The 70,927-nt window shown below is 43.7% G+C and overlaps 4 protein-coding genes across 7 annotated transcripts in view; 2 read left to right on the top strand and 2 right to left on the bottom strand.

Moving 5' to 3' along the window:
- The first annotated feature begins 20,575 nt into the window (after nucleotides 1–20,575).
- Nucleotides 20,576–46,755, top strand: lemd1 (LEM domain containing 1). 3 transcript variants are annotated; one of them, XM_076276762.1, is made up of 7 exons: nucleotides 20,576–20,817; nucleotides 21,933–22,038; nucleotides 22,590–22,730; nucleotides 22,839–22,885; nucleotides 23,224–23,283; nucleotides 45,171–45,241; nucleotides 46,345–46,755. In XM_076276762.1, the coding sequence occupies exons 1-7, from the start codon at nucleotides 20,617–20,619 to the stop codon at nucleotides 46,676–46,678; spliced, it is 960 nt and encodes a 319-aa protein (XP_076132877.1). In that variant the 5' UTR covers nucleotides 20,576–20,616; the 3' UTR covers nucleotides 46,679–46,755. The 3 variants fall into 3 exon arrangements, with proteins under 3 accessions (XP_076132877.1, XP_076132876.1, XP_076132878.1); XM_076276761.1 differs by having other exon boundaries at nucleotides 21,930–22,038; XM_076276763.1 differs by lacking the exon at nucleotides 23,224–23,283 and having other exon boundaries at nucleotides 21,930–22,038.
- A 299-nt stretch (nucleotides 46,756–47,054) lies between these two features.
- pm20d1.2 (peptidase M20 domain containing 1, tandem duplicate 2) lies at nucleotides 47,055–55,095 on the top strand. The gene is made up of 13 exons (XM_076277201.1): nucleotides 47,055–47,281; nucleotides 47,554–47,640; nucleotides 47,810–48,045; nucleotides 48,155–48,241; nucleotides 48,793–48,926; nucleotides 50,091–50,210; nucleotides 50,449–50,524; nucleotides 51,273–51,334; nucleotides 52,052–52,130; nucleotides 52,231–52,302; nucleotides 52,532–52,697; nucleotides 52,912–53,011; nucleotides 54,011–55,095. The coding sequence occupies exons 1-13, from the start codon at nucleotides 47,062–47,064 to the stop codon at nucleotides 54,138–54,140; spliced, it is 1,569 nt and encodes a 522-aa protein (XP_076133316.1). The 5' UTR covers nucleotides 47,055–47,061; the 3' UTR covers nucleotides 54,141–55,095.
- Nucleotides 55,096–55,098: 3 nt separating this feature from the next.
- On the bottom strand, nucleotides 55,099–62,857 carry LOC143115235 (acidic mammalian chitinase-like). 2 transcript variants are annotated; one of them, XM_076277203.1, is made up of 12 exons: nucleotides 62,774–62,857; nucleotides 60,823–60,896; nucleotides 60,677–60,703; nucleotides 59,711–59,915; nucleotides 59,456–59,512; nucleotides 58,276–58,441; nucleotides 57,858–57,982; nucleotides 57,602–57,725; nucleotides 57,263–57,445; nucleotides 56,646–56,762; nucleotides 56,404–56,539; nucleotides 55,099–55,921 (listed from the first exon to the last, which is right to left on the bottom strand). In XM_076277203.1, exons 2-12 carry the CDS (start codon nucleotides 60,845–60,847, stop codon nucleotides 55,668–55,670), a joined length of 1,419 nt encoding a protein of 472 aa, XP_076133318.1. In that variant the 5' UTR covers nucleotides 60,848–60,896; nucleotides 62,774–62,857; the 3' UTR covers nucleotides 55,099–55,667. The 2 variants fall into 2 exon arrangements, with proteins under 2 accessions (XP_076133318.1, XP_076133317.1); XM_076277202.1 differs by lacking the exon at nucleotides 62,774–62,857 and having other exon boundaries at nucleotides 60,823–60,914.
- Nucleotides 62,858–70,880: 8,023 nt separating this feature from the next.
- The window catches only part of LOC143114680 (acidic mammalian chitinase-like), a 2,936-nt gene continuing 2,889 nt past the window's right edge, over nucleotides 70,881–70,927 (bottom strand). The window contains exon 7 of the mRNA XM_076276397.1: nucleotides 70,881–70,927. This exon is cut by the window's right edge and continues 120 nt beyond it. Within this exon, the coding sequence (XP_076132512.1) occupies nucleotides 70,896–70,927 (32 nt within the window). The 3' untranslated portion in view covers nucleotides 70,881–70,895.

Below are 70,927 nucleotides of genomic sequence, written 5' to 3'. Positions count from 1 at the left end.
TATAATGTTGTCATCAGTTAACTTCATTCAACTGCGCTTGTGATTGAGTTCAGTTGTGAACGTTGGCAAATTGCAGTAGGGGGGCAGAGAAAGGTGTGGTAGGGGGGCGGAGAAAGGTGTGAGGTGCGGTAGGGGGGCGGAGAAAGGTGTGGTAGGGGGCGGAGAAAGGTGCGGTAGGGGGGCGGAGAAAGGTGTGAGGTGCGGTATGGGGGCGGAGAAAGGTGTGGTAGGGGGGCGGAGAAAGGTGTGGTATGGGGGCGGAGAAAGAAGTGAGGTGTGGTAGGGGGCGGAAAAGGTGCGGTAGGGGGGCGGAGAAAGGTGTGAGGTGCGGTATGGGGGCGGAGAAAGGTGTGGTAGGGGGGGCGGAGAAAGGTGCGGTAGGGGGGCGGAGAAAGGTGTGGTAGGGGGCGGAGAAAGGTGCGGTAGGGGGGCGGTGAAAGGTGCGGTAGGGGGGCGGAGAAAGGTGCGGTAGGGGGGCGTGCGGTAGGGGGGCGGAGAAAGGTGCGGTATGGGGGCGGAGAAAGGTGCGGTAGGGGGGCGGAGAAAGGCGCGGTATGGGGGCGGAGAAAGGCGCGGTATGGGGGCGGAGAAAGGTGCAGTATGGGGGTGGAGCGGATTATTCTATGAACTGCGGGTTTGATAATCACCATGTAAACTGTAGAATCACAGCTTGCGCTTTCTGTGGGCCATGGTGCTGATAATGCGCACACACACACACACATGCACACACACACACACACACACACACACACACACACACACACACACACACCCACACACACACACACCCACACACACACACACACACACACAAACACACACACACACAAACACAAACACCCCCCCCCCACACACAAACACCCCCCCCCACACACACACACACAAACACCCCCCCCCCCCACACACACACACACCCCCCACACACACACACACACACTCACTGAGATGTCGGAGGGCTGCAGCTCTGGAGTGGAACTGTGTAAACACACACACACACACACTTCAGCTCCTTCCCTCCTCCAAGATAGCAGAGCGATTTCTGCCTTTCTTTTTTAGAGCATGGAAGAGAAAAGGTAGAAGAAGGAGAGTAACAGGATTGGTTCCCAGCGGGGAGACGGATTTACTAAATGGGATGTGACAGTGTTTTCAGATTGATGTAGGAGGAATTTAATGCAGAGCCAGCACAAAACTGCACCTGAGCTAGCTGGCCTTGGATAGCAGACAGCTGCACTCATTTGCACAAATAATATCCCGAGATCTATCTCCTATAGCAGACGTCATTATGATATCCCAGATCTATCTCCCATACAGACGTCATTATGATATCCCAGATCTATCTATACCAGATGTCATGATATTCCAGATCTATCTCCTATAGCAGACGTCATTATGATATCCCAGATCTATCTCCCATACAGACGTCATTATGATATCCCAGATCTATCTATACCAGACGTCATGATATTCCAGATCTATCTCCTATAGCAAACATCATTATGATATCCCAGATCTATCTATACCAGACGTCATGATATTCCAGATCTATCTCCTATAGCAGACATCATTATGATATCCCAGATCTATCTATACCAGACGTCATGATGTCCCAGATCTATCTCCTATACCAGACGTCATTATGATATCCCAGATCTATCTCCTATAGCAGACGTCATTATGATATCCCAGATCTATCTCCCATACAGACGTCATTATGATATCCCAGATCTATCTCCTATAGCAGACGTCATTATGATATTCCAGATCTATCTCCTATAGCAGACGTCATTATGATATCCCAGATCTATCTCCCATACAGACGTCATTATGATATCCCAGATCTATCTATACCAGACGTCATGATATTCCAGATCTATCTCCTATAGCAGACATCATTATGATATCCCAGATCTATCTATACCAGACGTCATGATATTCCAGATCTATCTCCTATAGCAGACATCATTATGATATCCCAGATCTATCTATACCAGACGTCATGATATCCCAGATCTATCTCCTATACCAGACGTCATTATGATATCCCAGATCTATCTCCTATAGCAGACGTCATTATGATATCCCAGATCTATCTCCTATAGCAGACATCATTATGATATCCCAGATCTATCTCCCATACAGACGTCATTATGATATCCCAGATCTATCTCCTATAGCAGACGTCATTATGATATTCCAGATCTATCTCCTATAGCAGACATCATTATGATATTCCAGATCTATCTCCTATAGCAGACGTCATTACAAGAGCTTTAATAGTTTAATCACATCAATACAGTGTAAATATTCAGTATTGCACCTCAGACGACTAATTCTGTTGCATTATTTTATAATTATTATTAGATGGTGTTGTGTTGTTTATGTGTTTATGCAGATGGTGTTGTTGTTTATGTGTGTGTTTGTGTAGATGTGTTGTCTTGTGTTTGTGTAGATGGTGTGTTGTTTATGTGTTTGTAGATGGTGTTGTGTTGTTTATGTGTTTGTGTAGATGGTGTGTTGTTTATGTGTTTGTGTTGTTTGTGTAGATGGTGTGTTGTTTATGTGTTTGTGTTGTTTGTGTAGATGGTGTGTTGTTTATGTGTTTGTGTTGTTTGTGTAGATGCTGTGTTGTTTATGTGTTTGTGTTGTTTGTGTAGATGTGTGTTGTTTATGTGTTTGTAGATGGTGCTGTGTTGTTTGTGTGTTTGTGTAGATGGTGTGTTGTTTATGTGTTTGTGTTGTTTGTGTAGATGTGTGTTGTTTATGTGTTTGTAGATGGTGCTGTGTTGTTTGTGTGTTTGTTTGTGTAGATGGTGTGTTGTGTATGTGATTGTGTAGTTGGTGTTGTGTTGGTTATGTGTTTGTTTGTGTTGATGGTGCTGTGTTGTAAAAAGATTCCTGTGTTTATGTAACATGTGTGGGGTGTCTGAAAGATATTGCATTTGACTACAAAATCTCTCATTTGGGCATTTGCTTTGAGTGGTGACAGTTCCAGATGACTTTGCATCTGCTATGTATCCAGACAGACGAGGCTTTTGATGAAACACAAGATACAGTAATTAGACCTCTCCCTCTGTTTTTCAATCATTCCCTCCTTTCTTCAATCCCTCTCTCTCTCTCTCCTTCTGTCATGTAGGGTAGGGATGCATGTCTCTCTCTCTCTCTCTCTCTCTCTCTCTCTCTCTCTCTCTCCTTCTGTCATGCAGGGTAGGGATACATGTCTCTCTCTCTCTCTCTCTCTCTCTCTCTCTCTCTCTCCTTCTGTCATGCAGGGTAGGGATGCATGTCTCTCTCTCTCTCTCTCTCTCTCTCTCTCTCCTTCAGTCATGAGGGTAGGGATGCATGTGTCTCTCTCTCTCTCTCCTTCTGTCATGCAGGGTAGGGATGCATGTCTCTCTCTCTCTCTCTCTCTCTCTCCTTCTGTCATGCAGGGTAGGGATGCATGTCTCTCTCTCTCTCTCTCTCTCTCTCCTTCTGTCATGCAGGGTAGGGATGCATGTCTCTCTCTCTCTCTCTCTCTCTCCTTCTGTCATGCAGGGTAGGGATGCATGTCTCTCTCTCTCTCTCTCTCTCTCCTTCTGTCATGCAGGGTAGGGATGCATGTCTCTCTCTCTCTCTCTCTCTCTCTCTCTCTCTCTCTCCTTCTGTCATGCAGGGTAGGGATGCATGTCTCTCTCTCTCTCTCTCTCTCTCCTTCAGTCATGAGGGTAGGGATGCATGTCTCTCTCTCTCTCTCCTTCTGTCATGCAGGGTAGGGATGCATGTCTCTCTCTCTCTCTCTCTCTCTCTCTCTCCTTCTGTCATGCAGGGTAGGGATGCATGTCTCTCTCTCTCTCTCTCTCTCGCTCTCTCTCTCTCCTTCTGTCATGCAGGGTAGGGATGCATGTCTCTCTCTCTCTCTCTCTCTCCTTCTGTCATGCAGGGTAGGGATGCATGTCCTCTCTCTCTCTCTCTCTCTCTCTCTCTCTCTCTCTCTCTCTCTCTCTCTCTCTCTCCTTCTGTCATGCAGGGTAGGGATGCATGTCTCTCTCTCTCTCTCTCTCTCTCTCTCTCTCTCTCTCCTTCTGTCATGCAGGGTAGGGATGCATGTCTCTCTCTCTCTCTCTCTCTCTCTCTCTCTCTCTCTCTCTCCTTCTGTCATGCAGGGTAGGGATGCATGTCTCTCTCTCTGTTTCCCTCTCTCCCTCTGTTATACAATAGGGAAGGGATGCGTGTCTTGGGGAGACCCAGTGAATAGTAATGAAGTGAACTGGAGTGTCTATTTCATGGGGGGGAGGGGTGTGGGTGGAAGGGGGGGGCTGTGGGTGAGAGAAAGAGAAACAGAGAGGGAGGGAGGGAGAGGAGGGGTGTGGGGGCTTTGAGGGAAATGGTGTTTTCTTTCAGTGGCGCTGAGGCAACTGTGCTCTGTGCTCTGTGCAGGAGACGCTCGATGAGGAGCGCAGGGATGCAGTCCCACCCCTCTCCACATTCCTACTCCCCTTCCCTTCATCCCTCGTACTCGTCCTCTCTTTTTTATCCCACACTCCCTTGCTCGCTCACTTGCTCTCTCTCTCCCCCTCGCTCTCTCTCTCCCTCTCTCACTTGCTCTCTCTCCCTTGCTCTCTCTCTCTCCCCCTCTCTCTCTCTCTCTCTCTCTCCCTCTCTCACTTGCTCTCGCTCTCTCTCCCCCTCGCTCTCTCTCTCTCTCTCTCTCTCCAGTCATGTGGAGAAAGCTGGGCTCAGGCTGCCACACTGGGCTGTTCTCACCTCTTTACCACTTGCCTTCTTTAATCCTTCTCTTGTCCTCTGTATCCCAGTGCTCTCTCTCTCTCTCTCCCTTTCTTCTCTTGTCCTCTGTATCCCAGTGCTCTCTCTCTCTCTCTCCCTTTCTTCTCTTGTCCTCTGTATCCCAGTGCTCTCTCTCTCTCTCTCTCTCCTCCTCTCTGTCCTGCAGGGTTCTGCCGTGTAGCTGGAAGCTAAAGTCTGAAGGAGGGAAAGTGAGTGTACAGACGGAGGACGAGCACCTGCCCCCCTCGTCCAGATCTGCTCCAAGCGCCACTCTCCTCGTCCAGATCTGCCCCCCGCGCCACTCTCCTCGTCCAGATCTGCCCCCCGCGCCACTCTCCTCGTCCCCTCTCTCTCTCTCTCTCTCTCTCTCTCTCTCTCATCTCTCTCTCTCTCTCTCATGGATGGATTGTTAACCAAGACCAAAGAAGCAAAAGAAAACATGATGGACATAAACTCTGAAGATCACAGGATTTTTAAAAAATGATTATTGTTCTTCATCTTCCCTCATTAAGTTGTTTTTTAACTCAAGGAAAAGGGAATAAGGAAAAAAGCAAGCCGTCAGGACCTGCTACTCCACTTCTTGGTTGGCTGAAGGATGAGATATGGTGTAGAGGCAACTCAACTCACTCTAGTCAGCTGCAGTGAAGATGTTTGGATATTTGGGAAGAGTAGAGTGGATGGAGTCAGCTGCAGTCAAGTCAAGAAGATGTTTGGATATTTGGGAAGAGGAGATTGGATGGGGTTGTGGTGGAGCATCACATCTAGAGAGAGAGCAAGAGAGCAAGAGGGGGATTTCACAATAGACCCCCCTCACCCTCACTTCTGTACCCTGCAGCCCCGGCTCTCTGCCAAGCCTCAAGCACAAGGACTCGCATTCAACACCGTAAGGAATCGCATTCAACACCGTAAGAAAGGGGCTTGTGAAACACCGTAAGAAAGGGGCTTGTGAGCTTGGTGAAAGTCAGGGCCTATTATTTTATTATTTTGCTCTTCTTTAGTTCCCTGTCCATTTATCCTCATTTATTTCATTTGACCAGTAGATGCAACAACTTCTTAGCTACTCTTGGGCAAGAAAAAAAAACTACACCACAATTTGAAAATAGACAAGCATACCTCTAATTTGCTCATTCACCTCTCTCTCTTTCTCTTTCTCTCTCTCTCTCGCTCCCTTTCTCACACACACACACTCCCCCTCCCCCTAGCTTGGCTTACTTGTTAAATCGGTCTCTCTTGCTGCCTATTGTCTCACATACAGTATGCCGGCTGGGAAGATGCTGCTGCTGCTCTCTCCGGCTGCGGCGCGACTCCGGCGCGGGTGCGGGCTGAAGACGGCCAGGATGCGGTGAGTGAGAGATTCAGCCTGATACTATATGACATGTGGACGTGGCAGACAAGGCAGCTGTATGGCGCTGAGAAACGGTACTGTGGTGTTAGTGGCGTGATGGCGTGTTCTAGGCTACAATGGGGATCCCCAACACACACACACACGGACTAGCGTAGTGGCGGAATCTGTAGCAGGAGTGGAGGGGTGTGTGTGTGTGTGTGGACAAGAGAGGAATGTGTAGTTTAGTGCACTCTGTCTCTCTGACTGTCCAAGCACTAACAATGTCAGGGTGGCAGGGACAAGTGCTCTGGTCTTTATAGTGACATTTGAATTGACCACATGCATGCACGCCGTTTGTCCTGTCTCCCCCATGTCCAATTAGGATGCTAGGACTGGGAGAGGACTGGAGTATTCTAGAGTGGACTGGAGTAGACTGGAGTATTCTAGAGTGGACTAAGGGGGATTCTAGAGTGGACAAGCTGAGGATGGAAGGATTCAGCCTACCTGGAAAAAAACACAAGTAGTTTGTGTTAAATAAAGGCTCATTGCAGTTTCGATAAGAGTTACACAAAGGAATCTTTGAGCTATCTCCTAACGGTAGGAAGGGGGGTGGGGGGGCACCAAGGCTTTCAGTGCAATGCAGTGAGCGCTCTTGATCACGTGCTAATTATACATCTCTGGGTTTACAATGTTTACACATAATCCTACACAAGTGGACACCTGCTGTTTGATGATGAATATTACTCCCCCCCCCTCTCTACACCTCTCTCTCTCTCCCCCCTGTGCATCTCTCTCTTTCTCTCTCTCTCCCCCCTGTGCATCTCTCTCTTTCTCTCTCTCTCCCCCCTGTGCATCTCTCTCTTTCTCTCTCTCTCCCTCTCTCTCTCTCTACACCTCTCTCTTTCTCTCTCTCTCTCCCCCCCCTCTCTCTCTACACCTCTCTCTCTCCCCCCTGTGCACCTCTCTCTTTCTCTCTCTCTCTCTCTCTCTCTCTCTCTCTACACCTCTCTCTCTCTCTCTCTCTCTACACCTCTCTCTCTCTCTCTCTACACCTCTCTCTTTCTCTCTCTCTCTCTACACCTCCCTCTCTCTCTCTCTTTATATCGGTTCATTGAATAGTATTAATGAGAGTTCATTGAGAGCAGTATGGTCACTGCCTGCATGTGGAAGTGGTTGTATGTGAGTTCATCAGCGTGTTTGCACATTTGTGTGTGTGTGTGTGCGTGTGTGTGTATCACTCATTGTCCCTCAGCTGGTGGCAGGTGAAAACATATTGTGCAGCTATGAGACAGCTGTTCTTTTTCTCTCCTAGCAAGTATGGTAGTTTATTTAGGTTTGTTAAAGAATTAAATCCAGGGTGTTTCTCATCAAATTTTGGAAAGTAGAGATCACGAACTGACTGAAATGAGTTGCACTCGGTCAGAAAGTGTAGCTCTGTCTCGACAAGACTGTTTTTGCACTGCTGGCATAGACGTTCATTACTTGGGAGCCATGTTTTTTTGTGTCTCCCGGTTTCAATGGCTAATCGGTGCTCACTGAGTCTATATTTGGTTAGTGTTTTCCTTAAGTTTGTGTCTTTTATATTTGTAAGGTAGTCTGCTAAGACAAACCCTCTGTCCAATGCCAAGTAGCATTGCATCTTGCTTTGTGTCTTGGCTTTGAATTGCCAATATTGACCATATTTGTCTTTTAAGATAGGAGAAATTTGCTTAATTTCAGTATGTTCAATTTGTATCTGGTCCTGAATACCTACTGTATCAGTGTGTGTTAGAGGAGCAGAATGACTCAAGAGCAGGTTGGGAGAGGAAGTATTTCCTTTGCTCAACTCTTGGTCACGCATGGCTTTATGATGGAATGAGTGTTGGTCACTGAGTTTTAGGTGTTTCCAGAATTTAATTGTTCTTTTCCTAATTTTAATCAACAGTGGATATTGGCCTAATTCAGCTCTGCATGCATTGTTTGTAGTGTGTCGGTGGACTTTAAGAATGTTTTTGCAAAACTCAAGATGCAGAGTCTCAATTGGATGTTTGTCCCATTTATCTAATTCTTGATTTGCAAGTGGACCCCACACCTCACTGCCATAAAGGGCAATTGGCTCTATCACTGATTCAAATATCTTCAGCCAAATTTGGATTGGTATTTCAAAAGCTATTTGTCTTTTTATGGCATGTAGAGCCCTACGTGCTTTGTCTTTTAGGTCATTTACAGCTATGTTGAAGGTGCCTCTGTAATTGATTCTGAGGCCAAGGTAGGTATAGTCAAGGGTATGGTCCTCATTTAAATGTGTGCGAATTTTCCTGGTACCTGGAGCCTTTTTGGAAGATTAATATCTTCGTTTTTTCCATGTTAATGGTTAGTGCCCAAGTCTGGCTAAATGTTTGAAGGAGGTCTAATTGATCCTGGAGTCCTTTGTCTGTTGCTGAGAGAAGGACTAGGTCATCTGCGAAGAGCAGGAATTTGACTTCACAGTCATACAAAATGAGTCCAGGTGTTGGTGACTTTTCCAACATTGTTGCCAGCTCATTGATGTACAGGTTGAAAAGCGTTGGGCTTAGAGGGCAGCCCTGTCTCACTCCACATTCCTGAGAGATATACCTTGTTCTTTTGGACCCTATTTTAATTCCACACTTAGCTCCCGAGTACATTGATTTTATAATTTCGTATGTTGAACCGCCTATGCCACTTTCCAGTAATTTGTTAAATAAACCATAATGCCAAATAGAGTCAAATGCCTTCTTAAAGTCAACAAAACAGGCAAATACTTTGTTTCTATTTTGGGTATGTTTTTCAATTATGGTTTGTAACGTATAGATATGATCAGTCGTGCGGTGATTGGGCAGGAACCCAAATTGGCTACGACTTAACACACTGTGTTTCATCAGGAAGTTCAGAAGGCGTGAGTTAATGATGCTGCAAAACAACTTGCTGAGGTTGCTGTTTACACAAATACCTCTGTAGTTGTTGGGATCGAATTTATCCCCGCTTTTGTAAATAGGTGTGACTAATCCAAGACTCCACATATCAGGGAAGTATCCCACACTAAGAATTATATTGAATAATTTAAGAATGGCAGATTGATATTTTTTGGTCATTGATTTCAGCATTTCATTTAAGATGCCATCAGGGCCGTGTGCTGTCTTTGGCCTTAGTTTATCAATGTGGGTTAAGAGCTCCTGTTCATTGATGTGGAAGTCAAGTGGGTTTTGATACTTCTTGATTGACAGTTCTAATTGTTCTAGTTTTTTAATGATGTTTTCTTGATCTATGTTTTGGTCAGATTCTACTTTTTTAAAGAGTGTCTGGAAGTGGTTGGTCCAAATATTTCCATCTTGTATCACTAATTCCTGGTGATTTGTTTTTTTAAGATGATTCCAATTTTTCCAGAAGGTATTAGTCTTTATTGACTCTTCAATCAGTGTCAGTTGATTGCAGGTATATTGGGCTTTTTTAGCTCTAAGTGTGCGTTTATATTGTCTTAGTGCCTCACAGTATAAAAGTCGAATTGATATATTATTTGGGTCTCTATGTTTCTGGTTAGATAAGTTGCGGAGATCTTTTCTTATTGCTTGACATTCTGCATCAAACCAAGTGTCCTCTTTTTTAAGTCTTGGTTTTGTTCTTGCTCTTTTTAATTTGGCTTTTTCTGCAGTCTTTTCAAATATGCTGTTTATTTCTTCCACGGCCTGATTGATACCCTCCTTATTAGGGGTATAAGGAGTATCTAAGAAGGAGTTTAGGTGAATTTGGATGCTGTGACTGACTGTGGCTTTCTTGAATTCTTCTGAGCTGTTTTCAGTCCATCTGAATGATCTTTTGACTGGAAATAGCTTACTGGGCTGTGGTTTAAGGGTGTTGACATCTGTTGTTTGGCTGTGATCCGAAAGGGGGGTTAGTGGCTTTACAGTGAATGCTCTAATTGACAAGGGGTCTATGTCAGTTATTACATAGTCCACTGTGCTATCTCCAAGGGGTGAGCAGAATCTATGTCTTCCAAAGGTGTCTCCTCTTACCCTACCATTGATGATATAAAGACCAAGACAGCGGCAAAATTGCAAGAGTTCTCTGCCATGTTTGTTTATAATTGGGTCACAGTTATTTCTGTAGGTGTGGACAGAGCTATTTGTTATATTGAGTGAGTTACAAATGTAGTTGTTGCCATCTTCATTGATAAAATCATCTAGGGTGCCTGTGCGTGCATTGAGGTCTCCACAAACAAGAATATTTCCCTGTGTCTGGAAATGGCTGGTTTCTGTCTCTAATGTAGAGAATGTGTCTTCAGTATAATAGGGAGATTCATAAGGGGGGATGTATGTTGCACAGAGAAAAAGGTCTTTTTGTGAGTTTAAAATATCTTTCTTAATTTTTAGCCATACATGGTATTTTCCCATTTTCATTACAGTTATATGTCTATCTAATTTTGATTTATACCAAATAACTAAACCTCCAGAGTTTCTGCCCTGCTCTCTCTCTACACCTCCCTCTCTCTCTCTCTCCCTCTCTCTCTCTCTACACCTCTCTCTCTCTCCGCCCTGTGCACCTTTCTCTTTCTCTCTCTACACCTCTCTCTTTCTCTCTCTCTCTCTCTCTCTCTCTCCCCCCTGTGCACCTCTCTCTCCCTCTCTCTCTCTCTCGTTCACACATGAACATCTGGTATGTGGCACTTACTCAGCTGGGCTCCCGGTGGAGGAAGTTGGGGATTAGTCTAATCTTCATGCCGCCTGTGATTCACTTCTTTTGTTTGGACCAAGTGAAATATTTTTTGCTCTTAGAATTTATGCCCGGACATGCATGAGTGATCTGGCTGAGGGTTAGTACCCCAGTAGGGTTCTGTTGCCCCCAGACAGTCTGAAGCAGGATGGAGGCCTGATGGAGCAGAGGGCTGGCTCTTCTCCTCTGGTGAGCAGACTTATCCTGTCACTCAAAGGCGCTCTGTGTTCCTCACCTGCCCGGGAGCCCTAGGGACCAGGGGGAATTGTGGGTAGGGACCAGGGAGAGCTAGGGAGGAGCTTGGTCCATGGCCAACCTAACACACTCATGTTCTAGACTACTTTACCAAATGCAGGGTAGGACCTTAGTCAGATAAGGCATTTTGTAGCAGGTTCACCATTGGCATGTTATCTCCACTGTGCCGATTGTGCTAATAGTCACACAAAGGATAATGACAAATTGTTTTGATTTTAAAGCCTGTTACGTGGATCTAATAAATCTTGATTACATTTAATTAATGGTACGTCTATTTTTATGTACAAAGGGTTTGGAACTAATAAGAGCTTGTGAAAATATTTCAGTGTTCATTTGATTTTAAGAAGACATGGGAAATTAATAAGCACAGCTACTGAAAATAACGAGCTCTGCTCCTGCACTTGAGCAAACATGCGCTAACAGCACTGAGAATGTCCATCTATCCAGCGCGCCGACTCGGCCACACCATCCATCTCTCTTGTTATTGTCTCAGGACGATAGATCAATATTTTGGTTTCTCAAAACAAAAGCGTCAGTACTGGTAGAGAGCATTGTGATTTATTTTCACACTTTCACACTCGGTTTTGCTATCCCCACACTGATGCGAGCTGATCCAACCATAGATAGACCTAGATTACTACCTCATGTTTTGTCTACATCATTCCTTGTAGTTCTGGTTGATTTTCTATTATTTGCCAAAAGAAAAAGGGAGAGAAATGGATTGCCAAATAGAAAAAAAACATTTTAAAAATGCTTTAAAAAAACAACAACAAACATAATGACTTATCATCCAAATGGATCATATTCGTGGCAACTAATGACTGATCATCCAAATGGATCATATTCGTGGTTGGATGAGCATCCAAATGGATCATATTCGTGGTTAGGGTTAGGGTTAGGGTTGGGGTTAGGGTTAGGGTTAGGGTTGGATGAGCATCCCTCGGGGCTCGGGCAGCCATCTGGAAATCCACTTGTGCAGTTTGAGCATGTTATGGTCATTTTACACCAGGACAATATCAATAGCCATATTCACAGATAGATGTGGACACACACACACACAGCTCATCAGACCAGTGCTCAGAAAGTAAAAAGCACTGACCAATACCTGCAGGGATGTAGAAAGCACTGACCAATACCTGCAGGGATGTAGAAAGCACTGACCAATACCTGCTAGTCCCCGCTTTCACTGTCCTTCTCACTCTCCTCTCTTTCCTCCTCTCCTCTCTAGCTTGTCCTCTCCTCTCCTCTCTAGCTTGTCCTCTCCTCTCCTCTCCAGCCCTGTTACCTTTCAGCTAAATAAATAAATAAATACATTGCAACAACAATGGAGAAGCATATAATTGCTCAATAGAGTTCAACTTGGAGTTAAAGTGCATCCAGCGTCATTCACAGAGTTGTCCACATCTACACATGAACTTGAGCCCTGAGTGAAGTTGTAGAGTAAAGTTCTACTTCATCTCCTATTGGGTTTGATGAGGTAAAGTTCTACTTCATCTCCTATTGTGTTTGATGAGGTAAAGTTCTACTTCATCTCCCTAGTTAGCTATGCTCGTTAGCTATTCTCGTTAGCTATGTTCGTTAGCTATGCTTGTTATGCTCGTTAGCTATGCTCATTGTTACGTCCCTAGCTGTTTGTGTTCCTGCTGTCTCTCTGTATTTTTCAGACACTCCAGCAGGGGGCTTAATTGCTGGACCAGCCTTATAAAAGGGGTTGGTTGACGTCACTCCAGGTGGGCCGGCTCGTTTTTTGGTTCCTCGCAGAACGCCACTGCTGCCACGCCACGCTTTGTTCTCCGCTTTCGCCCACACTACGTCCAGGTCTCCAGTCCCTCTTAGAGTGAGAGTCTGGGAGAGAGGCCTGGAAATTGGGTGGCTTCGTTTTTGGCCTTCTGGTCTTCACTTGCTATTTGTTTAGAACATTGCTTTTTGCATTAATTTATGTCCTAGTTTAATTATAATAAATTATTGATTATTTTCAAATGTATCCACCGTTGTCTGCCGTATTTTGCCCTTGCTTTATTTAGTTTTGTTATAGTTCCCTGACCCCTAGCAGGGGACATAACATCATTATGCTCGTTAGCTATGCTCCTTTTGAATGAAGTGGATCTGTGGGAATTGTGCCAGGCCACAGTGAAGACAGTGAACTAACAAGATCCATTATATTCCAGGTGTATCATCCCTTCAAACCACAGTGAGTGTGATACAGTGTGTGTGTGGCAATCTCAGGCTGGTTGAGAATTGTTTTACAAGTCAAAGTGTAGGCTTTTCACACCTTTAAGAGTTAATGCATCTACAGGGAGGCACAGGGAGTTCTGTCCCAAATGGAACATCTACAGTTCCTTGAGGCAAAGCCCACACAGCTCCCTGAAGTACTTCCCCCTGAGCTGTTAGTACAAAGATTCTGTTAATTACCCAAATCTGCCCTGTTCCCAGGGAACCGGTAACGATCACAGAGGTCATTCTCAAATCTTTTACCTGAAGATCAGAAAGTCAGGAAAAAGCCTGGCAATGAATAGAAACTCATGTTTACATAATCCGTATGCCGTAGCCGTGGCAACCACAAGCCCTTTTCATCAACATCCTACCTTTTGCTTTTGCATAGTTACCAGCGTTTCATCAAAGACTACTCCTTTAATGCTCAACACTACTCCTTTAATGCTCAACACTACTCCTTTAATGCCTGTTGGGACTGAACGGCTTGCAGACGGATCTTTAGAGTGCAGAATCAAATAGAGCTCAGCGGTGGCTTGGTGGGGGGGGGGGGCTATGGTTCTCTTAGGAGTTACTTAAAAAAGAATAATGAGATACAAACGCTTCATCCCTCACAGGCTTGGAAAAGCTGAATAATACTCATTCTTTTGTTTAATTATTCATGTTGATGTGAGTTTTTATCTTTTGCTCTGCCTGCAACTTTGCCCAAATGTTTTTTTTTCTACCTTGTGGCTCCCGCAAAGAAAATGATCTAGTGCAGTAGACAAACGAAAAAGCATTTAGCTCTGTTGGTGTTTTGAGACAAGCCATCAAAATACGCGAGCGAGAAGGCAGTTGAGAGTATTTCTGCTCACTGGTGTTCTATGGCTTTCTATTCCTACGTGATGCTATCCAGACTCTCATGTAGGGTTGAAAGCCATTGGATGCTGTGTGAGACAACTCAACAAGCGCGCGAGAGAACGCAGCCACAAACAGAGAGGATCAAACAGCCAGAATGTATTTAAACATGCGCAGCAGCACCAGCGGGCCGAGCCCAGCTCCGTGGGGTAGCGGCAGTTTGAGGGGGAGTCTTCAAAGGTCTGAGAGATGAAGGCAGCAGTGACAAACTCATACAATTATGCCAGGACATCTGAAGCGGAGACACATGAATGTGGTAAGCTGCTGCATTGTTGTGCAGGGGAGTTTAGCTGAAAAGGGGCCTGCTGGTAGCACACAGAACTCCCACTGTCGCACATGGGGAGGCTCTTCAATGGAGTTCAACTGTGTAGGAGAATCCCTAACAAAACTGACAAATAAATCTAAAATCCTGATTCTTTAAACAAAATGAGGACCCGTGCTGGCTGAGAACTAGGGGCAGCCGTGGCCTACTGGTTGGCGCTTCGGACTTGTAACCGTAGGGTTGCCGGTTCGAACCCCGACCAGTAGGAACGACTGAAGTGCCCTTGAGCTAGGCACCTAACCCCTCACTGCTCCCCGAGCACCGCTGTAGCAGGCAGCTCACTACGCCGGGATTAGTGTGTGTTTCACCTCACTGTGTGCTGAGTGTGTAATTCACGGATTGGGATAAATGCAGACCAAATTTCCCTCACGGGATCAAAAGAGTATATATACTTATTCAGTACTCCTACTTAGCCAACAGGCCAATAGAATGCAAACACCAACACCAGAGATATGGATACATGCTGCCTTCGTCTGATGTATTGTAGGTTGCAGCAGGCAGCATCTTGCTGTAAAAGCTCTTTCCTTGACCCAGGGCACAAAACTAAGTATAAGTATAAGTATATATACTTTTTTGATCCCGTGAGGGAAATTTGGTCTCTGCATTTAACCCAATCGGTGAATTAGTGAAACACAAACAGCACACAGTGAACACAAAGTGAGGTGAAGCACACACTAATCCCGGCGCAGTGAGCTGCCTGCTTCAACGGCGGCGCTCGGGGAGCAGTGAGGGGTTAGATGCCTTGCTCAAGGGCACGTTAATATACTTTTCCTGCATGGTTAATCCTTAAATTTTGCTGTTTGACAGTTACAAAACAACTTTAAATCAAGTCTATTCATGTCTGGGTCGGGCCATATGGCTCAGGGTCCAAATAGATCCATATTTCACTCTTCACACTCAGGCAGAATAACTGTGCCTCTAGGGCTAAACAATGATCAATATGCTAACATTGCTAACATTGCTAACATTTTCTCAGCTGACACAATGCTGAAAAGCCCTGCTTTGCTTTGTGTGATGAGGAGTGTCAAGAGGACTGACAGGCACTTCTTTTATAATGAGCAGAGCTTCACAACAACCTGCCTTGTTTTGAACTGATGTGGCCACAATCAGTCCTTCTCCTGGCAGTCTACCACATGTTCCAGCACAATTTTCTTAAAATAAGACACTGTCGCAAGTAACACAAAATACACATGCACCTGTACACACACACACACACACACACACACAAATAAACAATGTTTGCTTGTCTACATATCTGCCTCTAAAGGTAGAGCCAATTCTTCTCCTCTAGCCAGCTCTTTAGCATGTACCCTGGGTTCCCCCAGCTCAATACTATTCATTATTCCATCAACAAGAACAGAACAGAACAACTTTCTCTTCATATGCAACAAATGTTTGGAATGAACTCCAATACACCTTAAAGTACTACTACCACGTAAGTGTTATGTTGTTTGGAACTGTAGAAGAGGTACAAAAATAGCGTTTTGTAGCGGCGCAATTGAAATGCCCCGCTCACTTCCAGGCTACGAGTTGTGACTGAAAACGGTACAATCGAACTTTCTCAAAACACATCCGAATGACATAATTTTGATGTCAACTCAACGTATGTACCCCCAATCATCCGGAAATCGATCTAAAGTGCATTTTACTCCGGATAATTCCTTTAAATCTAGAATCACTTCCACCTTTCAATACTTTTAAAAACCTTTTATTGTCAACTCTGACTGAACAGTGTAATTGCTTTTAACTATGTGCCCTTTAACCCTTAGAACCCTAAGCTGTTTTTAGGGCATTTTCACTACCTTTATTCATAAGGATTTATTCTGGTCATTGTAAGCGCCACACACACATATTATATATTGTTTTTTTCAGAAGAGTCTAGGCTATCCAGATCTGCCATCATTTCATGTATTAGTACTAGCATTGATTTTATTTTTATTTTTAAAGAATTAAAATATAAAAAGTGTATTATAAAAAATCTTATATTTTGACATGTATCTCACCACAGCAAGCTCATAGCTCTATGTGCATTTCATGTGTGTGTAGGGCTGACTGTCCTGAATTGGGCAATATAATTGCCATGTTGGAGGGATACTCTGGGGCTGAGCAATTTACAGAAATATGTGGTGTGTGATTTAAGGAAATAAATGCCATTTTTTATTTAGTGATGAAAAATGACTTTTCTGCGCTCCATATCTGTGACACGAACTGATCTGACCTGACTTGACCCGAGGTTGCGTGTTAGCCTGCGTGCCTATGTGAATGCACTCATAATGATTCTTAACTTTTTACTGTATTGCCATGAACAAAGTAAAGGCAAAAAAGGTGTTTCTTTGTTAAACAAATTGGGATGCAATGTGAGCCTTGAATTGGACGCCATGCAGGAATTTGCTAGGATCTCAAAACCAGATAATGAACATGCTTTGCCATAGAGAAACACACGATAGCGCTGGATTATGAACATGCTTTGCCACAAAAACAGACAAAAACGTGGGGTAAGTCCAGCTATATGAAGTTATTATTTTGCTGTCACTTCGTCTGTTTTATAACCCAGAAGGATATACTTGGTATCAAATGATAGCTCTGTGTCTCCTCTTTCATTTGACATGTGTGGCATATCTATCCGATCACGGGTCCGCGAGTAATTCAAACGAGAGTAATGGGTGTGCAGCGTTGGTTTGTGTACCTGACGTTATTATTTTGCAGTCACTTCGTCTGTTTTCATAAGCCAGAAGGATCGATATGCATGGTACCAATGGATAGCCCTGTGTCTCCTCTTTTATCTGATATGCTTGCCGTATCTATGCGATCACGGGTTCGCGAGTAATTCAAACGAGAGTAATGGGTGCGCAGGTGAACGCAGAAAAGTATAGACTGTAAATATGATGCAATTTTATCTAATTTTAAGATTTTTTTAAATTTTTTCATACTTTAACGTACAGACAAGTGCGTGGTCTCGTTGGAAAGCCCCACTTCTCCTCTGTCACGCAATAAAGGTTTCATCTCGCTGCGATGAACAGTTGCGGAGCAATGTAACAGAGAAGAGAGGGTGTGTTTTTTGACGCACTTTGCGTCAATCGGGTTCTAAGGGTTAAGTTGTATGTCTGCATTAGCTTAAGTTAAGTGTAATGTCTTGTTTGTGTTCTAGTACATATAGTGTACTCTCCCCTTTAACAGCATGTACCCCAGCTGCCCCAGTTAAACCCACTCTCCCCTTTAACAGCATGTACCCCGTGTTACCCCAGTTAAACCCACTCTCCCCTTTAACAGCATGTACCCTGTGTTACCCCAGTTAAACCCACTCTCCCCTTTAACAGCACCCAGCTGCCCCAGTTAAACCCACTCTCCCCTTTAACAGCATGTACCCCGTGTTATCCCAGTTAAACCCACTCTCCCCTTTAACAGCATGTACCCTGTGTTACCCCAGTTAAACCCACTCTCCCCTTTAACAGCACCCAGCTGCCCCAGTTAAACCCACTCTCCCCTTTAACAGCATGTACCCCGTGTTACCCCAGTTGAACCTTATTTTGAGTTGTCGTTTGAAAAAAAGACGTCCTCACCCAAACGTTTCATTCTATGGAATTAGAATGCAATACTGTGGCAGCGTAATGTCAGCACTGCATATTACTCTGCTGACTGACCAGCGTTTGATGTTCAGCATCTACTGTATCTCTGACTGCAAAAATGAAAAACAGCAGGAGAGCTCAAGTTTCCCCCCTTTTCTGCCTCTCAACGTGGCCAGTTTCTCAGCGAGCGGCATGAGAAGAGCCGGGTGAAGCCGAGCGGGCCAGGAGGAGGATGAAGCGGAGGAGCTGACATCGCGGGCTCACGCACGCCACGGCGTACGCATATTGATGAGTGAACAAGAGCGCAGCGCGCTAATCTGGGCAGCAAGCGAAGCATTTCCAGAATGGTGCTTGGAACCAATCAGAGCCCGTTCACTTGGGAACCAATCAGAGCCCGTTCACTTGGGAACCAATCAGAGCACGTTCACTTGGGAGAAGGCGCTACAAAGGAAAAGCCCCCACGAGCCAGAGCAGAGAGTGTCTGCAGCCAGAGCAGAGCAGAGAGTGTCTTTACAGCCAGCGTGATTGCGCTGCTCCCGGGAACAACAAGGACAACCAGACAGTGCTATGTACGGCACGTTTCTAGTCGGCCAATTCCTTCTGGACTGAAAAACCTTATTACTGCGACTGGATAATCATTGCACCAGAAGTTCAATCAAGGAACAATACTGGTTTATCACAGGCCCATATACATGATGATATACTGTATACTGGTCCTTATATACATGATGATATATGATGATGATGATGATGATATATGACATGAATAATAACTGATGTAGAAACATGGGACTTCAACTAAACATTTCAGACACCATGGAGGTTTAATCCATGTTTTAAAGAGAAAAATAAACAGCAGCCTAAAGGCTGTTTTTAGATAGACAAACTATACAATTTATAAATCTGGACTGAAACCTTGCTGTTTTCATGTCTTTACTGTAAAAGACAGGCCCATCTATGTCTAACTGATATCACAGATCACTGTTATCTGGACTTCAGAGCTACTTATTCTCAAAAACTAACATTCTACCCACATCAGGGCGCAGGGCTAGAAAGTAACTAAGTACAGTTAATTGAGTACTGTACTTAAGTACATTTTCAAGAATCTGCACTTCACACGAGTATCTTTCTGTTTTTTGTGTAGTGGTAATATTGTAGGGATATTTAACTCCACTATTCTAAGAAGGTTCTTTTAACTCCACTATTCTAAGAAGGTTCTTTTAACTCCACTATTCCAAGAAGGTTCCATTATTTGTTACTTTGAAACATAACTTTGAACTCAGTGATCCTTTTCAAAATTGCGATGGGCCATGGGCACACACACACACACACACACACTCTCTGTTCTGTAGTGATGTAATCCAAGTGAAGATTGTGAATCTTAAATACTTTTTGTAAATTAGCAGAACATTAGCATCTGTCCAGGAATATCAATGTTGTTATATTTGGCTTTCACATTATTGAACTTTCTGTGCTGTTTGCTGTGACCTCACTTCTTAAAAGTGCACTCGTCACATTTATTTTGGGATTTTGTCTCTGCAGGATCTTGCAAGGGTTTGTTAAGATTGATTGAGATTTTTTAAAATACAGTAGCCTAGGCCTATATAAATCCCTGCATAAATTCCTACAAATTGTGATCCCACAATGGTCTTACAATTGGGTTCATCATGATGGGCCAAAAGTTATTGTAGTATTTCCCAACATCAGTGCATGTAACACTGCAGTGCTTTTGAGTGTAATTAGTGTCTACACGGACCTGGTTGGGTGTGGCACCTGGTGAATCAGCACGTTACGTGTAGACACTAATTACATTCAAACACACCTGGCTCCACAGGAGCAACTTTCGTGCAGCTAGTCCATCTTATTTTGTGAGTATATGAAATGGGGTCCTAAAACTAACCCTGAAACAGAATAGCCTGAAAATGACGATTAAATCTAGAAAGGTCACGTATAAAATAATAACATGTAACAGTTAGGAAATATTTGCATGTTGTTAAACTAGCTAAGTTTTTTTTAGATAACGTTACCTTGACCCTTATCCAGAGGGAGATGCCAGTAAATAACTTCTCACTTACAAAATGCCTTAAATACAATAATCTCACCTTAAACACGTTTTACAATTTTACAACTTAAAACAGGAATCGTTCGATTATCTGCCCCAAGCCAGCAATCTAGCATTTGCATTATCCAACGTTAACATTAGTTAGTGAAATTGGTTGGTTAGCTTTTGTGTTGGGCACGCAATCAAGTGGAATGTCTGAACATTGTGGAGAGAAAAATACATATTAAAATGAGAGAAAAATACATATTAAAATATAGGTATATCTCGTTTTGCAGTGGTTAGTTTTTTTATATATATATTGTGCAAGGGCAATCTCCCCTGTGCCTTCATAAAACAATCTATACCCAAACACAAACAGCCCTCATGCTGCTACAGCTGTCACGGCAGGCAGCTGCTTACTCCTACACTCGTGGCGGGTGTCAGTAGCAGTAAGTTACCGTGAGTATTTTTAAGTTTTGGGTGTCGGGCTGTGCTATGCCTCGTTGGTAGAGACCAAGTTTGTCTCGTCATGCCGGTGTTTTTGGAGGATCCTTCTCAGTTCTCGAAAGAGAGGCTGAAGTCAGAATTAATTGCGCACAATGTAGCTTTGCCTCCGGGTGAAAGTAAGAAACAGGAGTATTTGGAACTCTACCTGAAAAACGTCGACGCAAAAAACGCTGCAGATTTCTCCAGCGATGAGGAGGAAGACCAGCCTGCCCAGGTTGACGGCGTGAGTTTACGGTCACACGTCAGTCTATGTCTAAATGTCTCTGTATGTAACCGATTAACAATTGGTAAATTGTAATCAGCAAATAACTTGAGCTGACCGTTCGTCTTTACTGCCAAATTATTCTATCTGTCCTGGCAATTACGAGTTTACAAAGGCCCGAACAACATTTCATATCTTTACAAAGCCAGATTTTATTTCCTTGTGCAACTTTAGTCCTTGGCATGGCTCCTCCAATTAACAAGTCATTGTGCATGCGCAAAGTACTACTTTTATCATAAAAATAATGCCCTAACTTATCATAATATGTAAAACAATGTTATTGTTTTCTCCAAAGTGTAATTCCAGTCAAAACCTTTAATATGTCATATAAAAGCACCAGACAGCATGAATGACATTGTATACCCAGCAAAGGGATTTGTAGTTATTTTTTGCCCTGTTAAATCACACGTATTCAGCGTCTCCCCCAGTCTCGGGCTAAGTGTGGCGCTGCAGCTGTTACAGACCAGCAGTGCAACCGATACTCTCGGCCCTTCTGCCAGGTCAGAGCGGCTCGTCTCGTGCAGGCGGCAGGCGCTGCTGAACTGGGCCACTGGATTGGTGCCTCCCAAATGTGGGTCACCCCATAACGTACCGCGAGGTGTCAGATTTAAAGTGTCAGTTATGCATGGCATAGTTACCGTACCTTTTAAACTATGAATTTATTTCTAACAGTTTGCCCCTGTTAAGTAAACCATGGTTGGGGTTTACTTGTTTTAAAGCCATTTTGCTCAATAGCCTTTTCTTGGTGTCTCTCCCTATTCGTTTTGAAATGGTTTCTTCCATGTTTTGTTTCTACTTTGTTCCAACTACAGGTACACAAATGACTAAGTAGTGCTACCACATGGATACTTGGTGTGTGTTTTCTATACGAGCATTAGCTTTATGCAGTTTTGGGTTTGACAAGTGAATCCCCAGTGAAAGCCAGCCACACAGATGTGTTATGAGCTCTCGATGTCCTTGGTGGTTCTTGGCCAACAATCTGAATTGTCAAGACGTTCCTCTCGGGCTCACTGCCCCCGTAAACGGCTGCTTGATTGACTGTGTTCGCTGCCTTTCTCTCGTCCTTCTCTCAGCAGGAGCAGAGGCCAGAGGAGCCAGACATGTGGGACCTGACTGGCCTGCCGGATGAGGACCTCAAAGCACGCCTGCTGCAGCACGGCTTCCAGGCCGGACCCATCACTGGTGAGCAGCCTCAGCCGGCCAGATCAGTGGACCACAGTCTCTCTCTCTCTCTCTCTCTCTTTTCTCCCTTCCTCTCTTTCTCTCTCTCTTGCAGCCAGATCAGTGGACCACAGTGTCTCTCTCTCTCTTGCAGCCAAATCAGTGGACCACAGCCATGCAACAGTGTCTCTCTCTCTCTTGCTTTCACCCTTCCTCTCTTTCTCTCCCTCTCTCTCTAGCTCCCCCCCTCTTTCTTTCCCTCTCCTGCTCTCTCTCTATCTCTCTCTCTATCTTTAATTATGAATATGGCCGTCAACTCATTCCAATGTCACTCAGCAACTGTAGGATGACATCAGAAAAATGTGCAGTGGTCTCTTAATTTTTTCCAGAGCTGTATATATTGTACTGGTATGGATACTATTGAGGTCAAATGAATAATCACATAGATGGCATTTCAAATAAAGAAAGCAAATAGATGAATTGCCATCAGATCAGTAGTATAATCCAACTGCATATTTTGTATGTTTGTTTTTTCCAATTGAGTTGTTAGTTTTGCTGTTTTCTGTTGTCAGCTACGACGCGGTTGGTCTATGAGAAGAAGCTTAGGAGGCTAATGGAGCCAAAGATTCCGCCCCAGCTCAACGGCTCCCCAGACCAAGCCGTATACTCTGACAGTGAGGAAGAGGAGAAGGGAGAGGAGGAGGAATTGCCTGGTATGATGGCACCTTTCTCTTGAGACCCTTTACATTGATTTGGCATTAATCATGTTTTTAATGTGTGATATATATATATATATCTGTATTGCATGCTGATTTGTACAGGCCCAGAGACTGTCGCATGTGTGGAGAAGGACACTGTTGGCAGTAAGGTCAGTGGAAGAGTTGATCTATAACGCATGTCTGCCATCTGTTGGTAGAAGTCTGCCAATAGTTCCAGAAATGTAGAATGACATGATGTTTGGTGGTCTTATATGCTTGGTAGCTCAGTGCTGTTTCTCCTGGTCAAAGATGGTGCTCTAGGAAACTGACATGTCCCTGTACGGCTCAGCATTCAGTGAGCAGAGATTTCTGTGTCGCCCACAGCGCCATCTGGTGGTAGAAGGCAAACACACACACACACACACACACACACGACTGTGCTCCTCTGGAGCCTGGCAGATAATTGTATTGCATCTGTTATGCTGTTGCTATTTCCCACATTGGACAGATGGAGACCCCCAGTGTGGAAGACTGGTACCCTCAGTGTTTTATACCATCCAACAGACGGGTAAATATGTCATTACCAGGGAGCTTTTTTATCACCGTATGTTCAAATGTACGTGTACATGTTCTGTCTCACAAAACACGAGTGGGCCCAACTGGGAAGCGATGTTAAAAACACGAGTGTGCCCAACTGGGAAGAAAACACGAGTGGGCCCAACTGGGAAGAAAACACGAGTGGGCCCAACTGGGAAGCGATGTTAAAAACACGAGTGGGCCCAACTGGGAAGAAAACACGAGTGGGCCCAACTGGGAAGCGATGTTAAAAACACGAGTGGGCCCAACTGGGAAGAAAACACGAGTGTGCCCAACTGGGAAGAAAACACGAGTGGGCCCAACTGGGAAGAAAACACGAGTGGGCCCAACTGGGAAGTGGTGATTTGTTTTGATTGGTGATATTTAAGAAAAAGATTATTTTTCTTGCCAAAAATTCAGGAAATGTACATCAGGGGCCGTATTCACAAAGAATTTTAAGGCTAAAAGTAGCTCCTAAGTGGCGAATTTAGGAGCAACTCCTAAAAATAATGGGCGTGTCACTCCTAACTTTAGGACTCCTAATTTTTTTCACTAAAAGTAATTCACAAAGCATCTTAGACCTAAAAGTAGCACCTAAGTCTGGGACAGCTTAAAAGTAGTCGAGAGGACTCCTAACTCACTAAGACCTATTCACAAACAGCTTTTTGTGGCATTTCACGTTGTGATGTTTTGAAATGCGTCGCCTATTAGGCAACAGGAGCTTCCAATCGCGAGGGAACAATTTTGCATTCATAAAAGGAATGCAATAACGCCACCAACAACAACCTAAACTACTCATTGTTAACATGTAAATTAAATGTAACGTTTCATTGTGAATCAAATTAAAATGGTCTCTTCTTTGCAAACGTAGGCATATGTGACAGATTAATTCAATAATGTTGCAAAAGATACTGCATCAGTCCGTAGGCCTATGTTTCATTAGGCTACTACTGTAGGCTATTTGTTTTGCCTTACTCTTTATTCATTTAGGCTAGGCCTTTTTATTCAGTTATTCATCGTCTTCCGTCCTTCGAGCTACTTGTGTAGCGCACGCATTCTCAGACCTGTCACCTGTCACTCATCATAGTAAGGGAGGTGTTTGGAATCATTAGGCTTGTTCGTCTTGTCTGAGTCTGACTTTCGTCTGGCTTACTACGTAAACGTGATCTTCAGAGGCTAGCCGGGAGGAGCTACAACAGAGGGCAGCTCATCCCGGACAGAAAGGCTACAGTCTGCCTGACGTGACTCGCGGGAGCCATCTATAGCCATATCGCGGAATGTTGTTTGCAATAAACACAGCAGAACTTTCATTCTTACTCATTAAAATGAGCATGATGACTGACGAAATAAATTCTTATGATGTAGTTTAAATAAACCACTGTTGTCATACAGTTAACAGGCCTGCATTGTAGCACATAAATTCAATATCAAGTGTTTTCCCTATATGTGTGTCTATCTATTTAGCCAACAGCAGAAAATAACAGAATATCCAAACGTTTTCAGTAGTCTAGCCTACCATTGTTGCAGAAATCACGTATAAGAAGGTATCCCTTCGATTTCTGTTTATTTTCGCATATTCCAACATAAGGAAGCAGCATGAGCCTCTAGTCATAATCGTCATGAGGACATTCCTCCCAAATGGCCCTATCACGTCTTTGAACTGATGTCATGAGGGCGTGTTTCAGCTCGTGCAGCTCGTGGAAGGCAACTGCAAGATCTGTCTGCAGGCTAAGACTCCCGCGATATTTTAAGGCCATGTGACATGGTCCCTCCCCGGCTGACAGAAGTCAGACAGAATTTCTAACCAGTATGCATTGCGTCCATCCCAGTATGCATTGTGTTCAACCCAGCATGCATCACATCAAGTCAGATCTGCACAGATCTGCCGCAAGTCGAACTCCCCTATTGACCTCTCCAGAATAAGTCCCGCCTCCGTAACTTCCGTATCCATCCAACTTCCGGGCGTGGATTGTCTATGGGGAATAACATGGCGTTTCGAAATATCATACCGGTAAAACATCTGTAGGTAGCGAAGTTGAAAAAGCTGGTGGGCAGATTGGCCTACACACTTCTGCCATATAGTTTCCACTGGATTTTTTGATTGTCGGTGCCGTTTAAGTAGTATACTATAGACTATACTACTCAAACGGCACCGAAAATCAAAAAATCCAGTGGAAACTAGATGGCAGAAGTGTGTAGGCCAATCTGCCCAGCAGCTTTTTCTACTTTGTCACCTACAGAGTTTGACAGGTACGATCTTTCAAAACGCCATGTTATTTCCCATAGACAATCCACGCCCGGAAGTTGGATGGATACGGAAGTTAGGAGGCGGGATATATTCTGGAGAGGTCTATTCCCGCGTTACAATCATCAGCCAATCAAGGTGGTCACTTCAGTCAAGCTCGTGCATGAGTAATGACGTCATCCATAGCAACGAAGACTCACTCTTAGTTTAGGAGTTGTCATTTTTCCTTACTAAGAGTAGGTCTGAAAGGCTTTGTGAATAACTTTTAAGAGAAAACTCCTAGCTAACATCTTTTAGTGCGATTTAGGAGTACTCCTAGTGGTAAGATAAAAGGCTTTGTGAATACGGCCCCAGGGCTCTACAGTGCGCCCATTTCACTCGCACATGTGAGTAAAAATGATGCCGTGCGAGTGCAAAAAAAATATTTAGGCGCACTGGTGCGAATGACTTCTAACCATGTCAATGTTTGTCTATAAAATACACCGCAACATCGAGAAACATTACTGGTGCAAACCATAGAATCACGTCGCGAATGCAGCATAAAAACTACATCTCCCATCAACGTTAGCAGTTTCGCGTTGATTACTCGCTAGTAGTCGCTTCTATCAAATACAAGAGCGCGCAGAAAAAGCGGAAAGTTAGACAAGCCAGCCAAGATGCAAAGATTGAAGAAATTATTTCTTGTATCCACCGAATTCATTGGATATAGGAGGAACAGGATGAGATTCTGAGAATGCAGTGAGAGAAGGAAAGGTAACCTAACATGCCTTTTAGCCCAGTTGATGTATTGGCTGCAATATGCAAAATATAGCTGTAGCGAACCGGCACAAAAGTAGCCTCCCGTAATACTCCCATTTTATTCAAAGGTAGAACGCTACTGACAACTCCAGGCTTCCACGCATGCTTGTTTGTTGCAAAACGAAAGTAGGCCTAACGTTTGCCTACTGCCCCCATCAATGCAGATATTTCAAATAAAAACTAAAAGTATAAAACATATATCCTTGATTAGCCTATGTTGGGTTTTGTGGAAGAGAAAATGGACTGTTTTAGTAGTAGTATTAGGCAGTATGCTGTCAGATAGGTCACCATGGGCATATTTGGATTAGGGTCATTCCGTGTGAAATCACCCAATTTCAGCACAATTTGGCAGGTGACCCTCTCCGAAAAAATCTGAAAAAAATCACAGGTGTTTGTAGACCAAATACATGCATAGATCTAAAATAGTATATCTGTATAACTAATCGTTGCAAAACTACAGCCCTTTGAAACTTCAAGTCATTTTAAGCATTGTGGTGAACAATCCTTTTTGTTCAACTTCCAACCTTATTGGCTCTTTTGGTATTTCACACACATTAGTGAAACTATGTGAATAGAAGTACATTTTCCTGTTGAATTAAAAAATCCAATCGGATCAGACGTATCTTGTGTACTTTCCCCTCTGCAAAGCTCTGAAAATGGCTATAAATTCATAATGTGAAAAGACATCATCATCTTTGAGGGCTTCTCATTCAATAAGTATGTGACACAAATTCATCAGATTTTTTTCCTACTCATGTATGTATTATAAGGTCCTGTCCATGCATTAACTTTGGTTGTTATCATTATCATATTTTCAGAGCATTTCTTTAAAATTGGGCTTGATTTTCAAAAAGCCTGTTTTCATCTTCTCATTTCACCACGTGGACAGTTAACATGATTTTTTTTTATTTTCCCATATATCATTCTGAATGTGAGGATCATCTGCCCAAAATGTGGGCTTGTTGCTGAGTTTCTTCATTGAGATAAGATTTTTTACAAATATTGACTATAAATCCACTGAATTTGTACTTTATCTGCAGTACCACTTTGCACCACACGTGGTGCTCTTTTAATACAATGGAAGTCAATGGAAGAGTAAGAGAGTCACTTGTTTGCTGCACATATCCAATCTAAACACACAGTTTATGGTTCATAGTTAAATTGCTCCAAATAATTATTGCAACATGAACAACATACTACTCATACATACATTTTATTTAGAGAAAATAAACTGATCAAGTAAATTATACACTAAGACTGACTGGTCATCATACATGCAGCAAGAGGATTTAGCATAATTACCATCTTTGTAACGGGTTTTCTACACCAGCTTCAACCTATCAGTGCCTATGTGAGTACTCTAATAATTACTAGCCAGCTGGTTAGGCAAAGTCTATATCCATCGTCATATGCATGGGATGCAGTCCTCTGTGATACACAGACAAAGAGCATTAAGATGGAGATCAGTGCTTTGTCTCCATGTGATCTGGGAGTTGGAAAATGAATGTCATAAAGGAACATATTCAAGAAACAATGGTTTTCTAAAATTCAGTTCATCAAGGTATTTCACTTGATGAAGATGACCATGTGTGTTTCCATCACAAGTATTCATAACAAGGTTTGAGGACTCGTGGATCCAAGAGGCATTCGTAAAAAGATGATAACTCTTTAGTATTGATTTTTCTGCATCTGACAATGCACTGAATTTTAGAAACCCCTTTTTTACTTGAATATGTTCCTTTATTACATTAATTCTCCAACTTCTTTCCTAGATTACATGGAGACAAAGCACTGATCTCCATCTTGATGCTCTTTGTCTGTGTATCACAGAGGACTGCATCCCATGCATATGACGATGGATATAGACTTTGCCTAACCAGCTGGCTAGTAATTATTAAAGTGCTCACATAGGCACTGATAGGTTAAAGCTGGTGTAGAAAACTCATTACAAAGATGGTAATTATGCTAAATCCTCTTGCTGCATGTATGATGACCAGTCAGTCTTATGTGTGTATAATTTACTTGATCAGTTTATTTTCTCTAGATAAGATTTATGTATGAGTAGTATGTTGTTAATGTTGCAATAATTATTTGGAGAAGTTCAGCTATGAACCATAAACTGTGTGTTTAGATTGGATATATGCAGCAAACAAGTGACTCTCTTACGGCTCCCACACACAGCTGCGTTCCGTCAACGCATGCCAGTGGGTGTTCCCGACGGTAGCTATGCAAATGACTTGAAGTAAAACCTTAATGTGATTGGTTGGTGCCGTCCGTAGATTGGCTTGATTGGCCGGTGCCGTCTGTCGGTGCAGCAACAGCTGAACTCCTCAACGCGAGCGGCGGGAGAAACGCGACGCGACGGACCCACAATTCAGTTCGGCAACGGATCACGTGAGCCCATGTAAAGTGAATGGGATGCGTCTCCAGCAACGCGAAGCACGCAGCTGTGTGTGGGAGCCAATACTCTTCCATTGACTTCCATTGTATTAAAAGAGCACCACGTGTGGTGCAAAGTGGTACTGCAGATAAAGTACAAATTCAGTGGATTTATAGACAATATTTGTAAAAAATCTTATCTCAATGAAGAAACTCAGCAACAAGCCCAAATTTTGGGCAGATGATCCTCACATACAGAATGATATATGGTCAAATTAAAAAAAATCCTGTTAACTGTCCACGTGGTGAAATGAGAAGATGAAAACGGGCTTTTTGAAAATCAAGCCCAATTTAATAAAAATGCTCTGACAATATGATAATGTTAACAACCAAAGTTAATGCATGGACAGGACCTTATAATCCATACATGAGTGGGAAAAAAATCTGATGAATTTGTATCACATACTTTTTGAATGAGAAGCCCTCAAAGGTGGTGATGTTTTTTACATTATGAATTTATAGCCATTTTCAGAGCTTTGCAGAGGGGGAATTACACAAGATACACCTGATTTGATTGGATTTTTTAATTCAACAGGAAAATGTACTTCTATTCACATAGTTTCACTAATGTGTGTGAAATACCAAAAGAGCCAATAATGTTGGAAGTTGAACAAAAAGGATTGTTCACCACGATGCTTAAAATGACTTGAAACTTGAAAGGGCTGTAGTTTTGGAACCATTAGTGATACAGATATACTATTTAAGATTTATGCATAGGTTTGGTCTTCAAACACCTGTGATTTTTTTCAGATTTTTTGGGAGAGGGTCACCTGCCAGCCACTGGGTGATTTGACACGGAATGACCCATTAGCTATAGATGGATTCACAAATAAATAAATTAGCCTACATTTGGCAGGATACTTGATAACAGGCTAAATGCAAATATGGCAATGTATTATATTATTTTACATTAACAAAATGTAGGAAAAAAGAACAGACTGAAAATAAAGTAGGCATTGATCTTTAAAATCCTGTTTCCTGTAGCCTAAATGTTGTCAGTCATTCTTAATATTCGCAATTGGTGCACTGGCATGTTTAACTGTTAGCTGCAGTATAACGTTAGATTATGTGTAAGTTAACATGTACAGAACAGACTGTGCGCCCAAATTTTTGTCTGTGCTCCTAAATTTTTTAACTTGGGCGCACAAGTGCTCCTGAAAAAAAATGTTAGTGTAGAGCCCTGGTGTACATGTTCTGTCTCACAAAACACCAGTGTGTCCAACTGGGAAGCGATGTTAAAAACACGAGTGTGCCCAACTGGGAAGAAAACATGAGTGTGCCCAACTGGGAACTGGGAAGGGATGTTAAAAACACGAGTGTGCCCAACTGGGAAGAAAACACGAGTGTGCCCAACTGGGAAGAAAACACGAGTGGGCCCAACTGGGAAGTGGTGATTTGTTTTGATTGGTGATATTTAAGAAAAAGATTATTTTTCTTGCCAAAAATTCAGGAAAAAATGTTGAAGTTTGAATTTGAATAATAAATATTCAAGGAAAGCACTTATTTATAATTAATTATATATATATATTATATATATATATTCATAATTTGTCCCTAATGAATATTCATAATTGGTCCCTAATAAATGTATAATTAATATATAATTTGTCCCTAATGAATATTCATAAGTTGTCCCTAATGAATATGGTGGAAATGCTGGATGGTGTATCTCAGCTCTGAGATGTGCATGGGGGATGGCTGTTGCCCCCTGGGCTGGCTCAGTGCCACCACGTTGGGCTTCAGTCGTTAATATTCCATCCAGCTGGCTCTCTGAACGTGGGGGGTTTAGATAAGCTCTTGCTTACTCAAGCTGGCTCTCTGAACGTTGGGAGTTTAGATAAGCTCTTGCTTACTCAAGCTGGTTCTCTGAACGTGGGGAGTTTAGATAAGCTCTTGCTTACTCAAGCTGGCTCTCTGAATGTTGGGGGCCAATTGCTCTGGCAGTTAGCATGGCGCTAGCTGCGCTGTGATTTAAAACCATACTCTTTAAAACCGAGGTTTTGGAGTTTAACACACAGCTGAGCACTAAGTTGAGCGTGATTGCTGTAACGACTCACAGGATTAGCTGATTCCAAGTTAAACTCGGGTTAAACCAGAACTACTCTGATTTCGAATTTTAACCCAGCAGATGCAGTTTTAACTTAATGGTGGACGCATTTCAGGATCTTACGGGATCTGTTTTTATGATTGTTGCAGCTAAATAAAAGTTTTTTGTGTATAATTACCAGTAGTTTAAAAGAGATCTCGCACACTGTCCATTCCGCATGCAATTTGGGCAGCCGTGGCCCACTGGTTAGCACTCTGGACTTGTAACCGGAGGGTTGCCGGTTCGAGCCCCGACCAGTGGGCCGCGGCTGAAGTGCCCTTGAGCAAGGCACCTAACCCCTCACTGCTCCCCGAGCGCCGCCATTGTAGCAGGCAGCTCACTGCGCCGGGATTAGTGTGTGCTTCACCTCACTGTGTGTACACTGTGTGCTGTTTGTGTTTCACTAATTCACGATTGGGTTAAATGCAGAGACCAAATTTCCCTCACGGGATCAAAAAAGTATATATACTATATATACTAAGGGTGTCACGATTTCGATTTTATTTCGAAATCGATCGAAATTACATCTCAATCTCGAACTTCGAACTTAAAAGTAAAATCGACGATGCAGCCACACGTCCAGCATGTATGCCAAGACGCACAAACACACATGCACGTGCTGAACTGCAGCGTCAACACTCTAATTTTAGGCTGCAGCAAGTTAAAATATAGGCCTACACATCAACCTACCGAAATCAAAGCCCCTATTGCTACTTTGAAATCACCGGTGTGGAAGTATTCGTTCATTCACGTCAATTAAAACTAACTTAGCTTACTCAACTTAGCAAGTGAAAAGATGGTCTAATTACAGTCCAAAGTTACTTTAAGGCTTAAAATGCACATTTATAAGTACATATTCCATGAACACTAACCTTGGGTCTCTTCGGAGTGTGCTGAAACAATCAAATTAACATTCTGTGTTGTTTCATTTTACTATGTTCAAGTCTCTGTTTTAGCCTAAAGTTAGTTCTGTTTACATTACAACCTCGCGGTTGGAACGGCTTCAAAGCGGTTTCAAAATAAAAGCCCCCCCCCTCCCGAAAAGGAAAAGGCCAAAAAGAGTAAATAACATATAAAGAATGCATTAATAGTAATTTATTATTAGTAGTACTATTAATAATAATTTAAATAAGATCGAAAATCGAATCGAATCGTGACTTTAAAATCGAAAATTACATCGAATCGAGGATTTGGAGAATCGTGACACCCCTAATATATACTTATACTTAATTATTCATTAGAACACTATAGAACACAACGTTTCGGTCTCAGACCTTCATAATTACCACCAAAAAACGTTGGAAATGTAAAGTCAATTTCAAAAGTGATAAAACGCAAATATATCGTGAACTAGTCTTGTGGAAATCTGGAATCTGATTCTTCCATCACCTCATCCACTGTGTTAATAAAATTAAATCAGTCAATCAACGAGGAGCAAAAATTATATTGATCGCTGCACTTCACCCCAACTATATAGCTATGGCAAACGAGGAAGAGCAGAGAGACATCTCCATGGCGTTGTACGTTCATGTATGCCTGGGGTGCTTGGAATAGTGGACTGCACCCACATTCCACTCATTTTCCATGGCACCATGCGTATTCCAGCCTTTACGAATCAACGTAAGGCTACATCCCCTGATATTTGGTCTGCCTAAACATAACAAATATACACTAAGGCAAAATGCATTTGTGCGGTGTACATAATTAATGTCACAACTGACTTTAACGCCTGTGAAACACTTTGATGTGTCAAATAGTGGAGCAGACGTTTTGCAATAATATTAGTATGTAATAACATTATTTTTATAATATTACCGTTTCTATTCAGCTTTATTACACGGCTCTTCATAATGCTGCAGAATGCTCCATTAACTTGAATGGGCCTTCCGAACGTTCGGTGGTCTGCTAATTCTCAATAACAGACCGTTGCTAAGTATAACAGACCGCTGTCAAGGAAAATGGGCTTTGTGCTTCTATTTCACGTCTTTCATATCACTACGCAAGAACTGGAACTTCATTCAAAAGTGAAAGCGGACGATTGATCAGCTGTGTTCTAAAGAATGTTTGATTCAAGTTCAGCGTGTGCTGTTGTCGAACTATTTGTTTCTCACCAAAAGCCACGATGAAACGGTAACAAATAGGCTATAGCCTAGGCCAGGGGTATTCAATTAATCTTCAGCGAGGTCCAGTTACGGAAAATTTCCTCAAGCAAAGGTCCGGAGCATCATAATGTTTAGGCTATGTATATGTTTGTATGTATGTATAATATATATACAGGGGCGGAGCCAGAGGGGTGGCTCCGGGTGGCACAGGCCACCCTTGAGATTCGATTGGCCACCCCAGGTGCCACCCCAAATCCTAGTCTACGATTGGCCATTAACATGGTGTAAGGTGGGACCTTTCTTGATGCACTTGCAGCAGTGTGAAGTGTCAGATGTCAGAAATGTAAGTGGCAAACACACTTGCCTTTATTGGCCTGCGGCACAATTGAACTGCGGAACGAAAGGTTTCCCCGATCAGGAAATACTCCTTAATACGCAACTTTGTGTAGGCTTAACAGAGGTAGCCTAAATATCATGCCTATGACGATGACAGCTTTAAAAAAAAAAAAAAACATTTATTTCACTTGTCTCGCTGGATTGAAGGCAGAATGTGGGCTGTTGCGCAAATAGATGAATGAGGGTCGGGAGGTTCCGTTAACAAAAACCTAAAGTTTTGCTAACATTTTCTCCATTATTATCGTAAAATATGTCTCCATGCAGGGCAGGGCTGGTTCTAACCTAGGCTAGCTAGGCTACTATATTTGGGTGGGCTGGTAGACATTTTGGGTGGGCAACATAGCAAAGCTGTCAAATTGGATCAAAACTAACATAAACACAAAACAAACACAAAACAATCAGTACTACCTAGCTTGAGTTGCTGCAGCCAACAGCCAGGGATAGGCAGTATGTCTGATACATGTATGTAAAATACAAAATAGTATGTTGTCATTTTTATTTTATTTAGTTGGAAAAAAATGGCATCATATTTTGTATCAAAATACTTTATAGGTTTGTAGTTTAAAAATAGTGCCAAATTATTTTGGTAAAACCAATAACCTACTTTTGGTGATGTGATTATAAAAGTGCAAAACAATGAATGCAGCACTGGTGCTGACTTGTAATTTGCTTGAGTTGTTGTGATCAGAATATTGAGATTCAGGGAGATAAGTTTCTTGAGAACTTTAGTCATCCAATTCAATCACATGGAAGTCATCCAATTCAAACACATGGAACCGGTTATGTGGTTGCCCTGCAAGAAGTTGCACCATGTGCAACGTGCACAATGTTTGCACACATCCACAATACACTCCTTCATACCAACCTCAAGTTTCTTGAGAACTTTAAAGTTCTCAAAAAACTGATGATTAATCATCTAATCGGAAGACATGGAACCGGTTATGGTTGCCCTGCAACAAGTTACCCCACGTGAAAATTTAACTAATAATTTGCCCAGACTTGTTGTGATCATAATAGTGAGATTTAGGAAGATGAAAATGCTCACATACACAATACACTCCTTCATACCAACCTCAAGTTTCTTGAGAAAATAAACAAATAGACAAAAAAGCAGGTCAAATTATTGTAACAGCTACAAAAATAGATGGCCATAGAGTGGGGGAAATGTCTTGGATGAGTATATTTTGTATATCTTCATTTACAGTAATATAATAAAATTGATTATATTTTAATTTCCCCATGATGGAATTTGTTTTAGAACAGCATAGCCCAGTGACAGACAACTTAGATAATTAACTTTAATATGTTTGTATTAAATTTTATTCAAATACAAAGACATTTTATGTGAGAGTAAGGTATTTGTGTTTTTTTGTCCTTCAATTTATGAGTATGGTGTTTGCATCTGGTTTCCCTAATGTATTTGTGCTAATTTCACATCTTGAGCCTGTTTCTGTTTATCTGGATGTTTTGCCTCATGCCACCCTTGAATCAGTGCCTCACTAGTGCCACCCTTGTTAAAAATGTCTAGAATTGCCACTGTGTATATATAATATTAGGATGGATGGATGGAGCCTAGTTGTAGATAGATAGATAGATAGATACTTTATTGATCCCCAAGGGGAAATTCAAGAAGATTGTAGGCCTAGGCCTAATGTTTAATGTGAAATAAAATAAGTAGCCTAAAAGGCAACATTCGAAATGAGGAGAAATAAGGCAAGATAAGAGTGATTGGGGAGAAAAACTGAGTAGCCTTTCTTGGCCATTTTAAAGATCTTAACGTGAACTTAAAATAAAATTTGAGCTGAGACAAGGCTGGTTCCTTGAACCCATTAATCAGCAAGTTTAATTTAATTTTCTTATTTTTTTTTATGTTGACCCGAAATCCTGGAAACCCAGGAACATCACGTTGTTGGGCAGTGAATGCATGTCGGCTTAACTAGATTGTGGTGGATCAATCATATTGCCTTCTTAAATCGTAAAATATTCTGTGGTCTCAGTTCACTGTTGAATGGGCCTAGCCTACCCTATGCTTGCTCAATATGCTTTGTCTAGTAGAGGTGCTTCAAATTGGCGCTTTTAAAAATCGCCTGTCTCAGAATAGAAGAGGTCCAGGGCAATTCTGCGCAAAACTGTCACATCCATATTTAGCCTAGTTGGCGTTACGGACGTGACAGTTTTGCGTGGTATTGCCCCCGTATCGTTATATAAAGCTCTGTTCTCGCTGTCTAGCTTCCTCCTCTTTGAGCAATCGATGATTTGAAAATAACTTACTTATCGTTAACTTAGATATCCATCTGATTGTTTCTCGTCCCGTCTCCTTTCCTCGCTCGTTTCAGGCTATCAGTCTCTTCCCCATAGTAGGCTACTTTACTCACTGACTCGACTTTATCAGAATTCACAGATTTCACTGGCTGAGTAGCAGCAAGCGAAATGATGGTTCCTGAAGCTCCTGAAGTAAATGCTGCTATCCTAACCAACGAAACATTTAGCGCAGCTTTGAAATCTTAGGCCTACGTGAAAATCTAAATTAGGCTATTATGGTCTGGGTCCGGATAGGATCACGTCACGGTCCGGACTCGGACCGCGGTCCGCCATTTGGTGATCCCTGGCCTAGGCTATGTAGGCTAAAGAGTCACATCGTGGGGACTGGGGAGTTTATTGTTTCGTTTTGGCAAGTAGCCGTGTAATAAGCGGGATAATGTATAGAACGCCGGTCATTATTGGGAAAATAAGTCCCTTCAGGGCGGAACAAGACCCCTCCGCTGCGCGTCGGGGTCCGGTTCGCCCTGTCGGGACTTATTTTCCCAATAATGACCGGCGTTCTATACATTATCCCTTACCTATAAACTGTCAAATGGTTAGCGATAACAACATGCGCATTCGCAATGTAATCTAGTAGCGAGATGGCCCAGCAGTGTGCATGATGCACACATTTTCAACAGCAGCCTACGAACCACACCTCAAAGGGCAAGCAACATTAGTCACCTGTGCAGTCCTCCACAATTTGGCAATCGACTGTGATGAGTCCCGTTTCCCTCAGCCACAAGGCCTTGGAGGACTTTCATACGCTACTTCTGGCCTGATGCTGCTGATCTTTCAGGCAGGCAGTGCATTTCGCCAAGCCATTATTGCTAACCATTTCCGTTGACTGCATACAAGGGAATTTACCTTTTATGTTTCGTATAGTACGATCTACTGTGCTTTCATTTATTTTACTGACAATCTGTTTTTTTGTCGATTTTAGTTAGGCATTTGCCTATTTAAGCAACTCCTATTTTGTAGCCTTTATTGTAGGCTACAATTTAAAAAGTGGCTAAGCTAATGACAGAGCAATTGCCCCGGGGAGTTTAGATAAGCCCTTGTTTACTTTTAGATAAGCCCTTGTTTACTTTCTCAAGCTGGCTCTGTGAACGTGGGGAGTTTAGATAAGCCCTTGTTTACTTTCTCAAGCTGGCTCTCTGAACGTGGGGAGTTTAGATAAGCCCTTGTGAAAGCCCTTGGTTTAGATAAGCCCTTGTTTGCTTTTAGATAAGCCCTTGTCTACTTTCTCAAGCTGTTTCCCCCTTCTGTGGCTTTTAAACAGCTTTCCAACCATACGGCTGTTCAAACCGTTGCTGTAACTTGTGCCTGCTGCAGGTAAAGGGCCAAGACAAACCCACGAAGCCCACTCCAGCTCCCTCTGCGTTCTCCGTGACTGAACTGGTGGAGGAGGGGAGTTGTGTTCCTCTTGAAGAAATCTGGTGGTAGTCTTGGGGGGTATTCCATCAACCTTGCTAATGAAGGCGGCGCTTAACAGAAATAGCCTGGCTTGAACTAGCGTAGACTTTCACTTGGGGCTGAAGCCATTAACTGAAGTTAGCGGCATCTTGGCCTCGTTTATTCTAAGCGAGGTTTAGTTCTGCTTCATCTCTGCTCATGCATGAGGTAGAACAGTAGACCAAAACAGTAGATTGACGAAAAGAGGATATATGTCGTAAAATTAAGACAATACTAGACGATTTCTGTTCGATTTGGCAAGCGCCATCTACAGGATTTTCATCGAAAGTCATCAAATTTAACATCGAGAGAAAAAAAAAAGATAGTTGCCTACAAAAATGGGAGAATAATGAAAGCATAGGCCTACATTTAAAACAACAATGCTAATGGTTTGAAATAAATTGTGAGTTTGATTAGCTTCACTCTATACAGTCATACAGTCTATGCTTGAACAAAACGAGTGAATGAATAAATAGTAGGCCTAAACTAAAAACTTTGGCATATGGACATTCAAAACTATCTATAGCCTACGTTCTTAGATTACTGTAAAATAGTTCACTCCAAATTATTATGTAGGTGTAGGTGGTCATAAAATATATTAGTATCAACATAATAGTATTGTCTCCCATAAGTCCCAAAGTGTTTGAAATATAATTATCTGAAATGCAATATGGCTTTCAATTAGTCATTTATGCCTAGTATTTAATCTGTGTAGCACACCGTTGATTTGACATTCATGAACAATCGTCGACACATGAAGCAGTTTTAATTATTAGCTGCCTATAGGCCTACAGGCTACAGAATTATCCTTTGGCTTGCATCAGATATAATAGCCCACTGGCAAAGCATATTACTGTCAATGAACAGCCTACCAAATGTGCATGACCCTTTATCAACAGTATATGTCTTTCATTAAAGAGTGTAACTAAAAATGTCATTATCAAGGTGATGAGCTATGTAGCCTTAAAGGAGAATTCCGGTGTGATTTTGACCTAAAGTGTTTTGAAACATGATACCGAGTGTGAACGTATGTCTCATAGCCCATCTCGGCTTTAGTTTACTTTAGTAGTTAGTAGTTTACTTACAAGACGATTTATCGATTCCAAAAATAATTCTGTGGAAATGCATGGATTACAGTTTCTTCCAGTAGCAGCAACTGGAATCCATGCATTTCCACTGAATTATTTTTGGAATCTGATCCCTTATCATACCTGTTCATTCTTACTCGTCGCTCGACTTATCGTGACTAAATTCAAGATGGCTGCAAACACTAAACTTCGTGAAGATACTGTCTGTATAAATCGTCTTGTAAGTAAACTACCAGTGCTTTTTCAAAGTTCTCAATGTCTCGTTTTAAATGTCAGGGCCCTCGGAAGTCTACCAATGAAGTGTGGAGATACATTGAGCCTCGTAAATGGTGTAAAACAGTGATTTATTTGCATGCCGATGCCGAGGCACCACCATTGACCGCCTTGTTGGTAGCATCGGCTAACTATCGCCAGATTTCGGAGTGCAGGGGACAAGCCGAGATGGGCTATGAGACATACGTTCACACTCGGTATCATGTTTCAAAACACTTTAGGTCAAAATCACACCGGAATTCTCCTTTAATACTCGTTTGGGAAGCGAAACTGTGAACACGCAAGAATATAACTCCTTTGTTGTGTCGTCTTGCTGCACGTTACGCCACCACAGAACGTAAATGACGCAGAGTAGCAAGATCCCTAGAACCACACGCACGTGAAGTTAAAACATTTTAAGTCGCATAATCTTCATAAATTCTTTGGAGCAAGTGGATGTGTAAATCCATGCTTGGTGACACTGTCGGAAAAACATTTCTAGGCCTACTTCCATTTTTGAAGTTGTAGGCTACAGGTGACGAGAGCACAGGTTGACGGAACCATCTTTTTGGACTCGTTTTCCGACTGATTGTTTTTTTTTTCAACACCGCTTAATTTGGCTTGAAAGTTAACCTGCTACGGAGCAGGTTAGTTCTGTGGCATAAATTCCCATGGTTACCAACCTGGGATTCATGTTAACCTCACTAATGGAACGGAATTCTCACTAAAATTAGCGAGACTTATCGAAATAAGCCAGGTTTGGCCTTTAGCGAGGTTGATGGAATACCCCCTTGGTCTCATAGTGGGTTGTGTGGTGTTGGGTTAAAGTGTGGTAGCACTGTGGTGTTGGGTTGAAGTGTGGTAGCACGCACTCAGGTGTTGGGTTGAAGTGTGGTAGCACTGTGTGGTAGCACTGTGGTGTTTGGTTGAAGTGTGGTAGCACTCAGGTGTTTGGTTGAAGTGTGGAACCACTGTGGTGTTGGGTTGAAGTGTGGTAGCACGCACTCAGGTGTTGGGTTGAAGTGTGGTAGCCCTGTGCTGTTGGGTTGAAGTGTGGTAGCCCTGTGCTGTTGGGTTGAAGTGTGGTAGCACTGTAGTGTTGGGTTGAAGTGTGGTAGCACTCAGGTGTTGGGTTGAAGTGGTAGCACGCACTCGGGTGTTGGGTTGAAGTGTGGTAGCACTCAGGTGTTGGGTTGAAGTGTGGTAGCACTGCAGTGTTGGGTTGAAGTGTGGTAGCACTCAGGTGTTGGGTTGAAGTGTGGTAGCACACACTCAGGTGTTGGGTTGAAGTGTGGTAGCACTGTAGTGTTGGGTTGAAGTTTGGTAGCACTCAGGTGTTGGGTTGATCTGTGGTAGCACTGTGGTGTTGGGTTTAAGTGTGGTAGCATGCACTCAGGTGTTGGGTTGAAGTGTGGTAGCACTGTAGTGTTGGGTTGAAGTGTGGTAGCACTGTAGTGTTGGGTTGAAGTGTGGTAGCACACACTCAGGTGTTGGGTTGAAGTGTGGTAGCACACACTCAGGTGTTGGGTTGAAGTGTGGTAGCACTGTGGTGTTGGGTTGAAGTGTGGTAGCACACACTCAGGTGTTGGGTTGAAGTGTGGTAGCACTGTAGTGTTGGGTTGAAGTGTGGTAGCACTCAGGTGTTGGGTTGAAGTGTGGTAGCACGCACTCAGGTGTTGGGTTGAAGTGTGGTAGCACTGTAGTGTTGGGTTGAAGTTTGGTAGCACTCAGGTGTTGGGTTGATGTGTGGTAGCACTGTGGTGTTGGGTTGATGTGTGGTAGCACTCAGGTGTTTGGTTGAAGTGTGGTAGCACTGTGGTGTTGGGTTGAAGTGTGGTAGCACGCATTCAGGTGTTGGGTTGAAGTGTGGTAGCACACACTCAGGTGTTGGGTTGAAGTGTGGTAGCACTGTGGTGTTGGGTTGAAGTGTGGTAGCACACACTCAGGTGTTGGGTTGAAGTGTGGTAGCACTGTAGAGTTGGGTTGAAGTGTGGTAGCACTCAGGTGTTGGGTTGAAGTGTGGTAGCACTGTAGTGTTGGGTTGAAGTGTGGTAGCACTCAGGTGTTGGGTTGAAGTGTGGTAGCACGCACTCAGGTGTTGGGTTGAAGTGTGGTAGCACTGTGGTGTTTGGTTGAAGTGTGGTAGCACTCAGGTGTTTGGTTGAAGTGTGGTAGCACTGTGGTGTTGGGTTGAAGTGTGGTAGCACGCATTCAGGTGTTGGGTTGAAGTGTGGTAGCACGCACTCAGGTGTTGGGTTGAAGTGTGGTAGCACGCACTCAGGTGTTGGGTTGAAGTGTGGTAGCACTGTGGTGTTGGGTTGAAGTGTGGTAGCACGCACTCAGGTGTTGGGTTGAAGTGTGGTAGCACTGTGGTGTTGGGTTGAAGTGTGGTAGCACTGTAGTGTTGGGTTGAAGTGTGGTAGCACGCACTCAGGTGTTGGGTTGAAGTGTGGTAGCACTGTGGTGTTGGGTTGAAGTGTGGTAGCACGCACTCAGGTGTTGGGTTGAAGTGTGGTAGCACTGTGGTGTTGGGTTGAAGTGTGATAGCACTGTGGTGTTGGGTTGAAGTGTGGTAGCACTCACTCAGGTGTTGGGTTGAAGTGTGGTAGCACGCACTCAGGTGTTGGGTTGAAGTGTGGTAGCACTGTGGTGGGTTGAAGTGTGGTAGCACTGTGGTGTTGGGTTGAAGTGTGGTAGCACTCACTCAGGTGTTGGGTTTGGAGTGTGGTAGCACGCACTCAGGTGTTGGGTTGAGTTTGGGTTTGGAGTGTGGTAGCACGCACTCACGTGTTGGGTTTGGAGTGGTCATTATACCCTTTGCTATTCCCTAGGAAGTGTATTTGGCTCCTGATGCTCTTTATGCCTCAATGCCTCTTTACCTACTGTAGATTGAGAAGAAGCGCTATTTTACCCCAAAGACCCAGCCAGCGTCGGTGCATAATTGGAACGGTGATGAGCCAGCGTCGGTGCATAATTGGAACGGTGATGAGCCAGCGTCGGTGCATAATTGGAACGGTGATTGGAGACCAGAGTCGTGTGGAAGGCGGGTCAGTGTGTTGTGAAATCACGGGCGTCCTGTTGATTGGATTTGTGTGGGCTGGCAGTGACTTTATGGGGTGGGTTTGGTTTGGTTGTGCAACATGTCCTCATGCCTGTACAGGTGCTGGGTAAACATGTCCTCATGCCTGTACAGGTGCTGGGTAAACATGTCTACATGCCTGTACAGGTGCTGGGTAAACATGTCCTCATGCCTGTACAGGTGCTGGGTAAACATGTTCTCATGCCTCCTCTACAGGTGCTGGGTAAACATGTTCTCATGCCTCCTCTACAGGTGCTGGGTAAACATGTTCTCATGCCTCTACAGGTGCTGGGTAAACATGTTCTCATGCCTCCTCTACAGGTGCTGGGTAAACATGTTCTCATGCCTCTACAGGTGCTGGGTAAACATGTTCTCATGCCTCCTCTACAGGTGCTGGGTAAACATGTTCTCATGCCTCTACAGTTGCTGGGTAAACATGTTCTCATGCCTCCTCTACAGGTGCTGGGTAAACATGTTCTCATGCCTCCTCTACAAATGCTCATGTCCTCATGCCTCTACAGGTGCTGGATAAATTCACGATGACGGGCCATTCCCTCCTCTACTCTCCACCCATGTCCGAGTTCCGACATCAGATGACCGTACTTGTTTTGTTCCTAATTGATCCTATTAAATACTCCTGTTTCCTACTGACTTCTCTGTTTTCTGGGATAAGCTATATGTTGGACGAGGGACTCACCTTCTTACGTCCTCGGTGTGGTCGTCTGGGCTTTCTGCAGGTCACCTGATCTTCATCGGAAAATGGAGTTGAAATGGCTTTAGCTCTGGAAAATGGAGTTGAAATGGGTTTAGCTCTTGGAAAGTGGTGGGAAATCAAAGGTGTTGCTACACTCTGTTAGGCACTCAATTTAACACTTGCTGGAGCTTTCCAGAGAGTTGTATGTAAAGTTATTTTTCTTTACTGTGGCATCAATTCTAACTGTGACATCAATTTGGAACTGTGCTGGGTTAAGACATGTTGGGTGATTGGTTAAGACATGTTGGGTGATGGGTTAAGACATGTTGGGGGTTAGAACTGTGCTGGGTAAGACATGTTGGGTGATTTGTTAAGACATGTTGGAACTGCTGGGTTAAGACATGTTGGAACTGTGCTGGGTTAAGACGTGTTGGAACTGTGCTGGGTTAAGACGTGATGGGTGATGGGTTAAGACATGTTGGGGGTTAGAACTGTGCTGGGTAAGACATGTTGGATGATGGGTTAAGACATGTTGGGTGATTTGTTGAGACATGTTGGAACTGTGATGGGTTAAGATGTGTTGGAACTGTGCTGGGTTAAGACGTGTTGGAACTGTGCTGGGTTAAGACGTGATGGGTTAAGACATGTTGGGTGATGGGTTAAGACATGTTGGGTGATGGGTTAAGAGAGAGCTTCCATTCAGTCCTGTTGGAGAGGAAGTTGCTAAACTCCAACTTCAGAACTTCAATCACAGAGAAGCCTTTCAAGCTTGTGTGTGTGCGTGCGCACGTGTATATATGTGTGTGTGCGTGTGTGTATATATGTGTGTGTGCGTACGTGTATATATGTCTGTGTGTGTGTGTGCGTGTATATACCGTAAAACTCCAAATAATAGCCCGGGCTTTTATTTTCCCAAATCGCCAAACTGCACAGGCTAGTATTAGAGACAGGCGTCTATATGAGACAGGCCTTTAATTCCCTTTAGCCTACACAAAACTTTTCCTCTGCAAAGATGGAAAATATTATCGAATTAATTATTTAATCTTATGTCTACCTATATGACTAGGCTATCTGATGACAATTACGGATCATCATTCATTTAGTGCTGAGATTTTGTTCATTGTGAGATACAGTAAGATACAAATAGCGGGGATAGCCAGAACAGATGAAACACGTTTTAATTAAACGTAATCTACAAAGAGATCGTATCACACTGAAAGCTCATATTTTGTCACTAGCAAATAGCCTATATCGGTCCTTTGTCAAATACAGTTGCATCAGGAATTATTTATGCAAAAGTGGAACGTGCTTAATGTTTCATTCTCCCTCCTTTTCGGCAGGAATGAGAGAGCATGAACCATATTGTTTCTCCCGTTTTGTATTTGCCAAATTTGACAACAGTCTACATTCAAATCATAGCCTACTTCCAGGCTCGCAGGAACATATTTTTGACCAGGGGTGCTGAATAACAAAATAATCATGGATGTCCGACGATTTCTCCCCCAGCATATGATTCGAATTTAGACAGCTAAATACGCCATTTCACCGTCGTGTATGAGTAGGTCTAAGAGTGAGAAGTTTTATAATGCCCTGGGCAGCCACATTCCACTGCAACTATGCGCAGTACTTGCCACTCCGACTCATCAGTAAAAACTGTGCGCACACAGCAGTCCCATAGAAGGGCACTTGACTTTACATCATTAACCTATTTCAGTAGGTTATATAGCCAGAGAATGTCCGTAGACGGGCTCTGATATAGCCTAGTCTAAGGTAAATTCCTTTTCTGACTTCTTTCTCTTTATCGCCATGGCATTTAGAATAAAGAATAACGTTCGCGAACCGTTCTGGTTTTGTTGCCAGCATAAAAAAACAAGCTTACCATCGGCCTATCCGCAAATTTTAAACACAAGGGATGAATTGAACGATGACGAAGTCGGACATATAGGCATAGTTCATATTGGAAAAAAAAGTTATACAATTCGGAACTAGCTTTTCCCCACCGCAGACTTTTAATGCCATCTAATCATAACATGCGCAGTCTGCACCATACTTAAGCCCAAATCACACCCAAAATTCGCAACGAGATGAGCAGCAACTTCATGCAACATTCTAAAACCTTGCAACTGTGACCAGACATGTGAATGCTTTGCGACGGCTTGTAACGACGTGCAACATCTAATTCACACTGCTGTAACCTCCTTTCTGTAACAGTTTCGTGTCATTGCGAATCTTTAAACAGACGATCTGACGGGAAGAATATTTAGAAGATTAAATACAACCCGAAACTAAAAAACAGACCAGGCCTCTACTGGAGACCGGCCTTTAACCCAAACCTGTAGCCACGTCAGGCGTTTAAAAGAGACAGGCGTCTCTTAGGGACTCGGCGATTATTTGAAGTTTTACGGTATGTGTGTGTGTGTGTGTGCGTGCGTGTATATATGTGTGCGTGTGCGTGTGTGTGTGTGTGCGCGTGTATATATGTGTGCGTGTATATATATATATATGTGTGTGTATGTGTGTATATATATGTGTGTGTGCGTATATATATATGTGTGCGTGTGTGTGTGTGTGTGTGTGTTCTTTCTTTCTTCATGGATTCCTAAGCCTTAGTATGTATTAGTGGAGTGACCTCGATGGTAATCTGCTGTGTGCTGAAGCTCATATGCTGCTGGGTCATGGGGTAGAATTCCTCAATGGATGAAGCTGGGGGTTAAAAAAACTGAACTGCTGTTGTACAATGATTTTTATTTTTTTAACCGTTTTGTCCAACTCTTAAAATAGTAAGTTTCCCACTGATCACATAAATAGTGAGTTTCCCACTGATCCCATTTTGGCACCTTTTGTGTTCATCCGTACCTCACCTGGGTGCCTGCTGGCTCTGTTCCTCCTGATGGTCTCTGTGAAGCTCACTGGCCAGTTGTTCTGTTTGCTGTGTCCTCTGCAGTGTCAAGTGCCCGTGACTGATGTCCTCATGGAAATCTTCCCAGAGATGGAGAAGACCCCAACTGGCATCTCGTGAGTGAAGCCTGCACACCAAAACATCAGCATCTAATCAGACTGAACACGATGAATAAAACATCAGCATCCATCCACAAATCAGACTGAACACGATGAATCCTAAAACATCATCATCCAATCACAAATCAGACTGAACACGATGAATAAAACATCATCATCCAATCACAAATCAGACTGAACACGATGAATCCTAAAACATCATCATCCAATCACAAATCAGACTGAACACGATGAATAAAACATCAGCATTCAATCACAAATCAGACTGAACACGATGAATCCTAAAACATCATCATCCAATCACAAATCAGACTGAACACGATGAATAAAACATCAGCATTCAATCACAAATCAGACTGAACACGATGAATAAAACATCAGCATTCAATCACAAATCAGACTGAACACGATGAATAAAACATCAGCATTCAATCACAAATCAGACTGAACACGATGAAGTAGCTGTCAGGAAGGAACCCAAAAACGAGTCCAGACAAGATATCTGAAAATGTGTTCACAGAAATCCCCCCCGAGCCTCAATTAGCTTCTTAAATTTGGAGCTAGTTCTAGTTCTCCTTTTAGCATTGCTGGGTCAGCATATTGCCTCTTCCATTTGTTGGTCCTAAATTGTTGCTGAAACAGCTTTTTACCCCACTTGTTTTACACACAACTTAATGCTGCATCTACACTTTCTCTTTCTCTCTCTCTCCCTCTCTCTCTCTCTACCCCCCTCTCTCTCCCTCTCTCTCTACCCCCCTCTCTCTCCCTCTCTCTCTATCCCCCTCTCTTTTCTCTCTCTCTACCCCCCCTCTCTATCCTTCTCTCTCTCTCTACCCCCCTCTTTCTCCACCCCCTCTCTCTCTCACTACCCCCCCTCTCTCTCTCTCTCTCTCTCTATCCCCCTCTCTCTCTATCCCCCCTCTCTCTCTCTCTACCCCCCTCTCTCTCTATCCCCCCCTCTATCCCTCTCTACCCCCTCTCTATCTCTCTATCCCCCCCTCTCTCTCTCTATCCCCCTCTCTCCCTATCCCCTCTCTCTCTACCCCCCCTCTCCCCTCTCTCTCTCTCTCTCTATCCCCCCCCCCCCCCCCCCCCCCCAGAGCGACCCGGCGCAGGCCGATAAAGGGGGCAGCGGGGCGGCCGGTGCAGTTTAAGTACCCCGACACCCCACTGAGCCCCAACTCTGTTGACCAGCGGGAGGTGCAGCGGCGGCAGGTTCCGTTGTGGGTCCAGCTGCTGATCTTCGCGCTGGTGTCGTCACTGCTGTACCTCGCCTACGCGGCCGCGGAGGAGTCGCTGGAGAGCCCGCTGACGCTGCTGCTGGACGGCGTCGCCCAGGCGGCCGCGGCGCTCCAAGAGGAGGTGGCGGCGCCCAGCGTGGACGATGCTCCCGTGATGGCCGATGCTGCGGCGCCCCCACTCTTGGGGGAGTAGAGGGACCTGACCTCTCCACCGCTCCCCGTCTGTTTTATAGTCTGTCGAGTTTTTGTTACTTGTTAATGTTTTTTGATATGTTCAAATTTTATTATTGTTGATGTTGATTATTGTCCTTAATAAAGTATTTGCAAAAAGTATCTGTGTATCCGTTTTTAATGGTTGTGTAATGAATGAGCGCTATGTTGTTATTTGGATGTCGCTTTAGACAAAAGCGTCTGCCAAATCCCGTAATCATAATTATATTATAACCATAAAAAGGCAAGCGACCCTTTTGAACAAGCCATGACGATGACATCCATTCCAACGCGGCAGGTGGCGCCCGTGCATCATGACGCGTCGGCTTATCTGGTAAACAATTCACTGTCATTCAGAATTGAAAAATGACAGGCCAAAGCGTGAGGCTGCGAATTACGAGGCTCTTGAAAGTTGTTTTCTTGAGTTTATTGTTCGTTTTCACAGTCATAATTCTCGTGGCTACGGTGAGGACAATTTCGTTAGATGTGAATACTGGGTTGAAGCTGGCACGGTGGGAGAAAACGGAACATATCTCCCCTAATATAACCAGTGAATACAGGCAGCGGCTCATTTCCAATTTCAAAGGTAGGCTAAGTTTGCTGTGCAAGCGTCTTCCAAAATATGGCCAAAGTGACAACATATTCATTTTGGAGAAAATGTATTGATTGCCAATACTGATCCCCGGAAATGTAAGGCAATCTCGTTATCTTTCAAATCACGTGAAGACCCTGCATTTAACAGCCTTTAGCTCTGTGCTGGTACCACATTGTATTGTATTTGCTGCGACGTAAATTTTACTGGTTCTAATGCATTTGGCAATTATGTGTCTTCCTCCTGTTTCTCATGTGTCACTGTAGAGGCGATTCGGATCCCCACCGTATCATATTCGGAAACTAACCTCAACACCACTGCACTTGAAGAGTTCTATCGGCTGATGAGAAAAGGTGCCTCCTCTAGACTATTCAGAACACCTTGCACACGCTAAAATACTGATCGTGTTACAGAGAGTGTTGCAATGAAGTGATGATCTGGTTACATCTTATCATACGTTGCCGACTTCCTGGACCCTGCGTTTAATTCTTGTGAACACGCTGTGTTTTTCTGCCCCTGTAGCGTTCCCTACATTGTTTTCCTCACATCTGGTTTTGCATGAAGTCGTGGGAGACTACAGCCACCTTTTCTGGGTGCCCGGGACCGACCTCTCTCTGGTGCCGTACATGCTGCTTGCCCACATTGACGTAGTGCCAGCCAATGAGAGCGAGGGCTGGGATGCCCCTCCCTTCTCTGCCAAAGAGATTGATGGGTTCATCTATGGCCGAGGGACCATTGATAATAAGCAATCTGTCATGGTGGGGGAGCCAGAGACATTTGTAGTTTTCTTGTCATTCTGTGTTGATCTGTATGAGCTATTCTTCTGTTCCCAAACTCTGACCTGACCATGTGACTTCTTTCTGGTAGGGGATTCTTGAGGCCCTGGAATTCCTTCTAGCGAGGGGTTATATGCCGCGACGGGGCTTCTACGTTGGCCTCGGACATGATGAAGAGGTGAGGCCATACTGTTGTGACTCCTCAACGGCAAATGATGATACTGTGGAGACTGGAAGCACACCACATACACATATGCTGAAAAACACACACAGGGCTAACTGCACACTTATATACATATGCTGAAAAACACACACAGGGCTAACTGCACACTTATATACATATGCTGAAAAACACACACAGGGCTAACTGCACACTTATATACATATGCTGAAAAACACACACAGGGCTAACTGCACACTTATACACATATGCTGAAAAACACACACAGGGCTAACTGCACACTTATACACATATGCTGAAAAACACACACAGGGCTAACTGCACACTTATATACACTGAAAAACACAGGGCTAACTGCACACTTATATACACTGAAAAACACACACAGGGCTAACTGCACACCACCAATTCTGCACTGCATGACACCCGACTTGACCGACTCCTGTCCGGTCCACGTATAGTGGGAGTACGTTGCTACTATGAAATCCGTCTGGTCTGGCAGGATGTGTAGTTGTAAGGCTGACCGGCTTGCCCTGGCCTTGTCTCAGGTGAGCGGCCTGCAGGGTGCGGTGAACATCGTGAACGCACTGAAGGAGCGCGGCGTCGAGCTGGAGTTCGTGCTGGACGAGGGCCTCGCCGTGCTGGACGGCATCATCAGCGGCCTGCACGGACCTGCCGCCCTGTGCGTACAACAAAGCAGCCGTCTTCCTCACACCATCCTCTTCCTCACACCATCCTCCTCACACCATCATCTTCCTCACACCACCTGTGCTTTCTTCTTCCTCACACCATCCTCCTCCTCACACCATCCTCTTCCTCACACCATCCTCCTCCTCACACCATCCTCCTCACACCATCTGTGCTTTCTTCTTCCTCACACCATCCTCTTCACACCATCCTTCTCCTCACACCACCTGTGCTTTCTTCTTCCTCACACCATCCTCCTCCTCACACCATCTGTGCTTTCTTCTTCCTCACACCATCCTCCTCCTCACACCATCCTCTTCCTCACACCATCCTCCTCACACCATCATCTTCCTCACACCACCTGTGCTTTCTTCTTCCTCACACCATCCTCCTCCTCACACCATCCTCTTCCTCACACCATCCTCCTCACACCATCTGTGCTTTCTTCTTCCTCACACCATCCTCTTCACACCATCCTCCTCCTCACACCACCTGTGCTTTCTTCTTCCTCACACCATCCTCCTCCGCACACCATCTGTGCTTTCTTCTTCCTCACACCATCCTCCTCCTCACACCATCCTCTTCCTCACACCATCCTCCTCACACCATCATCTTCCTCACACCACCTGTGCTTTCTTCTTCCCCACACCATCCTCCTCCTCACACCATCATCCTCCTCACACCATCCTCCTCCTCACACCATCTGTGCTTTCTTCTTATGCACTTGCTAACACACTCATGTGTTGGCCTACATCTTCCCTCGGCTTCTGCTCTCTAACTGCTTATTGGGAAAAGCTTGTCTCTTGTGCTGTTGCTCATGTACACAGAGTTAGTTTATTATGTCTATGTGTTTAAACGTACATGTGCATATGTCTATGTGTTCAAACGTACATGTGCATATGTCTATGTGTTCAAACGTACATGTGCATATGTCTATGTGTTCAAACGTACATGTGCATATGTCTATGTGTTCAAACGTACATGTGCATATGTCTATGTGTTTAAACGTACATATGCATATGTCTGTGTGTTATTATTTCCATGTGTTTAAACGTACACAAGCATATGTCTGTGTGTATATGTGTTTAAACGTACATATGCGTATGTCTGTGTGTACATGTGGGCGTGTGGACCTGTGCTGGACCGTGTGCGTGTGAAGGATTGGGATCAGTGAGAAGGGCCAAGCCACAGTGAAGCTGAGCGTCACCACCACTCCTGGACACTCCTCCATGCCTCCAGCAGAGGGCAGTATTGGCATCCTTGCTGCTGCCGTCAAACGGTAAGAGAGGACTTGAAGAATGTGTGGAAAACTGAGTAAATGTGTCAGACTTTTTTTCATAATTTATAGACCTGCATGTTTTTAGACTTGGAAATTGGGAAGTTAGACAGTTTGATGCCACAGCAGAATCGTAATCATGACTGTAAACTCCAACAACAGACTTTTTGACTTTATAGAGGATTTGAAATGAGGACCAGCTGAACTAAGAGCCATGCTGGTCTATGTGTTCCTGTTGCAGGCTAGAAGATAACCCAATGCCCAGACTCTTTGGCTTAGGTCCTGAACGAGGAACATTTGAGCACCTGGCTCACAGTGTAAAGGCCCCACGGCTTGTCTTCCCCAAATTGCCATATATTTCAATAGGACCAGTTATGCAACTGTTTTATGAGATGAAATAATGGTTTTATACACATTCATACACATTGACCTTTAACTGTTTTATGAGATGAAATAATGGTTTTCTGCACATTCATACACATTGACCTTTAACTGTTTTATGAGATGAAATAATGGTTTTCTACACATTCATACACATTGACCTTTAACTGTTTTATGAGATGAAATAATGGTTTTCTGCACATTCATACACATTGACCTTTAACTGTTTTATGAGATGAAATAATGGTTTTCTACACATTCATACACATTGACCTTTAACTGTTTTATGAGATGAAATAATGGTTTTCTACACATTCATACACATTGACCTTTAACTGTTTTATGAGATGAAATAATGGTTTTCTACACATTCATACACATTGACCTTTAACTGTTTTATGAGATGAAATAATGGTTTTCTACACATTCATACACATTGACCTTTAACTGTTTTATGAGATGAAATAATGGTTTTCTACACATTCATACACATTGACCTTTAACTGTTTTATGAGATGAAATAATGGTTTTCTACACATTCATACACATTGACCTTTAACTGTTTTATGAGAGGAAATAATGGTTTTCTACACATTCATACACATTGACCTTTAACTGTTTTATGAGAGGAAATAATGGTTTTCTGCACATTGACCTTTGCTTTATGTTTCTGTTGCTCCGTAGTTTGGTCTTCCCCTCAGGTTTATCATGTCCAATCTCTGGCTGTTCACACCACTGCTGAGCAGGTAGGAATCGGATCACTACTGTAGAATTCTCATGTATCATCGGATCACTACTGTAGAATTCTCATGTATCAGCGGATCACTACTGTAGAATTCTCATGTATCATCGGATCACTACTGGGATCACTACTGTAGAATTCTCATGTATCATCGGATCACTACTGGGATCACTACTGTAGAATTCTCATGTATCATCGGATCACTACTGTAGAATTCTCATGTATCATCGAATCACTACTGTAGAATTCTCATGTATCTCACTTGTACCTAAGTTGTGCAACCATACACAAAGGGGTTAGTCCCACTACTGCCGGCCCCTACGCATGCAGCCAAACTGATGCCATTAAAGGTCATATGTGCAGAGTAAACAGTGGGACGCAGATGGACCAGAGTGCTGGTCAGAGGGCATGTTCTTACACGTGTACAGAGTTCAAAAACAACTTTCAACACACCGCGCTGTGTAATAATGTGTTAGTGTTGGGTGTGTCCCTTACATGTGTACAGAGTTGTAAAACACCGCGCTGTGTAATAATGTGTTAGTGTTGGGTGTGTCCCTTACATGTGTACAGAGTTGTAAAACACCACGCTGTGTAATAATGTGTTAGTGTTGGCAAATAAGAGGAAAAAGGTTTTGGCACTTCCACATTGGTCAGGATGGTGGACACACAAGAGAGCTCATATTGTTTGAATATTAACGTTGTGTTTTGTCTGAATATACAGAGTAATGGAGAGAAGCCCCGACACAAATGCCTTCGTACGGACAACAACGGCCATCACCATGTTTAATTCTGGTGTGAAGGTGAAACGCACTGTATTGCCATTGTATCGGAGTTTTACACTTTTTTCTAGTCTCTAGAGAACTAGAATGCTGAATCCGTTTGGCCTCCTCTGCTCTGCAGGTCAATGTTCTCCCTTCCTACGCTGAGGCCATCGTCAACTTCCGCATTCACTCGGCGCAGACTTTGAAAGAGGTCAGAGGTCAAGCGTACAAAGGGCTTATCTGTGGACGCGCACTAGAGCACCAAATGTTATGTGCAGCATATAGAAAGTTTGCTTTCAGCAAATGAATGAATGAATAAATGGATAGATGTATGGATGGATGGATGACAGAGTAATAGACAGAAGAGATTGATTTCATGATTTTGATTTGATGAGATTGGTTTTGTTGTCTAGTTAGCTGCACTCTCTCACTTGGTCCAGGTGCTGGACATTATAGAGTCCACGGTGGCGGATGAGCGAGTGAAGATTTCCCTCCTGACCGGGTTCGACCCCCTGCCCATGAGCTCCTACAGTGCCCAGGCGTTTGGGTACCAGATCATCAAGAAGACCGTGCTGGAGCTGTTTCCACAGGTCACCATCGCTCCAGGTGAGCGCCTGTGACCTCTGACCCTGGATAGCAGCGCGCTCGTGTGGAGTGGACTGAGTGTGCGTCCACAAGAGCAGAGGTGTGTTTGAAGTGGCCCCATACTGGGCTATTAACTTCTGAATGGTCCTTATTCTCTCTTTCCCTCCCCCTCTACCTCCCTCTCTCTCTCTCCCCCTCTACCTACCTCTCTCCCCCTCTACCTCTCTACCTGCAGGAATTTGTGTGGGAAACACGGACAGCAGACATTACACAGAGCTGACCAACGATATCTATCGCTTCGCTCCGACATGGTTCAAGCCAGGTGACCCGAAGAGGTAATAAGGTCTTTAACATTCACTTGTACTCATCCATTGCTATCCGCTAGCTCCCCGCCCCATAAGCAGGCCATCAAAAAAACGTGTCTCTGTAGGCAGCCTAGGCTCCGAGATCTGTACACAAAAACAATAGACCGCAACAGTGCTACCAACCACTCAAAACCAAAATAAATAGTGTTCCAAGCAATCAACGACGAGGTGCGCGTGTAGGAGAGTTTCAATTGCACGGGAGGGAGGGGGAGGGAGTAGCGAGCTAGCTCTCTGTTTTGTTTGAACTTCAACAGATGTGACGTTACCCCACAATCGATGATACAACCTTTAAGCAACTATCAGAAGGGTCTAAGTATAAGTATAAGTATATATACTCTTTTGATCCCGTGAGGGAAATTTGGTCTCTGCATTTATCCCAATCCGTGAATTAGTGAAACACACTAAGCACACAGTGAACACACAGTGAGGTGAAGCACACATTATCCCGGCGCAGTGAGCTGCCTGCATCAACAGCGGCGCTCGGGGAGCAGTGAGGAGTTAGGTGCCTTGCTCAAGGACACTTCAGCCGTGCCTACTGGTCGGGGTTCGAACCGGCAACCCTCCGGTTACAGGTCCGAAGTGCTAACCAGTAGGCCCATGGCTGCCCCGGGTCTAGTTGGCATTGCATTGGCATATGAGGGGCCTACATGGATTTCCCTGGGAGCCTTTGGGTTATGAATATTTGTGCTCCATTAGGAGTGGAATTATAAACGGATGCAATATAAATGGGGGTGACTGACACATATTGTTCTGTATTAATTGTTGAGAGAATTTTATTATATAGATAGATAACATTGGCCCCTGCTCTCTCCTTATTATGTAAACAACATTGGCCCCTGCTCTCACCTTATTATGTAAACAAACAACATTGGCCCCTGCTCTCACCTTATTATGTAAACAAACAACATTGGCCCCTGCTCTCTCCTTATTATGTAAACAAACAACATTGGCCCCTGCTCTCTCCTACAGGTTCCACGGTGTGAATGAGAGGATATCCACTAAGAACTATGAGGAGCTTGTTGTGTTCTACATCAAACTGTTCCAAAACTGTGACATCAGAGATCTCCCATCTCCTCACAGCTCTGGACACGAGCTTTAAGGGTCCACTGTTATCCGTCCCGACCTCAGCGTCTTGATCCTGTCTCACAAGACACAGCAAGCTGTAGACTGGTGTTGTCCTCTCAGTCAAGGCCACGTCATCACAACCACATCCCTGCATGATTAATGTCTTTCTACTGTATGACAGTATTTGATGATCAGTTGGTAGTCTGTCTGTAGTTGGCTCTTCACTACACAGAAACACATGGTGGGTCCTCCTGTGGTCTGTACCTAGGATTTCTTTTTCAAATAATTATGCTGGAATTGAACTTGACTAATATCTGATGTGGTTCTTGCAAAGCAATACTCAACATGGTGGTGGAATGGCACAGTGGATATTCTGCTCTGAACAGGGACCCTGGCAGCCTGCTTGCACTATGACTGACTGAGTGTGAATACGTAGATGATTTATAGCTGTTGCAATTCTAATGCAGAACATGAGATTGAGTGTGAATACGTAGATGATTTATAGCTATTGCAATTCTAATGCAGAACATGAGATTGAGTGGCACAGACCAAGGTACAACAAACTAAATAGACTTGTCTTGTGAATGAGCAGGCCAATCAATGTGCAGTATGTGTGTGATTGTGTTGTGAAGAGTGAGATCTGCTGTAGGCCTTTGTGAATCTGAAGAGGCGGTGAAGAAACGTCCTCCTCTAATGTGTGAAAGGACTGATGGTTGATCTGTTATGGATGTTTGGATGTGCCACTGGAAGTCACCTCAGGTTGAAAGTTTAATGTTATGTTTTCATTTCTTCAATGAATGAGTTGTGGTACTTTATTACAAGTGGTACTTTAATGAGTGTACAAGGCCACACATTTCTGTTAATCACCTTTACTTTGAATGCCAAACCTGGCTATCATCTCTAATGTGTTTTACGTCCAGTAAATGCTGCCAATTATCAAATCCATTTTTGTAACTCTAGTTTTCCCATTTGGAGAATAAATAAAAATACAATTGAAAAGATTGTCGTTTAATGATTAAAAATACCCAAAACAGGATTCATAGCCAGAAAGTAATTTCCTTTTAATAATGGAATAATTTGTATAAAGTATTAAGCATTCTTTTTCTCTATTTTCATTATTTCTTTTTAGCCAAAAGCAGTTAAATTTAATCAAAAGGGAATCTAAACGATTGCAAAGTGAGATAGTCAAAACTGTAGAATTCGCCTTATTCACCCGGTGGCCAAAACGAGGCTAAAGGGCACAATTGCCATTATACCTCAGTCCAGCAGATGGTGGTAATGCACTCCGTTTGCAAACTCAAAAAAAACTAACTGAAGAAGAAGAACAGGCCAGTGAACCCTTCTTCTTTTTCAGTGAGCTTTTTTTGGCAGTTTACAAACGGAGTGCATTACCACCATTTGCTGCACTGAGGTGTACCCTTTAGCCTCGTTCTGGCCGCCGGGTGAATAAGGCGAATACCTTTCTTGTTAGTTGATTTGCAGACAAGTTGAAGACAAGTTAACTAATGCACAAGAACTCTTCAGAGGTATCTGATCAGTGGTTGTGTGAAAGCGGGTCACTTCATGGCCAGTCACAGCACTTGCAGGACTCTCTGTAGACCAGGGTTGGAGGGCAGTTTTGGAGCCAGGTCCTGCCGTGAACGCACTGGTAGAAGGTACCTCTGTCTTTTGGGTTGACATGAAGCCCGTCGACTTTACCGACGCAGAACTCCTGATCCGGCTTTTCTGGGGTGATTTTCTGATTGGTCGTGGTAATGGGTTTGGCTGTGGTCTGTTTCCCCGGAGCAGCGGTGTTGGGTGGGACAGAAGGTGACGCTGAGAAAGAGGAAACTGATTGTAAGTTCTGCACAGGTGAGTACTTTCTGTTTAGTTTTGCATTATGCAGTGGAGTAAACATGTTTGTGTCCCGTTGGTTATGCAGTGAAGTAAACATGTTTGTGTCCCGTTGGTTAACTGATGACAGTACAGTTGAGCATCAAAACAAAGAGAAACGGATCAACTCTGAGGAATGCAAACCACATTCTGACCAAGTCATATCCAGACCTATTTTAGACAGTCTATGATTCAGACACATTTGAAATCAAACCAAATTCTGATTAAAATCCAGACCATTTGAAATCAAACCAAATTCTGATTAAAATCCAGACCCATTTAAAATCAAACGTTCCTTCTTTCAGGCTGGATTAAGTTACAGTATTGATGATTGACAGAATTGCTTGTCCAAAACACATTCCTCAGCAGCACTGTTATAAGAGGCTAAATAATATGCACAAACGTCATCATTTGTATGGACTTACTGCTGTTCATCAGAAGGGTTTTTAGGTGGCTGATCAGTGGGTATTTGCCCTGTCCACAGAACTGCCCAGTGAAGTCATCTAGGTCCAGAGCCCAAACCATAGCTCCCCCAAACCCGTTCTGATGGAGGTAGTGGGCCTGCAGGGAGATGAAACCCAGTTAGTCAAATGCTCTGTGCACTGGGCGTATTTAGACTCCGCTCACTACACCTGCTGTAGACACAATGCAGCAGTACACATGGCACCTTGGTCTCAAAGCTCTCCCGGTTGTCAAAGCCCACCCACTCGCTCCCTTTAACAGCGTAGGGAACTCTCTGATCTGCAATCCACTGGACACTGGTGCCTTGGAGGAAAGTGCAAATCTGAAAGAGAAATGTACTTATTTATTTAGTCATCACTTACGGTATTGTAGAGAAATTTCCAGTAACTAGACAACACTTAAGCTGTTAAATGTCTACTCGGTTGTTGTCCAACAGGCTAATATTTTACCGTGTTGATGTATAATGTTGTGTAGTTTTGGGTGTTAGCAGTGCAAGGGCATTAATGAAACAGTGCAAGAGTAAATGTAAACAGGTAAACAGTGCAGTGCAGTCAATGTAAACAGGTAAACAGTGCAGAAGTAAAAAGTAAACAGGTAAACAAATAAACAGCTAAAGTGCAAATGCTAGACAGGAGGTGTAGTGTTGCAGCCTCTGGAAATAAGCTGTTCCTGCTCCTATATCGCCTGCCAGGTGGAAGAAGGGTGAAAAGACCATGGGTTGGGTGGGTGGCGTCCTTGACAGTGGATTTCGCTTTGTTTCTACAGCGTTTATGATATCTGTTGTGGATGGAGGGGAGTTGGGAGCCAATAGTCCGCACACACCTCATAGTAGGACCAGAAGCCAGCTTCTCGGGTGTAGGTTCCAGAAGAAGCGGCTCCGCTGGCTGCCGCTCCGACCCCCGTGTCTGCGGATGAGAGGCGGAACGTTCGGCCGTAGGTGGGGAACCCCATCCTGAGCTTCTCCGCAGGTACACCCTGGTCCTTCCAGTACGTCATGCCAAAGTTCTAGACAACACAACAGAGGGGAACCATGTCGGACTTCCATTTTTCAAGACCTGTCGACTCAAAGACTTTACTAGTGTATGCTAGCAGACTGTACACATGACAGAGAACACATTCACACTCTGCTCTGGTGGTCATATAATAGAAACGTTATTTTACCGTGTTGAAGTAGATGAGATTTCCAGTGTCCTTTGACCCCCTGAACAATGGGCTGTTATGTCCAGTGAAACTCTCCCATGTTCCATGGAAGTCATACGTCATCACACTAATGAAGTCCAGGTGCCTGTGATCCACACAACCATCAGTCATTTGTAATTAATAACAAATCTGTACATAATGGCTATAACTAAAAACAATAGATTTCACACATCTTCCAAGATTGACATGACTTTTAAAGAAAACAAAAAATGCGTACTTAGAAATTTCAGCGATCTCATAGCCTGCATCGATCGTGTCCTTTCCAGCGGCCACTGCTGCGGTCAGCATCAGTCGTGGACGTCCAGTGTTTCTTCCCTCCTCTTCATAGGCTTCCAGGAGCTCCTTGCAACACACACACACACACACACACAGTGAGAAGCCCAGAAGAGTTCCTTTAACTAGGGCTCATTATTTGCCTTTGAAGCTCTTTGAGGATGCCACGTGCTGTTGCAAGTCATAAACGCAATGCCCCTACTTTACACAGCTGGGTAAACCCAATGCCCCTACTTTACACAGCTGGGTAAACCCAATGCCCCTACTTTACACAACTGGGTAAACCCAATGCCTCTACTTTACACCGCTGGGTAAACCCAATGCCTCTACTTTACACAGCTGGGTAAACCCAATGCCCCTACTTTACACAGCTGGGTGAATCTCTGCTTGTCCTCAGGTGGGCTGCCCCTGGACCCCGGGTACTCCCAGTCCAAATCCAGCCCATCAAAGCCATGCCTCCGCAGGAAGGTGATGGAGGACTGGATGAATTTCTGCCTGTTGGCCGGTGTTGAGACCATACTGGAGAACCTGGGGAAAGATAAACGGCTTACATATGTCAATTATATTACAAGGGTCATTGTCCTTATTTTGAGGAAGCTTACTGATCCCAAGGGCCATTGTCCTTAAGGACACAATGGTGCAAGCCAGGAATTAGGAACTTTTCTGGCTACTGCATGCTAGCCCAGCTCCTTAGCCACTACGCACTACCACTGCATGCTAGCCCAGCTCCTTAGCCACTACACTACTACTGCATGCTAACCCAGCTCCTGAACCACTACACTACTACTGCATGCTAGCCCATCTTAGCCACTACACTACTACTGCATGCTAACCCAGCTCCTGAACCACTACGCTACTACTGCATGCTAGCCCAGCTCCTTTACCACTACACTACTACTGCATGCTAGCCCAGCTCCTTAGTCACTACACTACTTCTGCATGCTAGCCCTGCTCTTTAGCCACTACCCTACTACTGCATGCTTACCCAGCTCCTGAACCACTACGCTACTACTGCATGCTAGCCCAGTTCCTTTGCCACTACACTACTACTGCACGCTAGCCCAGCTCCTTAGCCACTACACCACTACTGCATGCTAGCCTAGCTCTCTAGCCACTACTGCATGCTAGCCCAGCTCCTTAGCCACTACAGTACTACTGCATGCTAGCCCAGCTCCTTAGCCACTACGCTACCACTGCATGCTAGCCCAGCTCCTTAACGTTGCACAGTTTTGAAATCGAACATTTAGGGTTGTTTTAAGAACATGTTTGTGCATGCCTGTAGGCAGCCACTCTGAAGCAGTAAAGGCGATTCAAAACGAGTCAGAAAAGTCAAGATTTCGGTGTCCACCACTCTAGTTCATCCAAAACAAACCAGAAAAGGGACTCAGCTAAATACCGGAATTTTCCTTTAACCACTACACTATCACCGCATATTCTCCATCTTGGGTTCCAATGATTTGTATGATACATTATTAGGAAGCTTATTGATCGCATTTCATTTGTGTGATCTACAAAAATCAGAAAAGAGAGACAAAAACTCACTTTGCTACGCCAAAGTTCCATCCACCAACAGCTAGAAGTGTTTTCAAATTGGGATTCCTGTTTTTAGACAAAAAAAGTTTTATCGTTGTGGTTTCAGAGAATTTTACCTTTTACAAAATATCAATATTTATTTTTTCCATTTCATTTTACTGGATGGTAGAATTCAAAAGTACAACAGATTACAGCATGGTGGCATTAGTGAGAGGATGGACACAGGCATATAAATGACTCCTTTTTGTGTGCAAGTAAACACACCTTGTTTTAAGTCCATTGAAAGACTGATAGAGGGTCTCATCATTCCACTCATAGGTGGCCAGCTCATTGGCATCATTGATGACAGAGAAGGCGTAGATCAAATGGGTGCAGAGGTTGGGGTCAACATCTGCTGGGAGGTACTTTCCTGGTGCTGGTCGGTACTGGGACCAGTTGGTGAAATAACACACCAGGTCAGTTGCACATCCTAATGGACAATAATTTCACATCCGTCACACTGCAGTAAACATTAACACTAATAAGGAATGATTACAGAAGAGTATTCTGGGTGAACCCAGACAAGCCGATTAGCACCTTTGAATTTGCTCTGCAGGTCCGTCTGGAGACCTTCCCATTAAAACCAATTTCCAGATCGCCAAAACCCAATCATAGTCTCGCATTGGGGCTTCACATGATTACAGACAGAGGTACAGTTAGCTGCACAGTTCAACACAATCTGCTTTGTGCTCAAGCACTCCCCCCCCCCCCCCGTTTTTCCTACTGGTCGGGGATCAAACCGGCAACGCTTCTTTGAACAAATCCCAACACAATATCTTGCAATAGGCAAATATAAAACAGCCATGCTGAAGTGCTTCATCAACAGAAAAGTAATAAGACAAGTGTGCTGTGGGAGTGTTGTCATCAGAATTCAGATCAAGTGACTGTCAAGCATGACTTACTCTACCTCAGAGCTCACTGCACACCATTTCAAATTGGAACAGCAATCTTTCAAAGTTCAACTGAGAAATCCATCCATGCTGCTCAAAATCCAGCCACGGCTGCCCACAAACATCCCCTGTTTACTTGTGTTTACTTGAACACTCATCCCGTTTACTTGTGTTTACTTGAACACTCATCCTGTTTACTTGTGTAAGCAGTAGGTTTGCTGTACTTGCGTAACAATGGGAAGTAAATCTAAGGTCAAGTCATTGAATGAAAGCCATTCTCAATCTCAGCTGACAAACTTACCCAGATGACACAGCAGGAGCCCCAGCCCTGTAAAGAACAAACATTATTGATGTTAGCGCTGAGCTAACAGTGTGCAGCTAGACAGTGGAGCACTGGAACTCAGAAAAACGTTTGTTTATCGGATCTGAGTTTAAAAAGTTATTTACCTGTCCAGATATTTAGCTTGTCCATTGTGTTGTCACTTCTTCAGCAGACTGGATTCAGTTCCCTTGAGTCCTGCCTAAAAATGTTTACTGGTTTGAAAAAGGGAACTGTGATCTAGCCAATGACAGAGCAGGTACTGTACCATGACAATGATTAACACCCCCACACACATACACACCCTCCCACACATCTGACTGGATATAGAGATTTCTTCACCACTGTGTTGTAATGCTTAGGCCTACATACATACACACTTTCATATGATAATCACTCCTTTGTTCATGTGCTCTCTGCACTCACACTGTGATCTTGACTAATTCACGTCACACAGGCCTATAAAAGCACATGCGACCGAAGGAGACAAAAGAGCACCATCTACAGATGCTCCCAAATAAATATGAGGCACAACTGCAGTGACTGCTTAGACACAAACTGCATTTCGTTGTCTCTGTACTTGTACGTAATCCTGTGTTTAGTTCTAGTAGGTAACCTACTGAAGGCAACTTAATAGAGTCCTAATCCCGTGTTTAGTTCTAGAAGTAGGTAACCTAGGCAACTTAATAGAGTCCTAATCCCGTGTTTAGTTCTAGAAGTACAGTAGGTAACCTAGGCAACTTAATAGAGTCCTAATCCTGTGTTTGGTTCTAGAAGTAGGTAACCTAGGCAACTTAATAGAGTCCTAATCCTGTGTTTGGTTCTAGAAGTAGGTAACCTAGGCAACTTAATAGAGTCCTAATCCTGTGTTTGGTTCTAGAAGTAGGTAACCTACTGAAGGCAGTGAGAACAGACCAACATCAGCGGGACCGAGGAACAGCCAGGGAGATAAGCAAGCGATGTAACCATTTTAGTTTATGACATAATTCCATTAAAAGCAATATCAAGGGAGCCAGGTCGGGGAAGATGAAATGGGAGAGAACAGGATGGAGAAAACCAGGGCAGAGGAGAGCAAAGAGACACTTTAAAGCTTTATGCCACAATAGCTTGGTCAAAAGATTACATCACAGTGGCAGCATTAGAATCTAGAGAAGAGAATATGCCTGTAGTCAATATAGTGGACGTGAGTAAAGAAGACAGTGTAATACGTTTTGTATTATGGATCTCATCATCAGTGGGAGTAAGCATTTAAAGGGTTTGTGCTCATGTCAAATAACAGCATTTAAAGGGTGTCACGTAAGAGGAAGAGGAGAAGGACTGGTTAGCCTTAAAGGTTTTGTGCTCGTGTCACGTAAGAGGAGAAAGAGCTGGACTGGTTGGCCTTAAAGGGTTTGTGCTCGTGTCACGTAAGAGGAAAAAGAGCTGGACTGGTTGGCCTTAAAGGGTTTGTGCTCGTGTCACGTAAGAGGAGAAAGACTGGTGTGGCTGGAAGGACTGGTGTGGCTGGTCAGCTTGCCCACAGACTCACTTCAGGAAGCAACTAAAGAACAATCAGCTGACTGATGGGTCGGAACTTAAATGAGGCCTGCCAGGATGACACAGTGTCCAGATTCGAATGACAATAGGTCTTTAGAAAATGCTCTGCATGTGTGGGTGGACAGTAGAAAATGCTCTGCATGTGTGGGTGGAACCTGCTACAGACAGTTTTGACACAAAGAATGTGAGTGTACAGAGGCAGGGGGAAGTTTGTGAGATAAGGCACAGAGATAAGGCACAGAGATAAGGCACAGAGAGAGACTACAGATAAGGCACAGAGAGAGATTACAGCGATAGACACAGAGAGACCACAGCAATAGGCAGAGAGAGAGACCACAGCGATAGAGAGAGAGACCACAGCGATAGAGAGAGAGACCACAGCGATAGAGAGAGAGACCACAGCGATAGAGAGAGAGACCACAGCGATAGAGAGAGAGACCACAGTGATAGATAGAGACCACAGTGATAGATAGAGACCACAGTGATAGAGAGAGAGACCACAGCGATAGAGAGAGAGACCACAGCGATAGGCATATGCCATACCTGTCAACACTCCCGCTTTTCCTGGGTATCTCCCGTATTTCAAGGTCATCTCCCAGTCAATCAATTACATTCCCAACAATTTGACAACAGCTAGTTCTGGAGTAGGCTATTCAACTAGCCCGCTCGCTTACGACGAGACTCAGGCTGCGCAGTCAGCACCCACTTCCTTATTTGGGTTTTGGGTTGCCAGGTGACAAAACGGTTGAAATTGAAAGTAAGTGATCGTGTATGTGTAGGGTGTATTTCATACACAATCTGGCAACCTGGGAGGTGTCAGACTAACAGAAAAATGAATGGATCAATGATTTTAAAATTAAGATTGATGGCCATGCAAATTACGGGAGTTTTCTGGGAGAAATAACAAAACGGGAGGGTGCCTGGAGATGACCGTGAAATACAGGAGAAAAACGGGAGTGTTGACAGGTATGGTGTGTGTGTGTGTGTGTGTGTGTGTGTGTGTGTGTGTGTGTGTGTGTGTGTGTGTGTGTATTCACACCAAATTGGACTATCATAACTTCCCAACTCTGCACAGTACCCCATTAATTGCATGCCAGTAGGCTATTTACAATTTTCTGTAAAGTTTGTAAACACGTTATCAAAATCAACTTAATGCAGAACTATATGCACGCGTGCATCAGCAAAGACATAGGTAAATAGGTTTGTCAATTAGCCTGAAAGTTTAGGGGCAGCCGTGGCCTACTGGTTAGCGCTTCGGACTTGTAACCGGAGGGTTGTCAGTTCGAACCCCGACCAGTAGGAACGGCTGAAGTGCCCTTGAGCAAGGCACCTAACCCCTCACTGCTCCCCGACCAGTAGGCACGGCTGCAGTGCCCTTGAGCAAGGCACCTCACTGCTCCCTGAGCGCCGCTGTTGTTACAGGCAGCTCACTGCGGGTTAGTGTGTGCTTCACCTCACTGTGTGCTGAGTGTGTTTCACTAATTTACGGATTAGGATAAATGCAGAGACCAAATTTCCCTCACGGGATCAAAAGAGTATATATACTTACTAACAACATTGGCCCCTGCTCTCTCCATATTATGTAAACAACATTGGCCCTGCTCTCTCCTTATTATGTAAACAAACAACATTGGCCCCTGCTCTCTCCTTATTATGTAAACAAACAACATTGGCCCCTGCTCTCACCTTATTATGTAAACAAACAACATTGGCCCCTGGGGCCTGTACTACGAAGCAGGGTTACTGGCTTATCTGGGTAACTTCGAGAGTAACTTGATCACGTGTGGCGTAACTTCCCGATTAACCCGTACTACGAAAGGTGGATAGGTTTTAACCGAGGTATGCTGCCATGGCAATTTACACTGCATCTCAAACCTGCTCCGACCAGGTTATGTTCTTGGTTAACCCGAGGTTTCCGTTAACCACACCCTTTATAAGTACCACCCCTCCACTAACAATTTCTCCCGAGACATGTCGGCGTACCTGGATGATCCATACGACATTGGAGCGCAAATCGTGAGGGACTCTCTTCGCAGGGCGAGGGGTTTTAGAGACCGCCAGAAAATATATATAGCCTACCCGGAATATATTTTCTATGAAGATATAGATTGTCAACCGAGGGAATTTGTTATCTTTGTCAGATGATCTAGGAAGACGTCTCAGCAATGCCCGTACGTGGACATTCATGTATTCCATCGGTGATGCTGAACATCTGAGCAAGAATAGCCTACTGTATGTCCGAAAATAAATCGGACATAGGCCTACAGTATGCTGAACATCTGAGCAAGAATAAATCGGACATATAGTAGGCCTAATAAATTAAAATCACCATTTTAACAAACGTATTGAATTGAATGTCATATTACTGTACCCTGCACATAAAGGCTACACATTTCCACAGCACCAGAATCCGACCGAATGCCTCCCTCAACCCCCTCCATAATCGGCCTTCCACTAATATTTGCGATGGCCAACTCCTCTGCTACTGTAAAACACTCTGGTGCCTTACAGTAGTGTTCAAAGACACCTTTTTCTTGTTAGCTGTAAAACAGAGGCCAAGTGAAGGCTATAACCTATAAGCATACTAGGCCTGCATGTTTTCATGACTATATAAACCAATATTCTGAATAATGTGTTTGTGTTTCATTTTCACCTGCTGCCATGTGCGTTTGGCAATGGTGTTGCATCTGAAATGTTCACAGGATTAGGCATACACTAAATCAGTCAATGGGGCTACTTTAAACATTCAACTATCCTTATTACTGTAATCTATATGCCCACTTCTAAATTGTGTTGCATCTGTAGGCATTTCTATGAACTCAAAATAGGCTATTTAATTATTTCAACTCATTAAATACATTCCGCAAGCTATTAATCCTCCGTATTTGAAGAAAATGTGGAAATAAAACTTTACTTTTAGTCATTTAGGCTACCCGATCTGCAATACGTTGCCAACAGCCTTGCTTTGCTCACTGCCGACGTATTTGATTTTTGTCGTAGAGTGGGTTTTAATTCCTCATAACTTGTCATAATAATTTTGCATTCCTCATCCGTAAAATAAGGTGAACGCGTCATCACTGAAAGTGGTGATTTGCGCTGCAACCCGCCCCTTTTATGTGAACGCGCACAAACTCCAATGAGGTTAACCCCGGCTCAACAAATCAACTTCATAATCAGCGTCGTAGTACCGATTAACACCACTTAAGATAACCAGGTTTTGTCAACCCCGGTTTAACAAAGTAACCCTGGGTTACATCTGGGTAGGTTAAGCTCCCTTCGTAGTACAGGCCCCTGCTCTCTCCTTTTTATGTAAACAACATTGGCCCCTGCTCTCACCTTATTATGTAAACAAACAACATTGGCCCCTGCTCTCACCTTATTATGTAAACAAACAACATTGGCCCCTGCTCTCTCCTTATTATGTAAACAAACAACATTGGCCCCTGCTCTCTCCTTATTATGCAAACAAACAACATTGGCCCCTGCTCTCACCTTATTATGTAAACAAACAACATTGGCCCCTGCTCTCTCCTACAGGTTCCACGGTGTGAATGAGAGGATATCCACTAAGAACTATGAGGAGCTTGTTGTGTTCTACATCAAACTGTTCTAAAACTGTGACATCAGAGATCTCCCATCTCCTCACAGCTCTGGACACGAGCTTTAAGGGTCCACTGTTATCTCACTGTCTCCTTTGACATGTTAAAGTCTGCATTAGCTTCCTTCTAGGCACTAGCATTAGCTTCCTTCCAGGCACTAGCATCTCTGATTTGATTAGTAAACACTCAGACACAAAATGTTATTTAGTACTATAAACTGTTATCACCCCCCTGAAATTCCCCAGTCGCTTATGTATCCACTGATACCTGTGAGAAATTTCTCAAGTTTTTTACCAACAAAATTGAGAACATTAGATCATTGTTTACCCCCACCTCATCTGTTACTCCGCCTGATTGCTCAGGTGTAGCAGCTATTTTTAACCAATTTCAGCCCATCACTTTCACTGAAGGGACTTAGTATCGCACATGAAACCTACTCCCTCACCCCATAATGCTATTGCCTCCTCTATTATAAAGGATGTTTTTGATGCAGTTGGCCCCTCCATTCAGATCATTTTAAATTCATACATTGCATCTGACATTGTCCCTACACATTTTAAGCATGCGGTTGTCCAACCCTTGCGTAAAAAACACAACCATGATGCCAAATGCCTAAAAAACTACCGCCCCATCTCCAAGCTTCCTTTTATTTCTAAAGTTCTGGAAAAAGCTGTTCTGTCACAGCTGATTCCCTTTCTGACAACTCACAACATACTAGAACCTTTTCAGTCAGGTTTCAGACCCCTTCACAGCACTGAAACAGCCATGCTTAAAGTATCTAATGATTTGCTTCTCACACTAGACTCCGGTGATAATGCCATCCTCATATTACTGGACCTTAGTGCCGCCTTCGACACTGTTGATCCCAACATCCTCCTCACCCGCCTTGATCAGCAGGTGGGCATTAGGATACAAGGATACAAGGAAGTTTATTGTCACATGCATATAGTTACTGGAAGTAAGAAATGCAGTGAAAATATGTCTGGTGTCAGCCTATTTGTGCAGTAGAAGCGGGGTTTAGTAGATAAAGTGGCAAGGGCTGCATAAGAAAGGTGGGGGAGGATTGGGATTGGGGGGGGGGCACCAACAAGGAGCACCCAAGAGCAACAGGGGCAAGGAAAAACTCCCTTACCAAGGAAGAAACCTTGGGCAGATCCACGGCTCAAGGGGCTAACCCAACTGCCAGGGGTCTTGGTGTGTGTGTGTTGGGGGGATGACAGGGGAGATGGGATAGTGTGCTGTGTATGTGGGGAGAGGGCAGTGTGCAATATGTGTGTTGGAGAAGCTTCCTCATGAGACAATGTGCTGTGTATTGGGGGGGGGGGGGGGGGCAGTGTGCTGTCACAAGTAGGGCAGTTCATCACAGTTCATCCATTGCAATTGGATTGATGAAAGGTCACTTACACCTGTAGGCTACATTGTATTTGGGAAAAGCAAAAGGTATCAGCATAATTTTATTTATTTATTTATTTATTTATAAATAAACAAAAACATCTCTGTCAGTTCCATGCCGTTTTCAACAGCTATCAAAAACAAAGGTCATTTTTGGATGGATGGATTTTTTGTGAATGTTTCTTCTTCTACATAAGATTTTAGTCATCTTTAGTTCATGTGATACTTTATTGTCAATGCACAAATTAAGTAACAGTAGTCTGAAACGAAATGCTGTTTTACATCTAACCAGTGGTGCAAATAACTGACATGTCCAAATGGGCCTTGATGAAATGCGTCGCTAGACTGTTCATACACATTTTAACGGGCCAAAGTTGAAGAGCTGTTGTCCGTTATTGTTCGTGCAAATATAGGCTGATTCATGTTCCCTTGCATTGTGTAACTGAGGTCCATGGCTAGTCTGGCTTTCACCAGACCAAGCTCAATCTTTTAAGAAATCAAAAAATAAATAGCGGGCAGATCAGGCTGGGTTCACCCAGCCTAGTCCATAGGCACCCGATAATGTTTAATTTTCCGATTGAGATATCCACGCTCTGGCTATTCTAAATGCAAAAATGCATCAGGGAGTTATGACAAAACCGTAACTAACAAACTAGATCCTAATAGAAAGCTGTTAGCTTCCCTAAGCTACAGGTAGGCTTATAAGGTAGGCCTATTTACAACATAAATTGTCAATAGGCTATGCTGGCGACACAAATAAAATCTCCTTTGGAAACCAATGTCTTACGCCTTACAGTATCAAGCGGACTTAAACTGCCATATCGTGGCGAAAAGTTGTAATAAAATTCACGCAGCTCCATGAGTCAAGGAAAGCGCGAATGAAGTAGCCACTTCTAAATGGGACCCACTACACAGTAGCTTAAGGTGTGTTGCTAAAGCAGCCATAATGAAATGAAGGTGTCATTGTTTGGATACTTCACACACACGTGCTTTTTAATTTCACAGACTACAACTACCAAGCTGGAATCAAAGCACATTGATTCCCCTCTCACACTACCCTGGAAATCCAGAGTTCTCGCGAGAGCACAATTGGAATTGTGCCCGCAAGATACTCTGGCCACGAGCAATGATCCAAATTTCTTCTACCTCTCGAGCGAGAGGGACCAATCAAATTGGTGTAGGCGGGACAAAGGCGAGCTGCACTGATGACGACGGTGCTGCGACGTCCGGAATCATCTAGAAAACATTGCAAGATAGCTACCGATGAACACCAGTTGTTTGAAACGGCTTTGGACGCTACAATAAAGGATTTAGATTTGGCTTTTCAACTAAAAGAGGAGCAGAAAATCGCCCTCAAATCGTTCCTTTGCAAGAACTGGATATGTCACACCGTGAATTGTTGTGATTGGTCGTAGCGTTATCCAACTGTGTGCAGTGAGAGTTTCAAATGCATGCTTGGTGCCGCCCCTCGAATTGGGACATTTTCATTACTCGTGGCCAGACCCTTAATCTGAAAGATTCCAGGGTCTGGTTTACCAGGCTACTCTCACACCCTGCACGCACTTAAAACAAAATAAACAGCGTCTCAGTCTCACGCATGTATAGGCAAAACTGTATCAGACCGGTGTAACGTTGGTAAATCTTCCATTGCACAGAATGATTTTTGTAGCACGTGCAACAAATGACAGTCGAAAGATACAATTACAGTGCTGCTATCAATTTGCTTGGTATAACCGCATTTATAGTTTTCTACAAATGCAATTTTTCTACAAATGCAATCAATCAAATTGGCCTCCATCACTCAACCAACGCTAACGGTAACATTACCTAGGTCCTTATTGATATTATAAGATTAACATACCTGCAGTAAAAACCAAGCATGTCCGATAAACATCCTCAGATTTATTTCGGCTTCAAGAAGAAATGGGAATTACATTTCATGTGAACATTGTCCTATCCTTATTAGACGTTCTCTGCGGTAAACAGTCCTTGTAGGAAGCGTCCATTGTTTTTCCAACCCTCTTTTAAAGGGACACCAGGCAAGCCTGATGCTTTTTCTCTACGAAACTCCCCCTCGCTCGGTCTGAAGCTCTTTTCCTTTTCTTTGCATCTTCCGTCAAGGGTTTTCGCTGCTTCTTTGCCGGCTCTGCCATTATACACACGTTTGCAACAATCGCTAGCGTTTCGTTAGCCTCCCTTTGTGCTGTGGATGCAGGATGGAAACTGAAAATGCTTAGGTGGCCGGGTACGATACACTGAACTTGCAAGTGGGATATTCTTCCTACAGGCAGTAGGGGCGGGCGAGAGAGTCTTCATTCGCCCTGTAATGAGTCATTTAACCATATACCGACTTACGAAGATGAGTAATTAACACAAAAACGTTGCCTGGTGTCCCTTTAACTTCCAACAAAATTACGTCTCACTGCAACGATGCGCCATCTAGTGGACAATCGACTACTTATCGCCAATACTGGAAATGCAGCCATGATGATGATGATGAATATTTATTTTGGCTTTCTTTTAATCCTACTGAATTTGTAATTATGTATCGGCCGTTCTAATACCGATAGTATGTGGGTGCCTGTGTGTGTGTGTGTGTGCATGTGTATATGTATGCACCACCATCTACAGGCCAATGAGTGTACAGTCACTAAATGTACACATAACCTAATTTTTTTAGGGACCCCCCATGGATGAAATTCTACGAAACTTGGCATACCCCCAGAGAATGCCAGGTCAATCATACACATAAAATTTGGTGCAGTTCTGAACATCTTAACTGAAGATAACTTTGACAATCCCTATATGACCGCTTCGCTAGCGGCGGTCATAATAATGTGCTGTGTATGTAGGGGAGGGGGGGGGGGGGGGCAGTGTACTGCAAGTATGGTGAAGGGACTTACTATTGCAAGCAGAGTACTGTATGTATGATGTATGTGAGTGATGACAGTGAAGATGTGTGTGTGGGCGGGAGGGGAGTGGAGCAGTGACTGTGTGTGTGTGTGTGTGTGTAGTGTGTGTGTGGGTAGGTGGGGGCAGTGTGCTGTAAGTATGTAGAGGATGTGTGTTGGAGAAGATCCTGAAGACAATGTGCTGTGTATGTAGGGAGGGGGGGGGGCAGTGTGCAGCAAGTATGTAGAGGAGGCTTACTGTAGCAAACAGTGTGCTGTATGTATGTGAGGTGATGACAGTGATGATGTAAGTGTGTGTGTTTTTTTGTGTGTGTGTTGGGGATGGGGGTGGGGTGGGCAGAAAGGCTAGGCAATCAAGGACATGGGTAGATGGAGGAGAAATCAAAATAATAAATAAAAAGTTCTATGGAGATGTGCAAAAGTTGGAGAAAGTCAGATGTGTGTGTGTGTGTGTTTTGACGTGTGATGAAATAAGAAAATAAATAAAAGGTCTGTAGCATAGGGAGAGGGATGTAAAAGTGCTAAAAGTCTTGTAGGTGTGTGTGTGTGTGTGGGGGGGGGGGGGTCATGAGTGCTGAGGAGTGAATGAGTGCAAAGTCAGTAAAGTGTGAGTTCAGAGTTGGGAAATGTTTGAGAGTGCTGAGGAGTGAATGTGTACAAAGTCAGTATAGTGTGAGTTCAGAGTTCGGATGGCCTGGGGATAAAAACTTCTCCTGAGTCTCTCAGTTCTGGCTTTGTGACTACATCGGCGTCTTGTTGATTTCAGCGGATTTCAATGAGACTGCACCACTCTG

This window comes from Alosa pseudoharengus, unplaced genomic scaffold (genome assembly GCF_046254945.1).
Source record: "Alosa pseudoharengus isolate Yale_2024_CS ecotype anadromous, Long Island Sound unplaced genomic scaffold, YU_APseudo_1.1 YU_APseudo_1.1_scf_9, whole genome shotgun sequence".
NCBI lineage: Eukaryota > Metazoa > Chordata > Actinopteri > Clupeiformes > Clupeidae > Alosa > Alosa pseudoharengus.
Note: the sequence above shows the minus strand (reverse complement) of the source record. Positions and strands in the feature narration are given on the sequence as shown.

What these genes read in the sequence shown, in the direction of transcription:
- lemd1 (XM_076276761.1), top strand. Translation starts at nt 20,617, where the DNA reads ATGCCGGTGTTTTTGGAGGATCCTTCTCAGTTCTCGAAAGAGAGGCTG. An exon ending in AGCCTGCCCAGGTTGACGGC is followed by an intron (nt 20,818 to 21,929) that starts GTGAGTTTACGG and finishes TCCTTCTCTCAG; the next exon opens with CAGGAGCAGAGGCCAGAGGA. An exon ending in TTATACCATCCAACAGACGG is followed by an intron (nt 23,284 to 45,170) that starts GTAAATATGTCA and finishes TGTCCTCTGCAG; the next exon opens with TGTCAAGTGCCCGTGACTGA.
- pm20d1.2 (XM_076277201.1), top strand. Translation starts at nt 47,062, where the DNA reads ATGACAGGCCAAAGCGTGAGGCTGCGAATTACGAGGCTCTTGAAAGTT. An exon ending in GCTCATTTCCAATTTCAAAG is followed by an intron (nt 47,282 to 47,553) that starts GTAGGCTAAGTT and finishes GTGTCACTGTAG; the next exon opens with AGGCGATTCGGATCCCCACC. An exon ending in ATAATAAGCAATCTGTCATG is followed by an intron (nt 48,046 to 48,154) that starts GTGGGGGAGCCA and finishes TCTTTCTGGTAG; the next exon opens with GGGATTCTTGAGGCCCTGGA.
- LOC143115235 (XM_076277203.1), bottom strand. Translation starts at nt 60,847, where the DNA reads ATGGACAAGCTAAATATCTGGACAG. An exon ending in CAAGCTAAATATCTGGACAG is followed by an intron (nt 60,704 to 60,822) that starts GTAAATAACTTT and finishes TGTTCTTTACAG; the next exon opens with GGCTGGGGCTCCTGCTGTGT. An exon ending in ATCTCATCTACTTCAACACG is followed by an intron (nt 57,446 to 57,601) that starts GTAAAATAACGT and finishes TGTGTTGTCTAG; the next exon opens with AACTTTGGCATGACGTACTG.